This window comes from Populus nigra, chromosome 1, assembly GCF_951802175.1.
Source record: "Populus nigra chromosome 1, ddPopNigr1.1, whole genome shotgun sequence".
NCBI lineage: Eukaryota > Viridiplantae > Streptophyta > Magnoliopsida > Malpighiales > Salicaceae > Populus > Populus nigra.
The window spans coordinates 30,122,096-30,194,184 of NC_084852.1; the positions used below are offsets into that span (position 1 = coordinate 30,122,096).

At 34.4% G+C, this 72,089-nt stretch overlaps 4 protein-coding genes across 8 annotated transcripts; 1 reads left to right on the top strand and 3 right to left on the bottom strand.

Moving 5' to 3' along the window:
• Positions 1-5,450: 5,450 nt before the first annotated feature.
• LOC133670236 (myosin-17-like) lies at positions 5,451-21,187 on the bottom strand. Its single transcript, XM_062090758.1, has 39 exons — positions 20,799-21,187; positions 19,770-19,898; positions 17,718-17,861; positions 17,453-17,598; positions 17,208-17,364; positions 16,987-17,045; positions 16,693-16,852; positions 16,409-16,558; positions 16,190-16,326; positions 15,948-16,094; positions 15,728-15,829; positions 15,166-15,223; positions 14,979-15,080; positions 14,770-14,807; positions 14,500-14,626; positions 14,220-14,390; positions 13,216-13,347; positions 12,983-13,092; positions 12,802-12,862; positions 11,904-12,081; positions 11,411-11,616; positions 11,136-11,255; positions 10,950-11,048; positions 10,640-10,861; positions 9,871-10,010; positions 9,619-9,736; positions 9,481-9,531; positions 9,315-9,395; positions 8,440-8,610; positions 8,067-8,222; positions 7,750-7,956; positions 7,422-7,559; positions 7,265-7,335; positions 7,082-7,181; positions 6,945-7,001; positions 6,772-6,828; positions 6,610-6,690; positions 6,099-6,181; positions 5,451-6,008 (listed from the first exon to the last, which is right to left on the bottom strand). The coding sequence occupies exons 1-39, from the start codon at positions 20,799-20,801 to the stop codon at positions 5,885-5,887; spliced, it is 4,593 nt and encodes a 1,530-aa protein (XP_061946742.1). The 5' UTR covers positions 20,802-21,187; the 3' UTR covers positions 5,451-5,884.
• LOC133670245 (threonine synthase, chloroplastic-like) lies at positions 21,132-36,419 on the top strand. Its single transcript, XM_062090770.1, has 2 exons — positions 21,132-21,135; positions 34,611-36,419. The coding sequence occupies exon 2, from the start codon at positions 34,645-34,647 to the stop codon at positions 36,205-36,207; it is 1,563 nt and encodes a 520-aa protein (XP_061946754.1). The 5' UTR covers positions 21,132-21,135; positions 34,611-34,644; the 3' UTR covers positions 36,208-36,419.
• Positions 36,420-46,967: 10,548 nt separating this feature from the next.
• Positions 46,968-49,045, bottom strand: LOC133694523 (uncharacterized). The gene has a single exon (XM_062116065.1). The coding sequence runs from the start codon at positions 48,815-48,817 to the stop codon at positions 47,171-47,173; it is 1,647 nt and encodes a 548-aa protein (XP_061972049.1). The 5' UTR covers positions 48,818-49,045; the 3' UTR covers positions 46,968-47,170.
• Positions 49,046-54,476: 5,431 nt separating this feature from the next.
• LOC133671198 (large ribosomal subunit protein eL20z-like) lies at positions 54,477-58,852 on the bottom strand. Of its 5 annotated transcripts, none has more exons than XM_062091888.1 (6): positions 58,636-58,851; positions 57,494-57,648; positions 57,017-57,089; positions 56,148-56,274; positions 55,907-56,024; positions 54,477-54,901 (listed from the first exon to the last, which is right to left on the bottom strand). In XM_062091888.1, the coding sequence occupies exons 3-6, from the start codon at positions 57,024-57,026 to the stop codon at positions 54,848-54,850; spliced, it is 309 nt and encodes a 102-aa protein (XP_061947872.1). In that variant the 5' UTR covers positions 57,027-57,089; positions 57,494-57,648; positions 58,636-58,851; the 3' UTR covers positions 54,477-54,847. The 5 variants fall into 5 exon arrangements, 4 of the variants coding, with proteins under 4 accessions (XP_061947872.1, XP_061947863.1, XP_061947855.1 ...); XM_062091879.1 differs by having other exon boundaries at positions 57,477-57,648; XR_009834228.1 differs by lacking the exon at positions 57,494-57,648 and adding an exon at positions 54,986-55,095 and having other exon boundaries at positions 54,706-54,901.
• Between the last annotated feature and the right edge of the window lie 13,237 nt (positions 58,853-72,089).

The following is a 72,089-nucleotide window of genomic DNA, read 5'->3' on the forward strand; positions in this document are numbered from 1 at the left end:
CAATTAATGGAATCCTATACATGATCATATGATGGAGAACAAACTCTTTTACCAATCAAGCTAGATCATATTAAGAATTAATGTGCAACAATATTATATTTCCTTGGAAGGCTTATCAAAGTTCTATATAAGAGAACAGGGAGGATTCCTTTATCATATTGTCGGTCCCATACCTCATTTGGTCCCCACACTATGGTAAAGATATGAACAAATTCAATAATGCATGCCTTTTCATTCTGTGTATTTTTGACCTAAGATGTGGAGAAAAAAAACTTGGATGATTTTGCTTTGCAATGATATTTATGTAGATCTTATTGCATTTCCACCCACAAGTGTACGCTGCATAAGATGCCATATTTTAATGTGTTGAACCTCATGAAAGTCCATATTAATTAATTAATATTTAGTCGATTTGCAGGATCTATTTGCTATAATATCTATCACTGCTCTGATATCCATCTTGCAAACTAGCGTTAATGCTGAATTTAATGTCATAAATTATGGAGCTTCTGGGAATGGGATCACTGACGACTCCTTGGTAAAAAGTTTTTGTTGAGGGATTTAATCGTTTTTATTTTTCTTTGTTATTTTCTTGGTTTTTATTTTTATTTTTTTATGCAAGGTTTCTATTTTTATTTGATCCAGGCATTCTCAAGGACATGGAACGATACGTGTAATGCACCTGGCACTTCTACGATGATCATACCGAAAGGAAAGACATTTTTTCCTGAACCCTTTGACCTTCAACGGTCCATGCAAGGCTAACAAAATCAGTGTTAGGGTAAGAGAAGTTAAAGATAGAATTACTCGTTAAGGGATTCAACTAGAGAGAGTTGGCTTGATATTGTGCTCTTTTCCTTAATCATAAAAGTTCAAATTTTAATAATAGAGATACACTGTAACTAGCATGCAAACTAGCTTTATTTATGGACACCAGGCTCTCACTGCTTCATTTATTAATTTCTGATTTCTATGTTGCCCTTAAAAGTCTAACAATTACTGTGTTCGAATTTTTCTGAACAGGGATGTTTCATTCTTATGCCCACTGTAAGTAATGCATTTCGATCTTGTAGTTAAGTATGGATGCTGGAAATTAAAACATTGTGTTAAAGGCGAAGGAAAATGTAGTTGGGACAAATATGGTATTTGCTTTCTATCAAAACCATGATGAGGGCAAGTATTAAGCAAGTTTTGATACCTATCCCAACATTAGTAAAATATTTCTCCTGGTTTTTTAGTGAAAGTGGTGATTTGTCTTTTGAAAGAGTTTGTTCTATGAGACGGGAAAAACTTCTTTAAAATTGTTGTTGCATTTCAAATGGTGTTCATACTATAATTTGAGTCATTATAAGTGTTACAAACTTCTTCAAATTCTCTCAAATGCAAGTATGGATTTTCTATATCTAAACCATGGAAAGAGGGTAAAAATTGAATAATATCCTACTTAAAATTGAAGTAAGATGCATCAAGAGGGAAAACTATACATGAGGGTGCACTTGTTCTTGTAGGATTCATGTGGTCTCTAAGTGTTCTAACTCGATTATTCTCATTATTCTCATTATGAAGCGACTGGTTATCTTATTCGGCCATATTTTCTGAAAATGATGAGGATACCCTATAAAGTCTACCACTTAATGTACGTGATCAAACTCTCATGCATGTGTAAGAAGATAATAAAAGAAAAAAAATAAAAAAAAATAAAAGAAACAAAAGTTAGATAAAATGAAAAGAGAAAAGAGAAAATAAAATAAATATTATAATTTATACAAGAATTTACCTTCCCGGCAACGACGCCAAAAACTTGACATGATCAAAGAGTTTGATGTCTTCTCCCAAGTGTAGGAGTGTTGAAGTAATAAATAACCCAGCAAGACCGGGATTGAACCACAGGGAGGTTAACTGTATAAACTACAAATAAAAAAATAGATAATAACAGAAAATGAGTTGAAGAGAACTTTGAGAAGTGATATTGATATAAGAATTAAATAAGGATAAAATAATTGTCAAGGTTAGAGGATCCACTAATGGTATTTCAAACAAGTATAATATAAACTCTTTTTATTACTCAACGAGAAACCACACACAAAGGAGGTTCCAATCGAATTATAAATTGTTAACATGATTACATTAGTTATCTTATTTGAATAATGCTAATAATTGTAAATGTTGTCGGGTATTCATGATTATAACTTATATTAACAACAAATCAAGTTTCTTTTATAGCATAGGTGTCGGTGATACCATATGATTGGGCTATGAAAGTGTCAAGTATTTGTTGTACCAAGGGTTATTCAACATAAATCTAGATTAACCATTTAACAAGCAAAGTATTAAAAGTGAACAAGATAACAAATACAAAACATGTTAATATCAAACATTAAATTCCATGTTGAGTTTATACTATACTTATTCTTACACCATTAGTGTAACCTTTTCAACTTGACATAATAAACTTAACTAAACATGATGAAGAAGAGAAACATAGATAAATAAGATAAGAACATAATTATATAAGTATAATAAAGGAAATGAAAAGCATAAACAAGAGATTAAAAAAAATATAACATGGAATAAAACTTGAACATTACAAAATACAAAGAAAGAAAGCAAGAGCAAGATTTTGATCTGAAAACTAAGATGCCTAAATGCATGGCAAATGCCTTCTTATATAGGCCAAAATTCAAAACTATTGATTTGATGACTAATTGTTGAGTGGGTGGCCACCTCTTGACTTGGAAACACTCCTTATCTTCTTGTCTGCAGAAAACATCATTGCTAACATCAAAATTTGAACAGATAGTCTTCATGAAAGTTCTAGAAAATTATCTCAGCTTTCTAACAAAACAAGAATCGGACTTCTCCGTTGTTGCTACCATTTGAACTTGAAAATGACACTTTTAAATCTTGTACTCTCATAAAAGTTTTAGGCCTATATCTTAGCTTTCCATACATATAATCAGACCTAAATCTAAGTTCTACAGCTCCAGTTATGATCCAATAACCGAATGGTGTTCCTGTTTGGACTGAACCAGTATCTCTTTTTTAAGCTTAGCCCTCTCTTTGTCTTCTCAATTTCAGTAGTTAAACTCATCAATCAATCCTTTGATTTATGTGATAGGCATGCATTTAAAATGAACATTTATCATAAATTAAAGGTATCTTATATTATTAGACATGTTATTATAAAACATGTTCTAGTTAATGAATTATTGATACTTTAAGTGCAAAATGATGATATAAAACCTTGATAAAAATACACTTTTAAGTATTAATCATATACCCTTAGCTCTTTCTTGTCTTTTAGACAAAGGTTCCATTCACTTCAAGGAATGGTTTAGAACCAGTGGGATGAGATTGATGATTTTTCATCAAAAGCTCATTATTTTGTTCAGATACATGCAAACATGAAATTAGTTTTGAATACCTCTAGAAATTGCATTCTCTATATTGTTGTTGCATGACAATAATTAAGGCATGAAAAGTAGATAATGTTTTCTCTAGCATTTGGTCTTTTGTGATATTTTCATCACACAACTTTAGCTGTTAGGTAATTTTAAAAAGAATATAATTATATTCATTAACCGATTTAAAATCTTACAACCTCAAGTGCAACTAATCATAACGAGCTTGAGGAAGTATGGTAAACTTTTGGTGGTCATATCTTTCCTTTAGATTTTGCCATGGAACAAGAGAATCTTTTATTGTGAGATATTAAACTTTTAATCCTTCATAGAGATGGTAGCGAGTGAAAATCATTACTTTTATGTGATTATGCAAGGATGCGCAATTTTCTTATTTGATTATCTCTCCAAGATTCATAGCTTCTAAATGAATCAAAGCATCAAAAATCCATGACAAATAATTATTTTCAGAGATATCAAAAGCAGTAAATTCAAGCTTCATCAGATTCGACATTATCTTTTATTATATAAAAAAAATAACTTATTAAATAAAATCATGAACATAAAAGGACAAAATTTATCTTTTAAGACTTCTATTTATTTAGGTTTTTAGAAATACTAGTTCTTCAAGAACTGTATTTAATTTATTTAATTCTTTAGGAACTTACAATACTAATTCTTCAAGAACTTCAAATCTTGATGAATAAAAAGGAAAGAAAAATTGCTAAAATAAGTTACAAATCCAAATAAAATTCCATAAAGTATGAACAATAATGAAAAGAAAAAAATATTGAAATTGATACAAGTCACATAACATAAGAGTTCACGAGTGACAAAATTTCAATATAAATTAAAGTGATTTTGTTAATAACATATTAATAATAAAGAACAAGTAAGAACATACATATTGAGAATAAAACTTAAAAAAAAATTCATACATTTTATTATATATTTTTCAATACTAAAATACAAGACAAGTAGTCTATTTATAAAAGAAGCAAATAAAAACATTAAAAAACACTAGAAAACCTAAGTGTCATGGAAAACCAAAAAACTAAAGGGGTGTTTGGAAGTATGATAGCAATTGTTTTTCAAATGATTTTTTTTTTGAAAATGCATCAAAATAATATTTTAAAAAAAAACTTTTGACAATAATACATCTAAACGATCCAAAAAACATTAAAAAATCAAATTTAGGCAAAAAAATTCAATATTGTTTTAGAAACATCGTTTCCAATTCAAATTGTATTCCCTAAACTAAAGTTATCAAATCTAAGAGATTCTAATAGGCAATATATATATATATATATATATATATATATATATATATATATATATATATATATATATACATGGCTATATTATATAAAAAGTCTTCTTGGCTACGTCATGCTTATAAATAAAACATTCTTTTTTGCTTGTACATTGCAATATGCATATGCATGAGATTTAACAATACAAATGAATTTAGCCCTCGAAATAAATATAGATGAATTTGCAATCATGATTAAATGTATTCATAAATACGCACACAAGGGATTTATTTAAAAGGTGCAGTTCAAAATTTATTTAGCAGTCTCACAATCTGGCATATTGGAAAAAAAAATGGAAAATCTTAACATCCATCACCACAAAATTGGCTAGCATTTAATTAAATAATTACATTTATTCTTGTTGGGCCTGAAGAACATCTTCCACAACAGGAAGATTATGTGACTTTAGCCGAAAGAGCTAAAGAATCAATCAGCACAGCCACTAGCCCTAACATGCGCACAAGATTGTAATGGCCGATACCACCAGAGGATCTTTGAATTCTACTCCTCGATATGACCATTTCAACAAATCAAAATGTTCTACGAATCCTCCAATTATGAAACTTACAACAAATCAAAATGTTCTAGGACTCCAATTATGAAACTTGAACATGTTTTGCATGCTGACAAGTTTCTTCCAGTTGAAGACTTGGAAGGCAAATAGCAAGCATTCAAATCATATCATATCAACCGGCCCCATTACCTGTGGAAACAAAATGAATGGAACTAGACCATATGCCGATAATCCATTAATTGAATAGAATATGATCCATTATATTAGAGTCAAACTACAACTAGTTTGGGCCCAAAGAAAAAAGCATGCCCACCACTATGATCAACAAATTTACCACACTGGCCTAAAGAATAATAAGGTACCCCCTTTTTTCTAATAAAAAAGAAATAAATACAATGCTTGAAATAGGGCATAGAACAAAGGGACAAGAACACGTTATAAATCCCAATAGGGATAACTAGTAACTTGACCCCTGATGCATCTTACCACACAATCACCAATAAACATAAGAAATGGCAATACAGTGCCAGAAAAGGAACTACAATTTACAGTGCAGCTGGGGAAAAGATTACTATTCACAGATTCTGGGGCGCCGCCCTTGGGAGAAGTGCCAGGATGTCGAAGCTGAGCTAGCAAGAAAATATAATCATGGAATCTCATTCTGCACGTTGTAACAAGAATGAAAAACCTGAGTTTTCACGGATTAGAGGTGGAGGGTCAATATCAGAAGCTTCAACTTTTTGCATTGACTTCGAAATGTCATCCACTGTGAATGGAATGCTGCACAAGAGAATGACGTTTTTTGTTTAGCTGCAGAAAAACACATATCAAAATTAAGGCCAAAGGCGTACGGTTACCGAAATTTATTACCTTGAGTCATCGTCCAATAAGAAAGAACTGCTCACAGCATTGTTTGAGTCCTCCATCATCATAACTCTCATGCTTGAAATTACCTAAATATGGGAGAAATCTTAATCAGTGATATTTAGGATATTTAGTTTTGTAGGTGAAAGAAAATGAGGGGCATGGATAACAAAGACTGGTCATAGTAAACGAAGTGAATAAATTTGGTATTAAGTTGGATGGTTGAAGTCACTGACATTTTAATGAAAAAAACAAGAAACATCCAAAAAGGATTGGGCTCAGAGGGAAACCAAACCATTAGCATGAGTTATGCAAAACAAAGGGGCCACAGCAGATTCCATATTAACGCTTGGGAATTGGGAGGGAGAAAGAAAAGGGGGGAAGGGGATTCAAATTACACGTGTGCCTAAAACTTGCACATAAAACCTTTAATGTTTGCTTTTCCATCAGTTGGTATCTGCAGAAAGTCTCAAAATAGAAATGAAAGTGACTTAAAAGTGAGAAGAATTTGACTTGCATCTGAAGATACACTATGTGTGCCATATTTGTCATCCCAGTACATAGTGCTGATCCTGTATAACTGCTGTATGCTAAGCACCTGAAAGGAGAAGCATAAAAAAATTGAGAGAGCTGCCAGGGGGGGTGGGGTGGGGTGGGGTGGGGGTGGGGTGTTACTCACCGGGCAAAGATCATTAGTTATTTCTTTGAGAGTCTTTTTGGGCTTCTGGTGTATAACCTGAATAACCAAAATAAAACAAATGGAAGGAGAAGAAATAATAAGTAAAAGTTGTTGACTCTGATACAGAGGGAGAGCGAGAGAGCGAGAGAGAGAGAGAGGATGTATAAACAAACCAGAAAGCCAACAGCTTGTCTGATGTGCTTCAATTCATCCCATGCCGAGCCTGCAAACTGGATGGCAGGGAGACGCTAAATTTAGTCTTCCAAAAGATGTGAAGAATGAAGGATTACCAATTGTTAAGACATGTTACCTCCTCTGTTGCATCGTGGCACCACTGTTCCAACTCAGCTAACCCTGCTTTTACATATTCCCCGTTGCTGAATGAGCAGCATTCGCGCCGCAAAAGAAGGCTGCGTAATTGAAATATTAGTTAGTAATATCATGTCATCAAAGCAAATTAGCTACATAACAAATTTGAGTTGATTGCAATTACCTGTTAAATAATTGAACATTGATAAATGAAAATATCTGAGTAAACACTTTCTTGACTAAGAATGGGGGAACCTGTACAGACAACACAAATATGATAATGCAATTTAAACAGGAAATAAAATTGTTGATCATTTCCGTTATACAAACTTCCCACTCACATAGTTGGCTCTCATAGTCTTTAGGCAATTATTTAGACTTTTTACTATGCTTTGCCAGTGAGCAATCAGAGCTTGTTGAGCTACAGCCTTGGCTTGAGAGCGCCCCTTGACTAAACTCGCTCGTGACGTCCGGGGAGCCTGCGTTTAATATTTCAAACATGATTAGGGAGAAGAAACATGCTGGATGCCATAACAAATCAGGATCACACAACCAGGGAAAGCAATAATAAATGCTATGCAATCACAACAACTTAAAAGAGTTCGATCCAATTTTATAACGTACTTTTAAGTACAAACAATTTTAAGAAAAATAACATGTAGTGATTACCTGGATACACAATCCAAGCAAAGGGGAAATCTCTTTCTTTAAGTTATCTCTAATCATCCCATATATCTTTTCAAGGAAAGCTGTTAATTGCTGTTTGAAAAGCAAAGCAGGATATTTAGCTTCAACTTGTCGCAATTCATCCAGTCCACTAAGCACCCGACCATTAAGGAATGAGAACCCAGCATTTTGTGGTGAACCACGAAGTCCCTAATATTTTATTGAGATTCAAAAAAAAAATTCATCATGAACTGCAAGGCAAGACACATGAAAAGTATTTTCTCAAAAAAATTTGATAGAGAGGAGAGAGTGGTTCTCACTTGGGACATCCTTCCAAACAATGAAGCTGATGTTGATCTTCGCCGTTGTGGAGTTAAGCTTGCTGCTCCACTTGCTTTTAGGGTGCGTTGTAGTAGCAATAATAGTGTGGATGAATTTGATAACCAATATGACAATACATCATTGTTTTCTTGGACCTAAGCAAATGATAAAAGGTATATTCTATGAATATAAAAGCAAAACTAATATTTCTAGATTCCAGGGACTGATTAAAAACAAACTGGGGCATAGACTCAGCAAAGAAGTGAGATTGATTTATTTCGAACTGTTAAAGATACGGTCAATGAGAAGGTGTATATTCTAATATGTAACAATATTATGTTATGCCATAAATGAGAATATAGGTTAGATCACCTCAATTGCTGAACCTATTGTTTGAATGATACTGTCAAAAATACTTGTTCTTTCAACTTCAAATGACCTCCACTGAATAAGGCATCTGTATATCATACAAGCAGCAACAGGTTTGCCCCCACTGAATCCTAAATCTTGTGACACGCATTTAATTAGCAGGTCTTGGTTCTCCTGCACCACAGATGATGACATGTCATGACAAAGCATAGCAAGAAAAAAAAATGTCTGGGAACCCAAAAAAATAGCATTCATAACTTTATGCCATCACAATTACGTCTCCATGATTTCCAAAAAGGAAAACTGTAGGAAGGTAATTGGATTTGAAAATTGAGTGTACTACTATCAATGTGATTGGCTAATACTAGGGCTGATTTGGGGCCAGAGCAGAGCTGAATTGAAACTCAGTAAGGCCCCAATAAAACACAAACTTGCAATAAAACAAAAAACAATCCAAGGTCATCTATCTTAGTAGATTTTGCAACACTCAGACTCATATACTAGGGCTGATTTGGGGCCAGAGCAGAGCTGAATTGAAACTCAGTAAGGCCTTTTACAAGTCTTGTGAAGAAGAGCAATTTTAATGGAGTTTCACTACCAATAAAACGCAAACTTGCAATAAAACAAAATCCAAGGTCATCTATCTTAGCAGATTTTGCAACACTCAGACTCATAGAAATCTTAATTAGAAAGGATAATCTGAAACCTATAATGAAAAGCAAGAGAGCTTATAAATCCCAAAGGCAAAAAACTTCGAAAAGGTAAATGTCCTGCAAAACATTACAGTTGACTAATAACAAAATTCCTGACAAGGCTTAAGTGCAAAATTACAGAAACTCCCCCACTAAAAGGACTCTTCTCCATCACAGACTACTTACCTGTTGTTTCTCGTTAAGAGATTTCTGGGGCCTATCCTCATTTTCAGCTTCCCGAGAATTAGGTAGGGTAAGTATTGAATCCTGAGACATTCAGAAAATGGTGTATAGAGTCGTGTGAATTTTGTCTACATTAGCATGAACCAGATGCAACAACATATATTCATACCGCTGCTTTCTTCACATCTCCATCTTGAACATTTCCATTCTCTGGGGTCCTCTGCATTCAGGATTCAACAATAAGTAAAACATTTCCATCAATATGCAAGTGTTCATCCAAATGAAAGGTAGGGCATGCATTCTTTACCTGGATGATTGTTGTCTTAGGTCTTGCAGTTAAAGCTTTGGCAGTTGGTGATATAGCAAGTGCTTGTTGACGAAGTACTTGATTCTCTGATTCTAAATTAGACACCTTGTCTTCTAATCTGCAAGAAGAGGACAAAATTGCAAATAGTTGCAACAACTTTGTAACATCAAAACCCAATTTGTATGTTTGATAACAACCCCCCCTACCCCCCCCCCCAAAAAAAAAAAAAAAAAAAGCAGGCTTGTTACAAACCTCTGAACTGAATCTTGGAGTTGATCCACTTTCTTCTCAGCATCTTCAAGCTTCTTGGTTAGTTGCTCATTTGTGGCCTGAGCAACAACATAAGCTTGTTTTTCATTGTCAGCAATTTGTGTTTCTGAGAGTAACTGTGCCTGTGCAAGCAAAATTTTTCATCAGATGCAGCCTGCATCTTCAACAATTGTTCTTGTTTCATATAGTCAGGTATAACCACAACTAAGTACATATAAAAACTAAAGAATTATTAAGTTTACTCAAAAGATTAGTACCCAATGCCTCAATGCAAGAGTTAACACCCAAATCAAATATTTTTCTTTCACTTTTGGGTAAATTGATCATACTTATTTCAACACTTGAAGTCAAACAACAGTAACAAAACCTCATTCCCGAACTAGTTGGGGTCGACTACATGGATCCTTTCGAGCCTGATCATAAACCGAATCCATTTACACTCAAAATCAAACATGCACACCTATGCAGTTATCATTTTTTATCAAGAAAAACAGGGACGTTAAAAGTTCAATTTTGTAGTTGGAGATCATCACATAGCTTTGCAAGTATATTCTATTCCTTCCACGTCATATACAGAAACATTTACCTGGCATACTTCCACAATTTCACCATATGAAGACTAAATTCAACATCAAACAAAAAAAAAGAAATGCAATATTTCTGGAGACAATGGTGCTCATTGGAGCAAGGAAACAATAATGCATAACACAAACCAAAAGAATCTGAAAGTGATGCTAAAACGCATACATACCCTCAACTTTTCAACTTCAGCTGACAATGAATTGATTTTGTCTGTGTCTTGAACCATGACAGGCGTTTCCTTAATGACTGGAGGTGCTTCTTCAATGGCTTTTCGAGCTGCCTCTCGTTCTTTAACAACCATAGACTTTGCTTCTTCTACCTGTACTTGCATGGCATGCAATGCATCCTGCAACTTGGCAAATTCTTGGGCTTTTGCCTCCTCAAGATCAATCTGTGTTCAGAATAAAAAATCAGCATTGAAGTCATCACATTAAAGTGAACACAAAATAAGTTGTGAGATTAGAAATCAACTTCATTACCCTTAATCGCTTTTCCAATTGCAAACGCCATGTAAGTTCTTCTACACGCTTTTCCAGCTTATCCTTCGCTTCTTTAAGTGCCCCTGTCTCTCTAGCAGCCTAAATAAATTTCAAAAGCAAAAATTTAGCACAAGCTCTATATACAGATCTGCATATTGCTGAAGTTATATGGTGTTAAAAGCTGACCATTTTGAGCATTCTGAGCTCTCTTCTTGCAACTCTGCATCTCCAACCACACTGAGAAACTATTATTGCCTTCTGAAGATGTCTATAATAAGAATGAGCTTGGTGGCAACGCCAATGAGCCTGTAAGGAACCAGTGCATGAGAGTTTCCATAACAATTTTTCAAAATTGAAGAGTTATTCACTAGAGCAGTTAAAAGAGAAAAAATTATACAATTCAAGAATTATAACTACAAAAAATGGGAAGAGATTGTTATGTTACAAAAGAACAATGATACCTGAATGATGGTGGTCGCTTTAGTTTGCTTCCGGAATCTAAATTCTTTTCGTGCAGTCATTGCCCTTAAGCCTGTCTGTAATGTGATTGCAGATGACTTCACTCTCAAATAGGATTTCCTGGCAATGTAGAGACGGAAATTCTTCTCGATCTTCAAAGCTGCAGCTTCTCGCCTCAATTGCTCATACAGTTTTCGGGATACATTACCTGGAAAAGAGGAAGCGTGACAATTATAGGGAAATCCACCAATTAAGATTCTGATGAGAACAAGTAGGAGGCAATTCGAAAAGAGAGTACTGTGCTTTTAATATTGATAGGAAGCGAGACTAAGGGAACCTGATTTCTAGCATTCTTTTAGACATCTCCTTTTTAATTAAAATAAAGTACAGACTTAAAGAGTGTCATAAAACTGTATAATGCATTTATTGGTGATATACCAAATACAGAAAAAAACAAACTCACTAAGGCAATTTTGAGAGAGTCCAGGAAATTACCTCTTAAATAAGATTGCAAATTGATAGCAGCTTCACGCAATGAAATGAACTCCTTGCGGGCAATGTAAGTGTGAATTTGCCGTTGAATGGTTCTGGCTGCATTGCCAAGCACTTCTGCTCTCCTAGCATCCAACTCAGCCATCTGACCTGCTCTCAAGAAGACCTTTGACTTGCCTATCTGCCAAGGGTGAATCAAGATAATCACTGTGATAAACATTGACAAAGACCTAAAGTAATTCCCATTTGCACTATATTAAGGGCCTTTAGGAATTTGACAAGATGTTTGTCAACAGTGTTGCAGAAGAATATTGTCTCCCTAAGTAGTTTTGAATTTGTAGCCATCTTGCTATGAATTAATGAAGGAAAAGAAGATGAAAAATGGATTAAATAGTAATATTTTAAAATCTCTTTTTCTAAGCACACAACTAGAGAAAGTACAGTTGAGTTTGGGATAGTTATGTAGATCAATATCCAATAATCACATAAATATTGTAGATTCAGTTATTAATGCTAAATAATCAAAAGCATGATTATGAACAATTGAAACTCTTTATTAGTTCAACAACTACAGGAAAGAAAATTCTGACGGTATAGGTTATGAACAAACAAATTCAATAAACTTGAAAGAACAAACAAATTCAATAAACTTGAAATTAATTTATTTTAGTTTGGTTCCTCTAATTTGAAGAAAATCTCGCACATTAACTACACAATTTCAAATGTGTGTTAGTTCATAATAAAGAAAAAAAAGTTAGGAGTCAAGGAAACATTTTTCCAGTTAACACTCCCACCATCACAGCGATAATAGCCCAAGCAACAAAAAAAACTGGAGATCAAAAGAAGTGATCTGAAAAATAAAGTAAAACAGAAAATAAAAAATAAATAAAGGCATTGTCACCTGGTATCCTATCAGTCCCTTTTTATCAAGAATCATTTGACATGCAACCTTATCATCAGAGCTGCCACATGAAAAAATAAAACATATCTATCGTAACACATGACCTAAAGAAATTGGTGGTGCACAATCCTTAATCTTTATCGTAACACATGACCAAGAGAAATTATGAAATGATACTTACTTTCCTTCCAAAACTTCAGGAGCAAGTAATCCAAAACGATTAAGAAACTCATAAAAGGTTCGCCTGGTTGGATATCCAGCACAGCTAATCCTAATTGCCTCAAGAACACCCTAATCATAAGAAGCTAACATAATCAGTTTATTGGAAAGGTAAACTTTGAAATTTAGCTTAAAGATGTAAACTTCTAACGATTGATCAGATGAAAGGAATGCTTTGAAGCATATTATACTCACACCACATCGTAACTGTTGGATGATGTTGAAATTCTCAAAAATAGCAGGCTTCAGGATGTTATTTGGCTTCACACATCGAATGTAGTGGGGTTCAGTTGCACTCAAGGTCTCCATCAAAGATTGAAGTTGTAGCTGAGAAATCAAAAAACAATATTTGTGACATTATCCTTGGAATGAGTCACATAACTCATAAATAATGCAAGAATTTGCTATTAATAAACCCGCTATGTTGTCTTTTACTACTATAACAGAAAAGGTTGTAAGCTCAAAAGCTAGAGATTAGGGTTTTCTATTGGGAAAAAGCAGACATAACATCATATATAAATAGCAACCATAAGATAATCATAGGAGTGCAACATGAAACTGGCTATTAAAAGAACCATAGAGATGCTACCTAAAATGTGACTGGTAGCACTTCGCAGTTCATGATGCTATTCTAAAGTGAAGCAAATTTAAAATGTCAACACCAAAATTCTCTGAAATGTAACAAGGGTGGTCTTATTAGAAGTCAACCCAATATTTTTTTGCTTTCAACCATCAGAGTATGTTGTAATTTTCAAGCTCTCACAGAGTTATGTGTGTGGGAAAGTGAAGATGTGGTGCCACTAGCACCAAATCAAATCAAACACATATTGGGAAAATTGCCCTTCACCTGCATGTCTGAATTCTAACTTCCAACTTATTAAAATGGAATGGGAGGCCACACTATTAAGTGAAGTCAAAATTGAACATTTAAAAAACCATGCAACAAATGTCACAAGTGGAGAAGGTAATTAAACATTGTCATGATAATAAAAATAAGAATATGAAAAGGCATGGCATGAGCATCATATATAGATGCAACGTATTGTTTCTTATAGAAGCATCTTTTCACAAGAATCCAAAAGTACTCAACAACATATTGACACGTCAACTTTGGACAACAGGACCAGTAACAAGGACGCTGATAATTTAAAGCCTACCAAATACCAATTAAAGAATTGAAGTCAAAAAGAAAAAATTACCTTAAAGCGTGAACCAATGGAAGAGAACTTGGATGACTTCGATGATTCTTCTGGAAGTGGTGGGAATAGGCCAGCCACAAAAGGGCAATTTGAAGCAGTCAACAGGGCTTGATGTTCAGCCACCACATAATCTTTGTTTTTGTCCAGAAATTGATTGGCTTGATAATTTACCTTCACATCAGGAAAAATTTAACAAGTTATGAAAATTCCTAGAACTTCTCCCCCTGTCAATAAAAGAAGATTGAAAGTACATATAAAACAAAATATATAATTAGTTTACCTCCCCTGCATAGTGTGATATGGTGAAATCAGTGCGGGAAAGTTTTGGTTTGATAAAACGTTTATGATTTTTGAATGTCTGATACAATTTTTGCGCAAATGTTTCATGTGTAGACTTGGGAAACATGCTGCATTAACAATTAGAAAAACATGAGTAGTGACTTCAAGATGACCTCTAAAGAAGAGCAATAATAGGAAAAAAACCCATTTCTGATTAATAAACACATAACAGTATTAAAAATGGAATCAATAATTAAAGAGAGCAGAATACCAGGCTTCATCTAAAAGCGCAATTATTCCTCCAGGTTTCTGTAAGAAAACAAAATGACTTATTTATCATGTGAATTACAAGACACAATAGCAATAAATTAAATAGGCTCATTTCTTCACCATCACTAGATAAATACTCTGAAAACGGTGAAAGATGATGAAACATCAAATCCTAGAATTGAAAAGGTGTACAATTGAGAAGCTAAAAACCTTCTCAATTAGGTCCAATACATCCTGGTTATCAACAAACTCAATGTAGCTCCAGTTTATCTCCTCTTTGGTGTACTCTTCCTGCTCCATTTTAAACACATGCTACAAACATACAATTGGAAAATAACAAATCAATATTAATCTGTTGTCAAAAGAGCAAGCTAAACTCATTGATTAAGAAAGATACCTGATTGAAATGTTGCTGTAGTTTTTCATTTGTGAAATTGATGCAGAACTGCTCAAAACTGTTTTAGGAGAACATGCACAAGCAGAGAAGCAGTAAGTCATATTTCAAGCACAATTAGTTTATTTCCTTCTACTTTTGGTTTGGAAAAAGGAGTGGAATGGCATAGTTGTTATGGAATGAGCATTTGTGATATATAAGGCCTGATGGCAAGTATTGTTCAAAGCAATTCCTCATTAAGAAAAATCCTTAACATGGAATTTTGGGTTTATTTGTTTTTCATGAAACACTATCCCAAACACCGTGGAAACATTGGTGATGGTTTCGATTCAAGAGTCTGAACACACATTCAAAGGCAATGAACTACCAAAGATTTACAAAAAGAAAAGTTTCTACAGTTTCCATTGAAAAGTGGAAACGTGTTTCATGCATCACTAAAAAGGCTTTGTTTAAAGCCAATTCCAAGCAAACAATTGGATAATAATCTGGAAAAGTTTGTTGGGTAGAAAGAAACAAAAGCATCTTGTTCAAATGATGCGATAAGCGTGTCAAGTTAATGCCTTACCTATTGCACTTAAAGCTTTCGAAACCATAGATGTCAAGTACTCCAATTATTGATTTTGAGTTTAAATCCTGTCCAATTGAAACATTAATTTTATCCACAAGCCTGTGAACAATAAATGTAGAAGTCATTAGTAAATTCTTATCTAACTTGATGAATAAAACATTGAACATCCAACTACTTGGGAGCCATGGGAAAGAAACATGGTTTACTGAGCTTTTACCAGTCAAACAAGCGAGAATATATCGTCTTCGCCAAAGCATCCCTGCTAGAAACTGCATTTTCAGGGTCAAGAGTCCTTGTGATAATTTCTTCTGGTGTAACCATTACACGTTTAATTAAGGCATCTTCCAAGCTCTTTGCATCACACCTATGCATTATCAAGATTAGTTAGAGATGCAATAAATAACCAGCGGATCAAGATACGGGCAATTATTCAAACATGGAAAAGTGCAGAATATATACCTGAGAAGTTCTGAAGTAATACTGAGATGGAATCTAGACTTTTCATCCTTAATAACTGAGGAATCTATCTCCTGTCCCTTGGCAAAATTAACATTTCCAAGATGAAGAATTGCAGCCACAACCCTAAAAATTCCCTCCTGAAAATAATTGCATACATTGAAATTATTTAGACCATCACGTTATAATAAAACCAAACTCTTGAAACTACAGAAAGAGAACCTGTTCTTGGTCACTAATTCCAACTATATCCATAGCCCTTCGGGTTGCAAGATACTCATGAGAATCATTTACACCGTCCAACTCATAACAATTCGATTGATTTAAATAATGGAAAGATTTTGGGCTTCCCAATTTGTATCTCTCAATATCCTGCAAAAATAAATAATAATAATAATAATAATAATAAATTTATTGAATCAACATTTGCATACATAAGCAACTAGTGATAGTAATATACTGCCCATGAAGTAACATAAAGAGAAGGGAAAATGAGTGCAAATTACTTCAAGTGGTGCAGCACAAAGAAGGTAAAAGCAATGGTAGTTTCTTTCTGGATCTGAAATTTGACAAACACGAGATCTTTCAAGTAGATAAGTTCTGATAGCAGCCCCAGATATTCTCCCACTCTTGTCAAATTGGATTTCCACAAATTTACCAAAACGACTGCATTGACACACCAAATGAACATCAAGAAAACATCGTGCTAAGAACCTCAATTACTAAGATACCTTTGAAGATATCCAGAATCAAGCAATATTGCTGTAAATACATGCATAAAACCATTAAGCAGTGCACACCTTGAGTTGTTGTTCCTAACTGTTTTCGCATTGCCAAATGCTTCAAGAACTGGGTTGGACTGTAATTTTCAGCAGTAGTAGAAGATATCAACACACAAGAATTACACTCTTGATAGCATACAGTAAAAAATGCTATAATTAATCATTACTTATATAAATGCAATCGGAAACCTGATACATGGCCATCAGAATACCTTTCATGCATGATACATTCATCTTACCTCCAGAACTTGTTGTTCAACTGTTCTTCCTTCTACTCCAGATCGTCCTCCCAGGTAGGCAAGATATCTCATAAGCATCTTTGTCGTCTCTGTTTTACCAGCACCACTCTCCCCACTAACCAGAATTGAATTGCTTTTTCCTTCATTAATCATTGCCCTATTTTATTGTTCTATAACATATCAGTAAGAAATAACAAAAGAATGTTTAAAAAATGGTCGAATGTCTGAGATGAATCTCCATTCACCTGTATGCAGTATCACCAACAGCAAAAACATGAGGACTTAGCTCCCCAAATGTTGCTCCTTTATACTGTTCCATCATGTGAGTGTCATACAGATGAGGCAATCTTTGAAATGGATTAACTGCTATCAGGATATTGCCAGTGTATGTCTGGAAAGGGAAAGTAAAAGCAGTATCATCATGGGAATATTTCCTTTTCCTCCAATATTCGTTACTTGTTTCAGCATCAGAACAGTATTAAAGTGGGGAAAAAGTGTAATATGGCTCACATAGATTTCATTAAGTTCATATCTAGCAGCTAGATTTTGCAGAACTCCAGGTTCATGCAGATATGAAAGCTTTGTCATGTCATCCACCCCTCCAGGAGGGGCTTCTGTGTCCTTTGGAAACACCTTTGATATGTTTGAGACAACCTGCAGAAATTAGCCGTCTAATCAGAACCATGAGGTGGTTTCTTCATGCACAAGAATACCAAGAGTAAAGCAACATGCAGATCACAAGTTTCTCCTTTTCTTTTAGATACAAGGAAGGACAGTGTGTTACAACTTGAAACTTTAGCATCCTGACAAAGTATTCACTTAGACATTAGCAGCTTGAACTTAGGACATCATTTCATCAATTTTATCCAAAAAAACACTATATGGGACATCTAAAATTCCAATCTATGCTTTCTACCTAGCTATGATCTAAAACATCTATCTTACCACCTCTTGGCATCATAGGAGAAGCACCTGGTAATGAAGAAGATTCTTACTGGATGGTTCAACATGTTTATACACTCAATTTTGATGGATATGTGACATGCAATAATGAGAAAGGAGGAATTCAAGGAACAGCTGAAGAACATCTATGGATTTAAGATTCACAATCTCAGTAAGACAATTGTAAGGCATGAAACAATAACCAAAGACAAGTTATCTTTGCATGAAGCAATAACCTATCAGATTGAGAAAATGAATAACAAAGCTCATATTGACAAATGAATCTTAGATGCTGATTATTTAATGGCAAGCTAAAGACTAATGATGATAATGTATCACCCTATGATGATATGAGTAAATTACTGGAGTGCAAACGGCCCCTTGACAATAAAATCTTCCTCTTAAGTTTGATGCTCATAGATGCAGACATTGATTCAAACATGGCCCATCCATCAGTTCATTAAAAATCAAGTAAAGCTTTCCCAATCTTAAGAGGAAAAACAGCACCCCAAATTAAAGAATTCCCAAAGCTTGGAAAATCCGAACCCTGTTTCTTATTTTAGTTGGAAGTAACACATGCTTGGAAATGCATGATTTATTAGCCACCATAGTGAAGAGGTATAATGATGTACACAGCAAGGAAGAGCAGAACAAGGAAAAAAAAAGACAGATTTTCCAACTCTTGCGGGTTAGATCCATTTATATATCAACAAACTTGGAAGCTGAAAATGATTGCAAATGACATCCTCAAGCCTTGTTTGGGATCTAGTCCGAGGATGCAACACGGCCTATAAAAGGCCCAGTGGGTAAAGAAAAGTTTGGTAGACAGGTCTACATTATGTTCCCAAACAGGTTCAATCATTTTTCGACACCAACATCAATGATCAGAGATATTAATCTCTGATTTCTTCTACTTGAGGGTGGGAGGGAGGGTCTATTGAGATGTACTGAAACACAATTGCAAATATAAATGTGACTAGCAGGTTGGACTATAGATGTTTCAGAATTCCTCAATTTCACGTGATTCCAATCACCAAAGCAGCTTATTAATCCCCAGAAGAATGTTGGAGGCAATGAAACTTAAGAGACCTTGATCTAGAGAATCTACAGTAGAGTTGCTCTATCTGCTTCAGATTATTATATTCACTCGGTTAGCCTAAGGTTCCATATTTTTCTTCTACTTCCTCGGTTGAAATGTTAATTATTGCTTCTTCAGCACAAACATCCTCATGAGGGGAAAAACTTCAACATTACCTCCTGTCCTGACAATACAAAACTCTTCGAACACATGTACTACACACACTAATGACTAAGTTTTAGACTTCCAAATGACTGTCTCCAAGAGAATTTTTTATTTTAGTTCTAAAGCACACTGCAAACTTTCCTTAGATATTTATTGATTTGCAACTAGAAGAAATTAATTATGCATCATAGATTAAAAAAAATTCAACATTTTTCATAAGCACTGTCACTATTCAAAAAGGAAAGGATCGCTTCCATCACAGCACTAGTTTCCTAGTAATAACCTAATGCATATAGAAGGGAAGGACTGGTGGAATTAGTCTATGCACATCAAAACAAGTTAATAACCAAAAATTTTAAAAAGATGCAAGGGCTTACCTTTTTTCCATCTGCGGTATTAACACGGACCACATTGCCATTTATGCGAGTAACTTCACCATCAATCCAAGCCAGAACAGGATCTTCAACCCATACATGAGAACCAACAATTATATTGTCCGGTGCTGCCTGCAAATATTTTACTGTTCAAGCAACACCGAGAAAAAGAAAAGGCGAACAACAAGCCTCCAACACAACATAAAAGATAAGTACCTAAATATAATTGTATGATCAAAAGCAAAGTAAGAACTAGTTAAATCCAATTCTTATGTGTTGGGAAATGACAGCTGTAAGAGACAAGCTTTCATGAAAGCCTCTCGATATGGATATCATTCAACTAGAAACCCCACTCGATATCAAGGCAGCCAGATGGTAATAAAAGCATTTCCATTTTTGAAGGAAACAAGAACTATCAAAGATAGTTACACTCAATTTCTCAAGTTCTAGTAAGAAATTTAATGTCTCGGCATTCCTAAAACAACAGGGTTTCGGTTGAAAAGAATCACTTAGCCAGGATTATCATTTGCAACACTATTTTAGCTTCCTAATGCAAAATCTGTAGCCTGACATTCAAAATAACTGCCACTGAATAGAAACTGGCATGAAATTCAAGACTATCAAAAACTTCCTGCTACCTGAAGTATTAAAATTCAAAAACAGAACAATCCACATCACCATCCAGTTACCAAGCACTGTCATTTCTTAGTTTTCATTGTCTCCCTATCTCAATTTTTTGTATTATTTTAATAATAAAACCCAAACTGCTCTGGAACATATGCAAGATAGCTATAACAAATAACTTCAGTGCAGTTTCAAAAAATAAAAAAGGAATACCCACTTCTTCAAAAGATTCAAATAGCAAATAGTAGTAAACCTAAATTCAAAACTCAAAGCAAACATAACAAACCAAACAAAGACATCTTGAACTAAACAAAAACCAGACACGAAGTCATAGCCATGAAATCTAACTAAAACAAGAAGAAGAAGAAGAAATGCCTAGAATTTTATTTTATTTTAGCTTTGAATTACCATTTGATAATACCGAAGTGGTACGAAACTCTTAGGCTTAGCTCATCCAACTAAGAAGAAAGGAGAAAAAGAAAAAAGCCCTCTTTCAAATTCAAAAAAAAATATGATAAAATAAAAAAATTCAAACCCCACTTTCTCCCTCTCTCTTTCTATCTCTAACAAAACTAACCCAAACCCACTTTACTATATCTCTCTCTCTAAACAGTTTTGAGCTTCTTCTTCTTTATTCTCCTTCCTGAGCTTTCAAAGAATTTGTGCTTGTTTCTCTCTCTAGAGTTGCAGTTTTTCGTTTGATTGTTTGGTCAGCTGTGAGGGGGGAAAAGACGCACCTCTCTCTCTCTCTCCCTCCCATCTGTTTTCAGAAATTCAAGGAAGAGATTAAAAAACTGGCAGAGGACAGGAGAGTCTTTACTGAGTAATTAAGTAGTCGGGGGTGAGGTAAGGTTTTTATTATTGTTGTTATTGTGGAAGAGTTTATAGTGTTTTTTAAATTATTTTTTATTTAAAATATATTTTTTTATTTTTTTAATATTAGTATATTAAAATAAATAAAAATAATTTTTAAAAAAATTTAAAAACATTTTTTATCTAAAAAACAAATAATTTTAAAGGTTAGTTGGGAATGCATTAGAAATGGTGTTTTCTAAAAAACATGATTTTTTTATGATTAATTTTTTTATATTTTTTGTATCGTTTTAATGTTTTAATATTAAAAATATTTTTAAAAAATAAAAAATTATTATTTTAATATATTTTTAAATAAAAAATATTTTAAAAAATAATTATTATAATATTATCAAACACCTTTAAAATACGGGAGTTCGAATACTTTTCTTAGGTTATCTACGTTTACACCCTTCTTTTGTATTATTATTATAAAGATTGGAAAACACGTGAGTTATTCTTTCCATTTCAGTTTTTGCCATGACTGTTTTCCAGGGGATTTGTCATGAATTTGTTTTTTTTTATTTTCCAAGGATTAATAAAAATATTATAAATGGAGAAACCTGCTAAAAATACCAGTAACTTACGGATACAAGAAAAATTATTTTATAAATTATTTATAATGTTGTTATTACAAGGCAGTATGACTTGGTAATCTCATGGTATAACGGTAAATAAGCTCCTCTTAAAACGCTCGTTATGAGAATAAATATCACATCTTATATTCTTCAGTCGATGACGTGTCAACGGTCGTCATATAATATCGTAATTAAAATAATATCTTCTAAATTGATTGTGAATCTCTTTTATTTCCTTTTTGATATATTACCTTAACATGGATTGTGGATTTGTTAACTAAGCTTGCACGCATTGCATGTGATTTCTTAAGGACCGTCTAGGAAACCAAGGATCTGTTTGTAAAAGTACAAGCCAGATTCCCTAAAGATTCTGTTTTTTTGACCGTGTTGTTATTAAAAAGATAAAATCACAAGTTAAAGGCAGCAGGTATTTTTGTAATTATGAATTGGTGTGGAGGTTATATGTAAGAGTGAAAGTTTTGACATCCTTACACGACAAGACAAAAGGATTCCGCCCGTCTTTTCCGTAGCCTGCTCCAACAAAATGTATTCTGAATTTTTCTTTCTTTTTATTTATTTTATATTCGTGTTATTGAAATATTTTATTAATGCCCCAAAAGAATAAAAATCATGATGCTAGTCCCCAACTCGTGGGCTAGCTATCAAACGGCCCAAAATCCACTTCCTAGGTGCATGAAGATATCCTGTAAATGACCATCTTATCCCCATTAGGCAGGAACTCCCACCGTTTTTGCACCAGTTACGAGAGGGTGCGCTTTCGAAATTTTTTGTTTTCAGTGTACTGTGAATGTCCGGGCCAGTTTACGCGTACTTCAACTAATTCTATGGGTCTTAAAGTTAATGACCATGTAAGCTTCCAGTGGCCATCATATGAGCAACCACAGGGCTCGAACCTGAGACCACAGAGAAAGCAAACCTCTTGATCGTAAACTCTTACCATTGGACTACCACCTAGTACGTTAATATTTGCTAGTTTATTTCCATGTGCTATACAATGGGTTAATATCAATTTTTAAAACAAGTATTAATATTATAAAAAATACTTTAATAGTGTTATTAAACTTAATCAAGTATATTAATTTTTAAATATTCATTTAATTTTTTATCAAATTCAGGTAATGTGGGTCTGGCAATGAAGCGCCAGACCCAAGCATCTGGGTCTAGAATGACCCAAGCATCTAGGTCTAGTATGACCCAAGCGTCTGGCTTGGCAATAATGTCAGACTCATACGTTTTTTTTTGGAAAATAAAGGAATTCACTAATAATTGTTTTAAAAATATATTTATTTTATATTTTTCTTCTTTGTCTTTTTAACCAAATATATTTTTATCTTTTCTATATTTTTTTTCTATTTTAAGATATTAATCACATGAGATCCTAAAATTCAGTCAATTTTTTTATTAATCTCTAATTTTAATGAAGAAACATCTACAAAATTGAACAAATTAAAATAGTCAAAAGGATAATAAATCTTTTACATATACAGTATTTTCTTTTTCTACAACATAATGTATCAATTCAAAAGTTTTTTCTTATAATCATATATTTTAAATTTTCGTATATACTAATAGTTCTAATGGAGAATAAACTCTCTTTATAATAAACTCTGGCAATTAGATCATATAACATCTCAAATTTAAAAAAGTATGAACCCTTTAAAAAACTATCCAACACTTGGATGGAAACATAAAATTAATATTTTCATCCACAATACATCCAAAAAAAGAAAATTTATTTTTGAAGACTTAAAATAAATCACTTAGAACTCAACACTTTTTTTTGTCATTCTTTCCTCTTTGAATATAACATATTTATAAATATAAGTTGCAAAAATAAAAAAGAGTTTGCAGTTAAGTTTTACTGCATATGAGTGGAAAATCCTACTTGCATAAGGCAGTGTTTATTTTTACAGTCCAATTATGCATTTGAACGTCAGACCCAAAGCGCTTAGGTCTGGTAGTCATGCTAGACCCAAGCACCTTGATTTTGCAACCATGTCAGACCCATGAATTCACTTATAATTGTTATAAAAATATATTTATTTTGAATTTTCATCTTTGCCTTTTTAACTAAATATATTTTTATTTTTTATGTATTTCTTTCTTCTATTTTAAGACATTAACAACACACATCCTTAAAATTCACTCAATTGTTTTTATTAATCTCTAATTTTAGTGAAGAAATCATCTATAAATTGCACAAATTAAGATAGTTAAAAGGATAGTAAGTCTTTTACATATATAGTATTTTCTTTTCCTATAACATAATGTATCAATTCAAAAGTTTTCTCTTTTAATCATATATTTCAAATTTTCATAAATACTAATAGTTATAATGAAGAATAAACTCTACTTGTAACAAGTTTTGACAATTAGATCATGCAACAACATCTCAAATTTAAAAAAGCATGAACCATTTAAAAAATTGCCCAATATTTGGATAGAAACATAAAATTAATATTTCATCCACAATGCATACATAAAAGGAAAGTTTATTTTTTAAAGCTTGAAATAAATTACTTAGAACTTAACATTTTTTTTCATTCTTTCCTCTTCGAATATAACAAATTTATAAAATAAGTTGCACAAACAAAAAAGAGTTTGCAGTTAAGTTCTATTGCATATGAATGAAAAATCTTACTTGAATAAGGTAATGTTTGTTTTTGCAATCCAATCGTGCTTTTGAAAAAATTTTTATTTTTTGCAACCATGCTAGACCTAAGTGTTTTGAGTCTAGCAAACATGTCTAATTTGACAAACAACAAACAAAAAGGACAATTATACACTTTAGTTGTCAGGAGAGAGAAAAGAAAGAAAACAACACAAACAATCGATCACTAGCAGCAATTCAACCATTATATGTCTACACGTGCCACACCATGTGGAAAAAGGCACGGTTGTGCATCCAATTAGACGGTGGATGGCCAGATTTGACCACCGGAAAGCATCATACGCGCCTTCTGATTAGTACTTAAAAGTGCATTCTCATTAAGGCTTTATATCATCATATTACATATAAAAGTATCATTAAATTCTCCAACTTAAGCATGTTTTATAATAACAAGTCTGATAATATAAGATCGCTTTAATTTATGGTAAATGCTCATTTTAAATGCAGACATATCTTACAATTCAAATGATTGATTGATGTGACTAACTATTGAAAGTGAAAGGACAAAGAAAGGGCTAAACTTAGAAAAGAGATGTTGGATCAAACTGGAACATCATTTAGTCATTGATTATATCTTGAGTTGTGGACCTTGGATTAATGTTTGATAATTGTTCTGGAAAGTTAAGACATAGGCCTACAACTTTCATGAAGAGTGGAAAACCCAAATTTGTTGTTTTCAAATTCAAAGCTTGCCCACAAAAAAGAAGTCAAAATCTGTTCTGCAATCCAGCCCAAACACTGCTCAGAAGTTTACTCATAGATAGAGTTCTAGAAAGTCAAATCACATCAAATTTGGTGGGTGAAATAATAAGACAGTTTAAAATAACTTTCATGAGGACCACCTGCTCCAATTCTGATGTTAGCAATGTTATTTCATCCAGACAAGAGCTTGAGGGCTATTCATCACGTCCACCAAAAGCATTACTCGGTATTTTAACCATATTTTGAGCTGTAGTGATCCAAATACTATGAAATGTTATGGTTGGAAAGAGGAGATTATTGCCAACAACTTTCATGAAGAACACTTTGCCAAATTTTGATTGCATCAATGTCATTTCATCCAGCCAAAATGTTGAAGTGCTATTGTCCACCAAGTCCACTGAATCAATAGTTGGCCACATCAATAATCAATTATCAAATGAATAGTCCCGAATTTTAGCCTATAAAAAGAGGCATTTGCCATTCATTTAGGCATCTTGGTTTTTAGATCAAGATCATTTTCTTGCTTTCTCTCTTTGTAATGTTCAAGTTCTATTTCATATTATATTTTCATTAATCTCTTATTTATGTTTTTCATTTCCTTTACTACTCTTAGTTAACTTATATCATAATTATGTTCTTATCTTGTTTATTTATGTTCTTATTCTTCATTATGTCTAGTTAAGTTAATATTGTCAATGTGAAAAGGTTTCACTAATGGTGTTAGAATATGTATAAACTCAACATGGACTTCAATGTTTATATCCAAGAAAGTTTGTTATTAATATGTCTTATCTTTTTATCTTACAAATTCTTAATATGTTGCTTGTTAAATGATTAATCTAGATTTGTATTGTATAACACTTGATACAATAAATGTTTGATCCTTCATAGTTTTCGAGCGACATCGTTGTTATGAGAGGAACTTGATTTGTTGTTAACATAAGTTAGCATCATGAATTCCTAACAATATTTAAAAGTATGATGTTACTAAAACAAGATAATTAATATCATCATGTTAAAAATTTATAATGAACTATTAAGGATAAATCATCCGATTGAAATCTCCTTTGTGTGTGGTTTCTAGTTGAGTAGTAAAACGAGTTTATACTATATTTATTTCTAATACCATTAGTGGATCCTCTAACATTGACAATTGTTTTTATCATTATTTAATCCTCACATTAATTTCACATATCAAAGTTCTGTTTAATCCTTTGTTTATATATATATATATATATATATATATATATATATATATATATTATTTGTAATTTATATAGTTGACCTCCCTATCTTGCTGGGTTATTTATTACTTTGACACGTTTGCACTTGGGATAAGACATTAACTCTTTGATCGTGTCACCTTCTTAATGGCATGGACGCTGCCCACTTGCTAAGGTGTAAGGAACATGCGTCCGCAACTTTTCAATTAAAAAATAACAAATATATCATGAAAATATTAAAGCGTCCCTATAGCCCTCTTCATTACACAAAATACTCATGTAAAATATCAAAATGCCCCCAAAGACAAAGCTTTGTTTTTGTCTTTTTTAGGATAAAAGAATTTGACTATACTTGAAAATTAAAAACACCTGAATACCCTTGTGGAAGAAAGCCAGAAAAATATTTATCCGCTTGCGAAAAGATAAAAAATTGAAAGTGAAATCATTATTACAATCCACAGTAAAAAGCTCTATTGATCTACAATGATTTCCCTATATCATTTAGCTTTTGTTATAACTAGACCATGGGTCCTACTAAAATTGTTTTGGGTGAAAAAAAAGGTTGAGGTATTGGTAACATGTTTTTAAAAATTGATTTTAACTATGAATTAAATAATATTTCAATTTAACACTATGATGAAAAATATATTTTATCCACCTTAGTTAACTTGGGTTTACCAGTGAAACTCTTAAGGATAATCTTGAAAAAAATTAGAATGTTGAAAGATAAAATTAGTAAAAAATAACATTTAATTAAAAAATATAGTGAACTTTAAGTCAATCAATCAAATCTAGATACACGTCATTAGATTCAATAAATTTTTTAGCTCGGAGATTATTTTCATTTAATTACATGATCATAAAATGCATGATATTTTTTGTTGTAAATAATATTTTTTTAAAAAGTACAAAAAAAAAACATGACAAGCATATGAGGCTAAGATAGCAAAAATAGGTCATTGGTAATAAAAAAGTGAAATTGCATTCTTTTAAGTTCGAGTTAAATAAAAAAAATAGATAATTGATAATAAAATGTGAAATTATATTTTTTTTACATTAAGGGATAAAAAAGTATTGAACAAAAACAAAATAAAAACAAATAATATCCTGGATGCCACAGATCAACCCGTCAAACTGCTACATAGATAATAGATTCAACTAGGTTCAATAATTTGTTTTATCAATTTTTTAAAACTAAATATAAAATAGAAGAAAAAAGGAGCCTAGTCGTGCGAGTCTATGCATTAAAAAAATAGCCCAGCAAGCTTCCCTAGGCCTATCTTATTTTTTTTCTAATTTCTTAAAGGGGTGGACCATTTTTCTTTAAAAAAAGACAATAGACAATGTGTTACCCCCGCTTTCTATAAATTGTTGGAAAATTAGGGGTTCAGTTTTTTTCAATTTAGAACTCATTCTTGACAAAAAAAAAACCTAGAAAACTCTGTAAACACCTTAATAAACCTATTTATGGCCATAAAAAACCCAGAAAACATCTCAAAAAACCAAAATCAATCTGAACCTAAAATGATTATCGCGGTTAGATCTACTTCTTTGGGCAAAAAGAAGAAAAAAACACTTAGATCAAACTACCTTTAGAAAATGGAACCCATTTATATAAAAATAACACCTAGGCTAGCCCATTGGCTCGTAGTACATAAAAAAATGACAATAAAAAAGGTATTGGTAACATGTATTTTTTTTTAAATAAAAATATCATATCCAAGAATTTAAAATCAGTTACATATTAAACGATATTTTTATCTAACATTGAGAAGGAAACACATTGAATCAATCTAGGTCATTTCAGGTTGACATGTAAAAATTGCAGGTATAATCTTAAAAAAAAATTAGGAACCTAAATATCGATTTAACTTAATGTTAAAAGATAAAATTAATTACCAAAACAAAACGAAGTAAACTTGAGCCAACCAACCAAACTATTAATGCAAGTCATGCATGCCATTAGATTCAATAAATTTTTTATTCCATAGATTATTTTTTATTTAACAGATTTATATGATAATAAACCAAATATGATGTTTTTTAAAAAGAAAAAAAAACATGATGGGCGCGTGGGGCTGAGATAACAAATGCAAATCGTTGATAACAAATGGTGAAATAACATTTATTTTAATTTTAAGTTAATTAAAAAAAACAAATCATTGATAATAAAGGGTGAAATTGCATTTTGTTTTTAAATTGAGGTACTAAAATGCATTAAAAAACAATAAACTGGATATTGTCACTTTACTTGTCAAACTTATGATTTGGCCATGGAAGTAACAAGGTTAATTTTTTCCTGTATCTAAAAAAAAAAGTCCAAAAAAGTTCAGCAAAGATGGCTTGTAGCCTAACACACTTGCTTTTAAAAGGAACAACTCAGGCGCATGTTCCTTTAAGCCCAGACCCGCGCATTTAGACTTGTTTTTTTTTCTTATTTAAAGGGATGGATAACCTGTCATTCACCTCTATTTATTTTATTTCCTTTAAAATACGAAGACGACGTGTTGCCCACTAAGACAAATAATGTGTTGTCTCCCAACCTAGATTCCGACCACCACTATGGTGACCGAAAAATCAGAGTTGTAGGTTTTTAACCCGCCAAATCTATTTTTCAACCCATTTAAAGCCAAAAATACCCAAAAATCAATCCTATAACATGTAAAAACCAATTTAGCAACTCAATAAACCTAAAAAAATGACTCAAATCACAAAATCAAATGGAATAAATTTTCTCTTCCTCAACTTAGATATGTTTTTAGATAAATTTGAGGCTTAAAACAACCATTATAAAACTCTCCTGACCAAATATAATCTATTGAAACCAATCTCAACTATTTTGGTTGTCGAAATAAGTATAAATGATGACTTTCTCTTTCTAAACCAGGATTTGGTGAGCTTCTCTCTCTTCTCTAATAAAAAATGATTTAAAAAATAAGAGAAATAAACTTTTGATATCAAAATTGAATTTTTAAAAACTAATTAAAGGGATTGATCATCTATAAACCAAAAAGTATGGGGGACTAAAGTAAAGTTTTTGTATGAAATTTAAAATCACCACCTATATTACCCTTCATTTCCATTTTGGTCCTTTAACTTTTAATCCAACCCTTCCAAAAATAAAAATGCAATTGGGAAATTTAGGCTTCAAGGAGCTTAATTGTTCAAAAAAATGTTTGAGAACTAAATTGATCTTTTTATAAAAATCAAATGTTTCATTCACACATTTATTTAAAACAAATTAGGTTTTAAGTATAAAGCTAAAACATGTGGGGCTTTTACTGTAGCTTAAATTTTGTTTATGTGTCACTTTAATACGAAGTTGATGGTGTTATATAAATTTAAGGAATGATACGGTGCTAGTGACAAGAAACATACTTTTGAAGAAAAAATTCCATTCCTTTTTTTTCACTTTATAGCTTCTTGGTAAAGTTAACTAATTTTTACATTTTTAAAAAAATTGAAAAAAGTGGGAACCCTTCTAATTTATAGGATTTATAAGTTGATTAGTTTTTTTAATTGGTTTTTATATTTTGTCCAAAAAGTAAAAAGAAAAAAAATATTTCCTTCCAATTATGTGCTCGCCTTGTTACTAGTGCCACTTGTTTTTAATATGTAATAACTAGTGTATTATTCACTTTTAATATGTATTATTCAACTTTAGTAATGAAATTTAAATTTAAATGCTATTATTAACAAAAAAAAACCTAAAAGAGATTAGGAAAGTACTATGGATTCATAATGCTTTTACTTAGATTCCAATGGTATTTTGGTATTTTTCGTGGCAATTCTCTTCAATCTTGTGAGAGGTTTTCATCAATTTCTTCTCATGCCTTGTAAATGGACAAGAGATGTATTTCCTTTTTTTTTTTGGTGGATGTAGGCTCTACCACATTTCCTCTTGTTCTGCCTGGCTTTTATGCATCTGAAATTATATTTTTCAAATCTAAAATCTTTTATTTATGAGAAAAAATGAGACAGGGGAGAGAGAAAATATAAACCTCTAGTTAATTTTTTTTCCAGTATTAGTAAAATATTAAAAACTAAACCAAATGATGAAATGGGTTGATAGATAAATAAATAACAACAATAACAACAACAATAAAATAGTGTGGTACTAAATAATCAATGAGGGAATGTTTTGGAGGGAAATGTTTATATGCGGTACTTTAAAAAATGAGCTATGACGAGGTTTATGGTTAAATGAAAATATGTAAATAATACAAGGGCATTGTCATAAATAAATGGAACCTTGGATTATAAATATTTGCTTATATTTTTCTCCTTATGGCCAGCGAAAATCAAGAGAATGGAAGGCTAGGGTTTTTTATTTTTATTTTTTAATTTCTCTTTATAAAACATTAAAAAAATATTAGTTTAGGTGGGCTAAAAAGGTTTTTGGTGGATCAAAGAAATAAATTTAGGTGATTTAGGGGTTTTGGTACTTGAAAAAAGAGAGTTAGAAGTTAGAGAAATGATGAGGAGAAGGTGAAGAAAGCTTGGTTTCTCTATCAAAAGTTTCCTATTTTCTTGTGTTTAGGAGGTAAGAATTACTTTATTTATGATTGGTTTTGATTTTGGTATGATTTTGATGTTAGTAATGTGAATGTATATTATGGAATATTGAGAAAAATGAGGTAGTTTGTTGTAATAATAAGTTCGATTTGGAATCATATTCTTATACATGAAAAAAACCTAACAGGTCATGTGTGAATCATAGAAAAATGACAAGAAAACATAGCATGTCTTCCCTTAGTATGGGAATTTTAGCCTAGGTAATGTCAGGGAGAATGAACTTTGGTTGATTTGATTGTTATAAAAATTGTGTTTAATGGTGTTATATGAGGTAATTGAAGAATGGTTATGAACTAAATTTTCATAGAAATGGAAGAAAAACTCATGCTCTTATTTAGAGTAAGTTTTAGTTAAAGAATGTGATGGGAAAGAGAGATGAAGATATTTCTTTTAAGAGATTTGAAATAAATGTTTATTTATGTGTACAAAGATAAATTAAAATGGAAATTTAAAGAAAAATCATATAGGAACATATGTTTCCTTTGATGAGGGGGTGTTTGGCTTGATGAACAAAAAAGAAGAAGAAAAGTAACAGGTTACAAGGTTATAGTAATCTATAATGTAAATGAAAAATAACCAATTATAGGTAGCATGATAATCTTAAATGGGATAGAACTTTTATGGTGAATTTCTTTATAATAACCAAAAGTTTCCATTTATTATAAATGCATTGTGTGATATGTTAATTGGTTAGAAATTGTAGAATGAATTGAGAAAAAAGGTATTTATTTCATGCATGTGAAATATATGATGTTGAGATAATCAGGATTGTTACCTTGGAATCTAGATACGATTCCTAAGTTAATGGAAATGATATTAATGACATTAGCCTTATGATGCTAGAAGATACCGCAATAGCAAGGCCTAAAATTTGGAGGAGGTATAGGATCGCCACACATGACAGGTGGGTGCACAACACTTGTATTAAATAGATTTTAGAAATATTATATTTAAGTTACATTTAATGTCTTTTTTTTTCATGGCCTATTATGAAAAAATTGGAATTAAGGAATGAATAATTATGAACTTGATTAGTCATCCATGTTATGGAGACTAATGATATTAGTTGGTTTGATATCGACATTAAATGAGAAAAAAGTGTATATGTAAAGTATTTGATTAATCATCCAGGCAATAGAAACTAATGATACTAGGTTTGATCGGTATCGAGGGATTCTTGGTTAGTCTTTTATGTGGTGAAGGCTAATGATATTGATTGGATCAATATCGGTATTGATTAGTCGTCCAAAAGTATAGAGACTAATGATACTAGAGTGATAGATATTGACAAGAATCTTGACTAGTCATCATGTAGTGAGGACTAATAAAGGAGGTTAATGATATTATTGTAATTGATGTCAACATTAGTGTGAATAAAAGAGATTGGATACATAAGAAAGATTAATACAAAAAAATAAGTTTTAAAAAAAGGAAAAGAAAAGGAGAAGATTGAAATAGAACTTATTGAATTCTCTTTCTATAAACATAGTTGTGACATTTTAGTTTATTTTTATTAACATTTTGTTGTATTACAAGTCTCTCTCATACCATCAATAATAGTGGGATTTCTTTTATTTGCTATTCTGATATAGTCAAGATATATACATGTTGTAACTTTTATCTATAATGTAATTAAATTTAATGAGTGGTAATTAACTAGACCAATAACTTTTGGAATGTATTGTCTAAGATTCATTTAATAAGTATGTTATATTTTTTATGTTAAATGTTAATTTTCTTACTAAGTTATATATATTGTTTCAAATATTGAAATTTACATAAAATATTGTTGAGATGTTAATATATGATCCAAGATGAATGGAACAAGTATATATATATATATATATATATATATATATATATATATATATATAATAGAAAGAGAGTGAGAAACCTGGCAGAACTATTAACAAATTCATCACCAGCTTCTCTCAAGCTAGATTTCAACCTCCCTAATTCCCCAGTAAAAAGAAGAACACAAATTTGAAAAACCACAACAGCTCAACAAATGGCTGAAAAAATACCCTCTCTAAACCACATCAGCAGCACACATGACCGTGCAAGCCATGAATACCTCCAAAAGCCACACACCCATCAATACATCCAAAAGCAACACACACCCACCATCCAAATTTCCAAGAGATTTTTTTAAATCTAAACCAACTCTCAAGACAATTGGCTTCTCATGAATGTTATAAGCTGTTAAATAATAATTTGAATAAGAGAGGCAGACTACTAAGGGACCGTTTGGGAACGTGGCTGCGGCCGCGTTCCCAAAAAATTTGAAAATTTTTTGTTTTTTTTTTTTGCTAAAATTTAATATGGTTTGTACGTTTTGGATCGTTTTGATGTGCTGATGTTAAAAATGATTTTTAAAAAATAAAAAAACATCGTTGGCATGCATTTGGCACGAAAAGTTATTTGAAAAGCACTCGCAACCACACTGCCAAACACGCTCTAAAAAAAGGCTCCTTATTGGGAGCAAGTTGGTTTGTGTTTTTTTTTATTAACATGGATGTCCAGGTTAGTTTTGACACATCTTGACTAATCTCACGGGTCCTAAAGTTAATGTTCATGTAAGCCCACAGTGACTCTGAGAGGACTCAAACTCGTGATCATTGAGGAGCAAATTCAAGACTTGACTAGTTGAGCTACCCCTCAAGGTTAGTTGCTATGTGTTCTTCATTTTATACATGTGAGCGTTTTATATTACTGTTTAAGGTTGTTCGGTCCGATTTAATCAATTTCAGATCAATAAAAACAAAACCAAATTAAACTAGATTTTTTAATTAGTAAATTTAGTGTTCTCAGTTTTTCTCATTCTTGTTAAAGAATAAAGCTTTATGAGCTTTAAGTGAGTGTGTGATACTATGATACTTATTACTTTTTGAAATGTCCTTCACAAAAAATATTTTTTTTAAATTTATTTTTGATATATTAAAAACTATAAAAAAATTAATTTAAAATAAAAATTTTAAAAAAACCGGGATGTGACCACATGGAAATGATTTCCGTTTGTTTTTGCGTTTCAAAAACACTTTTAAAAAACTTTGAAATTTTTTTATTTTTTGTTTGCTTTAAATTAATATTTTTTTGATCTTTTTAGATCATTTTAATACACTGATATAAAAAATAATTTTTAAAAAATAAAAAAATATTAATTTAATATATCTTTAAATTAAAAACACTTTAAAATACAACTAAAATCATTTATAAATAAACCCTTATTAAATGTTAAAATTAGACGAAATAAAAAGAAGGAAGCGGCGGCCGCACCAAAAACTGTAGACATTGCGGCTGCATACAAGAAAATATTGTTTGTCTTTATCTTTGATGTTGTTTGGAGTATCAGTTTGATTGCTACCTTAGGTCCTTCCTTTTAGAGTTCTATTTATTTTTTTCCCAAATCATTTAATTTATAATTTTTAAAAGTATTTCCGTCTTTTCACTTCATTGCACAACTCTGAAAAAGATGAAGGATCTGTTTGAATAAATTGAAGATCTGATATGGGGAGAGGGTTCTCTAAATTTTAATTCCGTCGCGACCCTATACAAGGATCTATCTATCTAAGGGGAGGCAAAGTCCACTTCCGACTACCTCTCTCTCTCTCTCTCTCTCTCTCTCTCTCAAAATGCCTTCTTCATATCTTCTCCAATCTCCCAGCTTCTCCACCAATCTCAAGCTTCCCTCAAAACCCAGAACTCCCACACCAACCCCTTGTTCTCTCTCCGTCAAAGCCTCCTCCTCCTCCTCCTCAAACAATACCCCCGCCAGCACCTCAAGCAAAGGGAACAACATTCGCGACGAAGCCCGCCGCCAATACCTCACAAACCCACCACAAAACCAGAACTTCTCTGCCAAATACGTCCCTTTCAACGCTGACCCTGCCACCAACACAGAGTCCTACTCCCTCGACGAGATCGTCTACCGATCCCAGTCTGGCGGCCTCCTCGATGTCCAACACGACATCTCCGCCCTCAAAGCCTTTCCTGGCTCCTACTGGCGTGCCCTCTTCGACTCTCGCGTTGGCAAGACCACTTGGCCTTATGGTTCCGGTGTGTGGTCCAAGAAAGAATGGGTCTTGCCTGAGATTTCTAGTGATGATATTGTCAGTGCCTTTGAGGGCAACTCTAATCTCTTCTGGGCTGAAAGGCTTGGTAAACACTTCCTTGAGATGAATGAGTTGTGGGTTAAACATTGTGGGATTAGCCATACAGGGAGTTTTAAAGATCTGGGCATGACTGTTCTTGTTAGTCAGGTTAATAGATTGAGAAAAATGAACAAACCTGTTTTTGGTGTTGGCTGTGCTTCAACAGGCGACACCTCTGCTGCTTTGTCTGCTTATTGTGCTTCTGCTGGTATTCCTTCTATTGTATTTTTGCCTGCTAATAAGATCTCTATTGCCCAGCTCGTGCAGCCCATTGCCAATGGCGCTTTTGTTCTGAGTGTTGATACTGATTTTGATGGCTGTATGCAGTTGATAAGAGAGGTTACGTCTGAGTTGCCTATTTATTTAGCCAATTCGCTAAATAGTCTGAGGATAGAAGGGCAGAAAACTGCTGCCATAGAGATTTTGCAGCAGTTTGATTGGGAAGTGCCCGACTGGGTTATTATTCCTGGTGGGAATTTGGGGAATATCTATGCTTTTTATAAAGGGTTTTATATGTGCAAAGAGTTGGGGCTTGTGGATAAGATTCCAAGGCTTGTTTGTGCACAGGCCGCGAATGCCAATCCTCTCTACTTGTATTATAAGTCAGGGTGGAAGGAATTTAAAGCTGTGAAAGCCAGTGGTACATTTGCATCTGCTATTCAGATTGGCGATCCTGTTTCAATTGATAGAGCTGTTTATGCGCTGAAACAATCGAATGGGATTGTCGAGGAGGCTACTGAGGAGGAGTTAATGGATGCAATGGCGCAAGCGGATTCGACGGGGATGTTTATATGCCCACATACAGGAGTGGCATTGACGGCTTTGATGAAGCTTAGGAAGAGTGGGGTTATAGGTCCAACTGATCGGACAGTGGTGGTTAGTACTGCCCATGGGCTTAAGTTCACTCAAAGTAAGATTGATTATCACTCGAATAATATTAAGGAAATGGCTTGTAGGTTTGCTAACCCGCCTGTGAGTGTTAAGGCTGATTTTGGTTCTGTTATGGATGTTTTGAAGAAGTATTTGAGTAAAACACCAAAGTAGTAGGCAGATTATGAGCACTGCAAGTTTTGCTTATGTAACTCTAGCGTATTGTTGTCTCGGCATAGGCATTGGTATTGCCGCTTTTATGATTTCTGCCATTGGATGCTTCATGTTAGGATTTTGATTGTCTAATGTGTAGCCTTTCATAGAGCTAAATCATATGGAAGACCGCATTACCATTTTTTTAATAAAGACATTATCGTTTGAATTAATGCAAGTTTTGATGGTCATTTTGGCTCAGGCGTTACTTTCTGTCTATCTGGTTCTGGCTTCCTTATTTTTTACTGTATTGTTAGTAGAAAACTTTGTCTGTTTAAAAATTTAAACGTATATAGTTGATTTTTAGTCTGTTTTGTTAAATTGCCACATCAAAACAGCCTTGAAGCCATGACTTTAATATTCTGCTAATATCTTCTGTTTGCTTTGGAATCAAGTTAGTGTCCTTATTTTCTAGGTCTTTGATCTCGAAATTATTCCAAGTAGCAGCTGTATTCACCACCTATCTCATGAGAGCTGTGCCAGGAAATTGCTCTCCCGTGCATTGTTTTCTGAGTGAGATTACTAACTAGTTATCTAAGTGGCTTCATAAAAAACTCTGATGGAGATTGCAAACTGATTATCTAAGTAGCTTAATAAAACTGTTAATTTTTTTTCAGCCATCGGTTATTTTACTTGGAGGTTAAGGGATAGACTTTCAGTGTATTAACCTCTGACATTCTCAGTCATAAACTGTATGGCAGAGATGCATACCAGAAATGTGCAGTTGCTTGCAGGTTGCTTCAGTTACAGAAGCAACTTCTGATAGACTGATGCTCTGTTGTGAACGTTTTTGTTAACCGGAAGGTATGGAATCTGTGGTCTGAATATTGCTGGTAAGTGATATCAATCTTCGAAATGAAGGGACCACATTTGGCATTCAAGTTTTACAGCAAATTGTTATTTCTGGGCGGCAAGTTCCTTTCATTTTTTTGGTAGTAAACAGAAGGGTCAATGCATCAAGATGCATTGATTCTAGACTAATAAGCAAGTTTATTATTTACAACAAAGAAGCAAAAATGGGTTTTCCGTTCCAGCTGGAGAGGCTTGTTGCTTCAGGCACAGGGATGAATTGCATGAGCAGTGTTGATTATTTTGGTAAGCTTCAGGCACAGGGATGAATTGCATGAGCAGTGTTGATTATTTTGGTAATCTGGTTTGTTATGTCATGATTTTCGGCATTTTAGACTTGCAAGGGGAAGCTAGTCAGGTTGCACTCACTTGGCCAAATTGGGGTAGACTACACCAAAACTTCCAAGTATATTCTATTTCATTATCAGTGTAGTTTTGTTGATTATGTGCTCACCTTTTTATTTATTGATAATTAATCATGAAACCTGCAAGGCAAGAAGCAAAGTAGTTAACATAACAAGCGAAGCTAATCAAGATTAGTTTTGAAGGATTTGGCTATTAATTTATGACGATGCAGACCCTTTTCCTTTGCCCTCACTCAGGATTTTAGGAAGCTGAACGCACAGCAGGTTTAGAGAGTGCATGTTCTTCTGTCAATATGCTCTACGCCTGCTGTAGCTTTAACCAAACTCTCAAGTCCAACGCATCTAGCAGGGCCATCATGGCAAAAGGGGGAAACAGTACATTTCCATCTGATCACAGCAAAGAGCAAAAGATGTTGAAAGAAAATTACCTGCAAAACTCCTTTCCTGATGTTCAATTATTGAACAAGATTACATGATAAACCTTCCGATCGCACACAGAATATGATTTCAGGTCTCTTGGGTCATCTTCACCTTACTTTTTAACTAGGGAGAAATTATCCAGTCTGTCCTTGGACAATGAGATGAGTTTCCAATCTGTCCTTATCTTACTCCCTCTCCCAGTTACCCGAGAGAGTTTTGGCTAAAACAATGGAGAAGAAACAGAACATAGAGCAGTTCAAAAGCTAAACAAGATTACCAAAGTTTGCCATCCGTAATCATTATGATCTTCACCTCAAACCTGATCTTTCAGTCTGCCCTTTTTCAGGCACAACATGTATCAACCTTAGAATCATTAAACACAATATGTTTATCGTCTTAAATGCTCTTGAATTCAATATCCATGGAGTCTCGTTCATTGCCTCTCAGAACCAAGTAAGTAATTCTTGCTTGATTATAGTATCTAATGATGTCATTTAGATTTGGCACAAGGCTTTCTTGATACCATCTTCGGTTCTTGATCCGTATGCAGCAGCAGTATTGTCCATGTGATTTGTTTTGGATGAAGATGATGAGAGATTTGTATTGGTCTTCGAAGAAACACTTAATGTTGGCGATGGAATGCTAAGGATTGGCTTTTCTGGAATTCTTAATGAGCATTTGAGGGTGTTCTACAGATGGTACTCTTTTTGTGTCTATTCTGTTTTGGATAAACTTATAAATAAAGAGGAACGTTTCACGGTTTGATATTTGATCTTAATAGTAGTACTTACATGGATGGAGAAGAGAAGAAGAATATGGCGTTACTCAGTTGAACGCAAGGAGGTGCTTTCTGTGCTGGGATGAACCTGTTCCTTCTTGTAAGTGAAAACTGTAACCTTTTCGTGTACTTTTTCAAACAAGGCTGTTGACTTCGCGTGCATTTGTGCAAAAAGATTATTATTGTATACTGGTAATGTGATGCATTTTCCCCTGCTTCTGTCTGTGTTGCATATCTGATATTGATCTGGCATTGTTAAACTTGCCGAGCAGGCAAACTTCTAAGAAACCATAGACGTGCTTTTAGAGTTGACAGCTTTGTCTAATATGCCAATCATCGATGAAAAGCTTAATGGGAATGTCAAGACTGTTTATTTCGAGGAATCTCCTCCCCTCTCATTATTATTGTTTTGTTTTCAAAAACACTTTGAATGTCACAGCCTTATATGTCTTTGAATGGGTCATGCAGGGGTCGAGGTTCGTGTGTACTGTGTCCTCTGGTTCAGAGTAATAAAGAGGAATGTTCTTGAAGTATTGCTGTCAAGGCACTTGATTTATTTATTGAGTTAGTGATTTGCTTTCTGTTAGTGGTTGTGAGGAAATTCTGTGTTATTCGTTTAATTGTACAAACAACACACGTAGTGCATCAATAACCTGTTCAACAGAAAGGAACTCGAATTAAGAAGAAAAAGACATTGCAGTGAGTTAGGAATTTGTTTCTTGTGAGAAATGATAAAAGTTGCAGAAGGAAGAAAATTAGAGAACGAGATAGTTTGATTGTTCTATTGAAGAGCACTGCTCATTCAAGGATATATTTATTCTCTTGTTATGTAGTTTTACAAGATGAACGCAGCCATATATATATACATCTTAGGGCTGCTATCCCACGAGAAACGAATGACCTATTGTCTATGTTGTACCAGCTGTACGTAAGGTTAGAAAGGACTAACAGAAAAGTAAAAAAAGAAAATAACAGAAAGGAAAAGAATAACAGATTAACATCTAAAACTAAAAGAAAACGATCATCCTTTTTCTTCCAGTAACTTCTTATCATTGTCATTCTTCAACAGCCCCCCACAAGATGGAGCATAGTAGTTTACGATGCCCATCTTGGATATATGAGAAGAGAGCAATGTTGCAGGGAGAGCTTTTGTAAATACGTCAGCCAATTGAAACTTTGTGGAAATATGTGCAGTCTTCAGAATTCCTTCTTGAATCTTGTCACGAAAAAGGTGACAATCTATCTCGATATGTTTGGTCCTTTCATCGAATACTGGGTTCAAAGCAATGTGTAATGCAGCTTTGTTATCGCAATGTAATGCAGCAGCAAGTGGGTGAGAAACTTGTAGGTCTGTGAGGAGATAACGTAGCCAGGTAATTTCTGAACCAGTGGTGGCCATGGCACGGTATTCAGCCTCTGCTGAAGATCGAGATACAACTAATTGCTTCTTGGATTTCCAAGAGATTAAAGATGAGCCAAGAAATATACAAAAACCAGAAATAGAACGTCTGGTGTCAGGAAATGATGCCCAATCAGAATCACAATACGCGATGAGATCCAAAGTGTTGGTAGAAGGGAAGAAAAGACCCTGCCCTGGAGCTCCTTTAAGATATTTCAGGACTTTTAATGTAGCTGTTAAGTGAAGATTAGTGGGACAGTCCATGAATTGACTTAAAACCTGCACACTATAAGATATATTTGGCCTGGTAATCGTTAAGTATAAAAGTTTTCCAACTAACTTCCTGTAGTAGGTAGGGTCAGATAGGATGTCACCTTTGTCTTTGCTAAGTCGCAGATTTTGATCCATGAGGAGTTTGGAAGGCCGAGATCCCAAAGTACCTGAGCTGGCTAGGATGTCCATAACATATTTCCTCTGACATATTTGTATTCCTTGTGCTGTTCTGGCTATTTCAAGCCCAAAGAAATAACGCAATGTTCCCAAGTCTTTGATCTTAAATTTGTTATTAAGGAAGACCTTGATTTCTTCGACAATAGTAGGGGAGTCACTTGCCACTATGATGTCATCGACATATACCAGTAGTGCTGTGAAAGAGTAAGTATCCCGCTTGATGAATAAACTGTTATCAGACTTGGATTGACAGAAGCCAAAATCAAGCAGGGCAGCTGAGAATTTTGAGTACCATTGTCGTGATGCTTGTTTTAAACCATAGAGACTTTTAAGTAGCTTGCAAACTTGGTGAGGTGATCCTTGGGTGTATCCAGGAGGACGCCTCATGTATATTTCTTCCTGCAAATCTCCATGTAAAAACGCATTATTGACATCAAATTGATACAAACCCCAGCCTTGAACAACAGCAATGGCCAAGAGGCAACGCATGATGACTAGCTTGGCAACATGGGAGAATGTTTCGTGATAGTCAATACCCTCTTGCTGTGTGTATCCCTTGGCAACTAATCTTGCTTTGAATCTTTCAATGCTACCATCTGCATGGTATTTAATCTTATAGACATATTTGCAGTCAATAGGTCTTTTGCCAGGAGGTAGGTCAGTCAATATCCATGTCTGGTTAGACTCCAATACCTCCAACTCATTTTGCATGGCTGTACGCCAATGAGGTTCGAGGACAGCTTGAGCATATGTTTGTGGCTTGGTATGAGAAGATATCGATGCAGTGAATACTTGAAAAGGTAAAGAGAATTGTGTGTATGAAAGAAAGTTACTCAAGGGAAATTGTTTACCTGGAAGGACCTTAACTGTCGTGGCCTGAATTGGATTGAGAGAATTGAGAGAGACCAGCTGACAGTGAAAATCCTGCAAATACTTGGGAGCCTGTGTCACTCTACTAGATTTGCGAATAGGAATGTGAGGAGGAGATAAAGATGTGGAAATGGGAGAATGTGAGTGATCTGAGAATAAAGGGCCTAATGGTGAATGGTGAGATGGAATACTTGTGTTACACGTTTCAGGCAAGATAGCTGTAGTTGGAGACAAGTCAGCAGATGTGGAGGGTGAACAAGAAATGTGAGTTATTGGATCAGATGAGGTGTGAATGGTGCTCAGAGGGTCTAAGGTAGAGGAGTAGTAAGGTTGATTCTGCTGTTGTACCAGGGGAGAAATTGTATCAGAAGAAAAGGTTGCAGGTGTGTGGAAAGGAAAAACATACTCATGGAGGGTGATGTTTCTGGATAGAAAAATGTCATTGGTTTCTAAGTCTAATAACTTGTAACCTTTCACCCCAAACGGATAACCAAGGAAAATACATCTTCTTGCTCTAGAATCAAATTTTCTTCTTCCTTGACTTAAAGTGGTGGCAAAACATAGGCACCCAAAGACTCTTAAGTGATCATAGGTAGGATCATGTTTGAATATAGCTGCATAAGGTGTTGTATTTTGCAGTAGGGGCGTAGGGATGCGGTTTATAAGATAAGTTGCAGTAAGAACACAATCACTCCAAAAATCTAAGGGCAGATTAGCTTGGAATCTAAGGGCTCTAACAACATTCAAGATGTGTTGGTGTTTTCTCTCTACTATTCCATTTTGTTGTGGGGTCTCTACATAAGTCTTTTGGTGGATGATACCATTTTTGCGATAGAAATCTGTCAGCTGAAACTCTGTTCCATTATCACTTCTTAGGTACTTAATCCTAGTTCCAAATTGGGTGTTAACAAGGTTATAAAATGACTATATGGATCTTTGTGTGTCTGACTTATTTTTGAGCAAATAAACCCAAGTGCTACGAGACATATCATCAACATTTGTTAAGAAATATTTACTCCCATCATAGGCAGTCACAGAACATGGTCCCCATAAGTCACAATGTATAAGTTCAAAGTTGAAAGAAGTTTTGTGTAAGCTGTGATTAAAAGGAAATTTGTGTTGTCTTGCCATGGGGCAAACAAAACAAGGAGTTTCAGTAGGACATAAGTTTTTGATTACAATAGAATCTCTAATCAATTGCAATTTAGAGTTGGAAATATGGCCTAAACGGTAATGCCACAAATGAAAAACAGGACTAGTATTTGTGGTACAAGCAGAATGCAGACGGTGGGTATCAAAATACTTGGATAATTTACACATCAAGGCAGTATGAGATACTTGAATGTGCTGGAATTGGTATAAACCATTCTTCATTTAACCCAATCCAATCGTTGTCCATGACATAAGGTCCTGCAGAAAACAAACATTGGACAGGAAAATAAAACAGCAGCAGATGCTTTTAGTTAATGTTGGCGTAGAAAGAAGATTGAAAGTAAAAGAAGGGACGCACAAAACATTCTCAAGAGTGATCAAATTTGAAAGCTTAACAGTGCCTATGTGTGTGACTGGGATTTCTTGTCCATTGGGAAGTTTGACATTGTAGGACACGGTGGCTGTAATTTGTGTAAAAAATGCAGTGCTACAGATCATATGATCTGTAGCTCCTGTATCGATAATCCAAGGAACGTTAGTAATATCAAAAACTTTATGTGCAGAAGTGGAGAGACAAGTTGCGATACCAGACATAGATGGAAGACTGGTGGAGTTGGCCATAGGAACGGTTGAACGTGGAGCCATGGAGGAATGAGTCTCTGTTGAGTTGTGCTTCTCATGGAGTAATTGTAAGATTTTCTGATATTGGTTTGAAATCAAATCCATCTTGTCAACATGGTGCTTTGGAAAATCTTCTGCTATGATCATATTGGTTTGTCTGGTATGAATATTCAGTTTCTTCCCTTTGTTGTACAACTTGTGCCCTGGAGGGTATCCCACCAACTTGTAACACTTTTCGGCCAAGTGACCACTCATTTTACAATGGCTGCAAACAGGAGGTTTTGCATTTCTAGCTTTGAAACAATCTTCTAAAGAATGTCCTTGGATCTTGCAATGGGGGCAATAGGGTCTGTTGAAGGTCTTGAAGTTTGTGGATGTGTTTCTGGTGAAAAGAGCCATTGAATCAAGGGTAGATGTGCAAAGTAACATTTGATGTTGTTTTTCCTGTTGTTGAACGAGAGAGAAAACCTTGCTGACTTGTGGTATTGGATCCATCAGCATGATTTGATCCCGTATGTTGGAGTATGTTTCATTCAATCCCATGAGGAATTGAATTACATAGTCTTGTTGGTACCGATCAGTCAGGACCCTCATCTGTCCACAAGAACATTCGGGCATAGGACAATGCAATGCTAACTCATCCCAAATTGATTTTAGCTTTCCGTAATAGATGTTGACTAAATCATTTCCTTGTGTTAAGTTCGCTAGAGCTCCTTTTAATTGAAAAATCTGTGGTCCGTTTTGTTGGGTAAGTCTCTCACAGAGTTCCCTCCAGATTTCATATGCATTATCTACAAGGATGAAGGAGGATTTCATTGAGGGACTTACAGAGTTATGAATCCAGGAGACAATCATATCATTGCATCTTTCCCAAGCATTCAGGAGAGGATCGTTGGGATCTGTTGGTTTTGTTATGCTGCCATCAACAAAACCCAGCTTGTTCTTGGCTCTAAGGGCCCTCTTCATGGCTCTTATCCAAGTAACATAGTTTTCTGTGGTTAGTAGATCGGTCACCAGACTGAGAACCGATGTGTCACCGTTGTCAAGTCGATATGGGTTGTTTTGATCTGATAGGTTGTGGAAGCGTGATGTTAAATGCATAGTTGAGGTTGGTGTTTGTTGGTTTTCTGTTTCCATAGTTATCTAGAGAACTAGAAACTCTGATACCATGTGAGAAATGATAAAAGTTGCAGAAGGAAGAAAATTAGAGAACGAGATAGTTTGATTGTTCTATTGAAGAGCACTGCTCATTCAATGATATATTTATTCTCTTGTTATGTAGTTTTACAAGATGAACGCAGCCATATATATATACACCTCAGGGCTGCTATCCCACGAGAAACGAATGACCTATTGTATATGTTGTACAAGCTGTACGTAAGGTTAGAAAGGACTAACAGAAAAGTAAAAGAAGAAAATAAAAGAAAGGAAAAGAATAACAGACTAACATCTAAAACTAAAAGAAAACGATTATCCTTTTTCTTCCATAACTTCTTATCATTGTTATTCTTCAACATTTCTGTTCCGGGGAGGTGAGCTTTATGCTATTTTCTAACACCAACCCCCTGATAGGAACTTAGCTTCTGAAAGCTATAAAAATGATCCCATTGTAGACAATGCTTCAAACACTTGAACACCCGATAGAGGATCAAAGATAGATGCTTTTTCAGCTAATCTGGTGATGGAGTTTATCCAGGTACTTCTCAATGCCTGCCCACTTCCTGAGCGGTGAATGGTTGCTGTCTCTGAATTTTCTGGTGGAGCTATGGAGAGTTATGGTCTAGTAATCTATCGTGAAAACGAGTTGCTTCATGATGTTTTGCAGCCTGCAGCTGCTAGAAAGCAGAGAGCAAGTTTATCACTTGCTCTTAGCATCGTTTCTTCTTCTTCTTTCTGGAGAGTTTGTGATTCACCCACGATACCATTTTCACGGGAACCTTGCTTTCATTGCTTCCAAGGAAATGGAAGTTTTATTCTCCTTTTTATATTTCCTCGTCATAAAGCTCCCACGTTTGTAAGGTGAAAGAAAATATATAGGGTATGTATGTATGATTTCAGGAAATAAAAATTGAACGGTGTTAATTTAAGAAAAAATCTGTGTAATGATTCAATGATTTTGAGGAGAAAAAAAAAGAAAGATCGCGATGATGAAATCATTTTCTGATGGCAAGGAATATTTCAATAATAAAATAAAACGATACTAAACTTTAAAATAATTCAGATTAATATAAAAAATATTTCAGTCCAAAAGTAATCTGGTTATTAAATATTTTAGCTCTCATTTTCTCGTGTGGTTAGAATAGATAAGGAATCAAAATAATTTTAAAATAATAAAGGATCATTATCATAGTTGGAAACTATATCATTATTTATCAAAAAAATTTATAAAACTAGAAAATTCATAGAAATAAATACTTAAATATTATTGTATTACGAGAAAATCAAAAGGCAACAAACAATAAAATTCATATCACATCTGTTGACATGTATCGCAAAACTTTGCTGGAATTCGATTGACTTGAAATTTTAATTTAATGTAAAAAAATATATTTAAGTTTTTTTTTTATAAAATTTCAGCATGATATAACAATTAGATTGAAAATTATACTCAAAAGCTTGGAGATAACATTATACTTAAAATCCAAATTTGATTGTGTACCCCTTTCTTTCCTGGATTGTATCAAGAAAGTTCCCTTTAATAAGTAATCACAGAACTAGCTTTCAAGGTATGATACCTAATTCAATGTAAAAAGTTGCCCTAATAAAGTTACTTGTGTGTGACATACTTTTGGATATCTGTCATGACAGCTCCATTACTCCATATATATATATATATATATAGAAACCCTACACTTCCCTGTGTCATAACATCATGTTAAAAGCAAATTAAATGGGTCTGAAGAGCAAATAAAAGAATGAGATCATAATTTCCCATCATGCATCTATCTATGTTCTTCGCCACTTTATATATAGTGTCATGGCTGCTATTTAATTAGCTGAGAGAGAGATACCAGCCAGCCATGATTCCAAGTACATGAACCTCTCTCCTTTGCCTGACTAATTATAGAAATAACTAACCCATCTACACGCTTAGAGCATCTATATATATATACATACATGTATATATATACATATATATATATACATATATATATATATATATCGCATTGCACAGTACACCACCTATATATCCATTCCAATACCTCCACCCTGTCAAGAGCAATCCTGGCACCATTCATTCATTGCGTGCCAAGACCAGGAATCACAGCTAAATTCACTTCCATCCCAAATCCTGGCACGATATTCTTTTAAGATAATAAGGTGCAACCTTGGTGAAAAGCATCAAAACAATTATTTCAGTGTACAATCTCCTTTTCAAATGGACAGTAGGAAATGACCAGAAATAATTGTACAGAGAGTATACTTTTAAAACAAACCTGGCTTGACATGTCAATTCGGGATTCAAAACTAGAATTAGATCGAATTTATTAAAAAATAAAAATAATTAAAAACCCGGCTTATCCTATAAATTGATTTGACAATATCTGATTACAACCTATTAATTATTTTTTATATTTTTATCAAAATAACTTTATTTTGATTTATAAAAAATAACCCGGATAATATGGTTAAAACTTAAAAAGACTGTCCAAGAGCTTCACACAGAAATAAAAATCATCTCCAACCATGAACAATAATGCGCGACTACAATTATTTTGTCCACCACTACTATACATGCTCCTGCAATGCAAGAAGACGGGACAGTTCGTGGATTTATTCTTCTTCTTCTTCTTGAGCAGCACCAGAATTCACGTAATTAAAGAAAAAAAAAATAATTAATTCATTCCATGTTCTCATGTATTCATTCCTGTATGTATAATAAAATTTCACCTAAAATGACAGGACAGCCCAAACCAGCATACATACATACATCCTCGCCAAATATTAAAAATATATATATAAAAAAAAAATCAATCAAATCTCCAAAAATAAAAAGAAAAACAAATCAGAAGCCTTCTTCTAGCTTGTGCCTGTGCCTGTGCTGGCTTCTGGACCAAGATTTGACCTTCTGTTGGTAGAATTCACCTTCTCTAACGTCAAACCAGCTCTAAACCTCGCTATGAAATTATCAGCCTTGGTGTTCACGTCAGGACTTGGACAAAACAATGCCGTTGCTGCTGAATCTGATCCACCTGCTTCTGCCACTGGACTTGACTGATCCTTCTCTGATGATGCATCCTCAATGCTATCCAAATCCGGTGATCCACTCCTCGAACTGTTGAAACTCCCTACTCTAACATAGTCACCATCATGAACAAATTTCCATGCTGGCATTTTGAATGGTGGCGGCGGCGGCGGCGGCGGTAGTGGAATCAAAGGTGAAGCATTCCCTCTCTCCACATTCTCTTCCACGCTATGGAAACGACTTGTCTTGGCTGGTTCTGGAGGTTTATCAGATGTCACTGGTGCTACTTGGACCTTGGTTCTTGACGTAACCTTTTGGGAGACCACCTTTGATACACGTGTGATTGGTGGTGGAGGTGGCGGCGGGGGAACTGGATGGAGTTTTTTGGTTTTGCCTTTCTTTGAGAACAAATTTTGAAGAAAATGAGGTGGTGGGGGTGGAGGCGGGGGTGGCGGTATCGAAGGTAGAGTACTAGTTGGGGTAGGTTGAGGATTGAAGAAGCTATCAAGATTTTCAACGCTCTTTTGTCTCTGCTTCTTTTTCTTTCTTCTTAGTGAAATCAAGAAATCTTTGCCTCTCCTTTTCTCGTTCTTGCTGAATATAGGTGGTGGTGGTGGTGGAGGAGGAGGAGGCGGCGGCGGCGGAGATGGTGGCGGGATGTTGTACAAGTTTTCAAGGACTTTCTCCTCATGATCGGTTCTTTTTTCATATCCAAGATCTTGATATGTTCTCTTCACCTTTCTCCTCACAAGCTTAGGAGGCGGAGATGGTGGCAATGGAGGTGATGGTGATGGATGTGGTGGAGGAAATGGAGGTGGCGATGATGGATATGAAACTTCCTTTTGATTTATCACAAAGGTATCAACGTCTATATCTTTAACACCAACACCCTCTTCTTGTTTTTTAGTTTCCTCGACCTGCTGCGGATAATGATGATGAATCTGATCACTTGAGGTTGAAAACCTGTAGTTATTCAGGTGGGTATCATCGTAAAATCTCCACCGTTCCAAAGATTCTTGACGAAGATCTGGATACGAACTGAAACTCCTCAATCTGTTCAACGTGTTATAGCTCACAGTTCGATCTTGATGCTCAAACCATCTATGTGAAGGAGTTGACGGATGTGATGGTTTTTGTACATTTGATAGGCTTTGATCTTCGTAATAACTTGTGTTTTCATTATCGCCGCCGCCGCTGTTGTTTCTGCTAAGAAATCCACAGACAATAGCAAAGAGGACCAGAACCAAGTTGAGTGAGTCCCAACTTTTCTTGACCGACTGTGGTCTCAAAATTTGAGATGTGAAAGAGCCAATTGAAGAAACAACAACAAGGACAAAAGCGAGAGCTACAACTAGTAATAGGACGAGAAATACACCAGAATTTAGGAAGATAGAGGAGGCTTGACGGCGGAGGCCGCGGGAACGGTGGCGAGTGTTGGTGGCTTGAAGCCAGAATAGCGGCATGTCTTCCTCTTCGTCCATTGTTTGAGGATTGGTTTCGGGTTTTGGTTCTCCTTTTGAGAGTTTGTAGAAAGCGAGAGGGGAAGAACTTTTCTTGGACAGCTTTTAGCTTTGCTTTTGGGAATGCGATAGCTTTTATGATGTTTGCTTGATCGGAGTTTTTCTTGATATTATAAGCTTTGCTTGCTTCAATGGCTTCAGAGGAAGAAAAGGAAAAGGAGAGGCAGTAGAGTATAGTCTTAAAAATAAGGAGTGATCATGGCATTTATATAAAAAAAAAAAAAAAAAAAGAGGGAATCAAACCCTTCATAGGCTGTAAGCAATTTTGACCCGACAGAAATTAGGTTAGCACGACTAAATATTAAATATTTAGGGAATTGATTAAATTAAATTTAAAACCTAGTTAGATCAACATTAAAAGAAATAAACTAATAAAAACATTATTCATTTCCTAAGTAAGAAGCGAAAGTAAAAATTTACCCACACCACATGCTTGCTGTCATCGTAAAGCCATAGCATCGACGTCAGCACACCAGCTCTCAATATACAGTAGCATACACATGGTCCTAGGGGTTGTTTTTTGAACACCACAGATAATATAATATGATTATTAATAAGTTCAAGATAATAATACTTTTAGACTTTATATTTATCTAATAGTTTTAATTTTTAAATTGAATTAATTTTTTAATATAGTGTTAAAGTATTAATAACCAAATGGTCACAAGTTTGAATCTCACTATTCTTATTTATTTGATAAAAATTAAATACAAGATAAAATAAATCTGTATAAATTTTAAATTTAAAAAATTTTTACTTGAGAAATTATGCCAAAGAATAATATAAGTTTTTAAATTTAATTGTTTTTTTATTAATAAACGGCAGGTTTTAATTAATTAATTAATTAATTTGAAGAATGAATTACCACCGAAGTAGTCATAACATGGGCGAAGGTCACACGCGTCAAGTCTAGGCTGGTAACGAGAATAGCCTTGAATGACTTTATTATTATTATTATTATATAATTAGAATAATCACAAGGCGTGAAAACCGCGTCTTGATTTCTGTCTCTATCAAACTCTCTGTTCCTTTCTTTTGCTGCAAGCATTCCAGCTCATGGAAACCGCGTGTCCTGGCATTCGGGTTGGGGTGAAGATTTGACACAGCGAATTTCAGAGTGTATTGCTTTGCTTGGATCAATCATTTCTACCTCCGTTTGAATGAAAATTGTACTTGGAAAAATAAAATAAATTAAGAATAGCTTATAATTGTTTATTTGCATAGAGAACAATAGATTTTTTGTGTTCTTGAAAGCGTAGACTAAATTCTTATGGATTGTTTATAAAATCTAAAATTATTAATAAAACTAATTTTCTTGAATTTCTATATTTAAAATAAAGTTGTATATTTTAAAAAAAAATAAAGATTTTGTTGTTTTTGTGGAGTGAAATTGGTTTTATCTATTTGGGAGTGCTTTTTAAAAGCTCTTCCGAACAAATTTGGAAATTTTTTTTTGCTTTGAAGTAATATGTTTTTGATGTTTTCAAATTATTTTAATATGCTGATTTCAAAAATTATTTTTAAAAAATAAAAAAAATATTATTGGCACACTTTCCTGAGTAAAAAACATTTTGAAAAACAACTACACTCTCAAACACCCTCTTAATGCTAAAAATACACTTCACGTGCAGATTGCAATTTGAAATATTAAATACGCGGGGATAAAAAAATTATAAGAAAATCAAAACTAATTACAAGACTATCCTTAAAAAATTTAACAATTTATTAAAATTATAATAAGATTATGTTTGGCAAAACATAAAAATAAATTTATTAAATTTATTTTTAACTATGATATGAATTCAAGATGAATTATCAACTCATAATAATCACAACTTAAAAAAAAAAAAAACTTGTAATTCAATATAAATAATCAAATATTCCTCATGATTGAGTGTTCTTGATTGGTTTTTTCTTTGTTTTTTTTTTGGGGAGGTTAGTGAGGAGTGGAGGTTTAACCAAATAAGTTGAAAATGGATGTCGTAGCCGCATTAAATCCAAACATAATCCATTAACCAAATAAGTTGAAAATGGATGTCGTAGCCGCATTCCTTAATCAGCCGTTGCTTTGAACGCGTCTAAGGTCGTTAGTTCAAGTTAAAGGGAGTGATTGGTATTCTCTTTTAAACGTTTTTTCAAACCAACATTTATTTTTTTAATTTTTAAATTAATACACTTTTAATATTTTCATATTATTTTGATATATTGATATAAAAATTAAATTTAAAAAAATAAAAAAATATTATTTTAATAAGTTCCTTTAAAAACTAATTTTATTATTATTATTATTATTATGAATACAAATCCACCTATACACATCACCTTTCCAGATCGATCCCAGCTTTATTATCTACACGCACTCTTTTTCTTTGACGACAAGGAACTCAAGTTAATGAATGCAAGTAAGTAGTAAGTTTCTTCCCCTTCTCTACAAAAACAAGAAAAAAACGTGGCCTGCCCCTTGTTTTCCAAGACAAACAAGAAGCCTTCTCTCCCTCACAGCTGCCACTCTTCCATACCCGTACGTGAGCAACAGCGGTAGCGGTTGTTTACTCTTGAGCAGCAGGAGCCTACTTCTCCTTCAGCACCGTGAGTCAGCAGTAACCTCTCTGCTAGCAACGGCCAGTCCCTCCATAGCAGTAGTACTACTACTGTAGCCATAAATTCCTAGCTACATCAGCATCAACTACTTCTCCACAGCCTCGATAGCACCGTGATCTCAGTTCAGTTTCAAGCTCTGCACCAGCTACATCTCCACGCTGCAGCTCATCAACACATCCCCTTAGCAATTGGAAGAACCACCAGCAGCAGCGAACCTCTCTGCACCAGCAACGTGAGCAGCTCCGGAGCAACAGTGGAAGACACTCTTCATCAGCAACCACTGGTTCCACCGTGACTTGTTGTAGTCCAGCAGCTCCCTTCAAGTAACAGTATAAGCAGATCGTGCAACAGCAGCGGTGTCACTCAACTTCTCCTGAAACCAGTGGTGGAAGCTCTTCCTTCCAGCAGCGTCATCTTCTCTGTACCGTGAGCAAGCAGCAGGAGGAGGTTTGCCTTGTCAGCCTTCAGCGCCTTTCATCCCCTCTGCACCGGGAGCAGCAATGGAGAATCTTTTTCATCAGCAGCAACTCTTTCCTCAGCATTGCAAAAGCAGCATTGTGAACAGCTAGCAACAGAAGATTTAATAAAATAAAAACAGCAGAGGCTTCTCTTCTCAATCACAGCAGCAGAAGTTAAGGAAACACAGGAGAAACAGAAAGAGAAGAAAAGGAAAAGGAGACTGGGTAAGTGTTTAATCAAAGCAAGACACACCATCCCTACTAATACAGGTATAACTCTTATGTTCCTTAAAAATTCTAAATTCGCTGTGCTTTGTTTGCTACGTGTTCATGGTTTCTGGGCACGAGCTATGCATGGATTCATTAACTCAGCTGTTTTGATCTTTCAAGAGCAAAAGGAGAGCATTTGTTTTTGTTAGGGGTCAGGCTTTGTTTCAAAATTTTGGGTTATTTTTCTTTTCCATGGATAAGGCTTTTGTTTATTTTAGGAGAGACAACCCATATTTTCTTTCTTCGGAGGAGGCCGGCAATGGTTTTATGAAGCCCGACTTCATGTTATTGGGCTGAGCCTTTCAAAGGCTCAAGGCTTTGTTTGTTTGAACTAAAATTTTACAAAGGAAAAAATGTATTTTTCAGTTCTAAGGCTTATTTGACAAATACATTCTAACAAACTTTTTAACAGTTTTCCTTGCTAGATTTTTCTTGGTTTTTTCAAATAAACCTCAAGTAATTTTTAAAAATCCTGAAAAACGATCATTTTAAAATTATTTGTGGGTCTTTTGTATTTTTTTTGTAATACTTTTATTTAATGGCTATAAACTTATATTATAAGATACAAATCTGATATTAAATATATCTTTTTTTCTTTAAAATTTCAGAAAAAATACAAAAAAAATAAAAAATTCCCTATTTGAAATATGTTTTTATTTGTGTGCACATATGACCAAGTTTCTAAGAAATAAATCATATTTGCATAATTTACCATACTACAAATCACAAAAAAAATAAATTTTCATGCATTTTGAATTTAATAAATAGTTTATTAAAACCACAGAACTTGACATACATTTCAAAAACAAAGACAAAATTATTTTTTTTATTTTTTTTATGAGATTATGAACTTATGATATCTATGACGTATTTCTAATATTGAATAAAAAAATAATTTTTTTTAAATTTTTTAACTCTAGAATGATTATGATTTAACCTAATCAGATAAAAATCTTTTTACTGAAAAGGATTTTTTTTAAACTTTAAACAGACCAACGATTAAAAAACAAAACAATATATTAGTTTATATAAGAGAAATAGATAATAATGTTTACCATAAATAAAGTGCATTGGGGATGATGAATTTTTTCCATGCACAATTAGTTTTTTTATGTAGATTCTTATAAATCATTAAGTTTTTTTTATAACCATAATATTATATAACGATCCTTAAACTCTTTAAATCATGTTTTTTATGATTTCTTTCAAGCAAATTCAACCCTCCTCTCTCGATCTAGAATCCATACCCACCATCCGACAACAATGCACGTCAAGACAAGGGTGGATGAGAAAGTGATACTTTCTAGAAATATGGGAAGCTATTATATTGTAATCTAATTACCTATTATTAAATAATAATTAGTATTATATTTTTTTATCATTCAACAACTCAAGTAATTATTATGTAATTGTGGTAATTACCAATAAAACAATACTACTTAAAAAGCATATTGTTATCTTAAAAAATATTATAATCATAAAAGGCATCTTATATTTTTATAATTTAGTTAATCGTTTTATAATTATGATAATTGCTCGTAATTATCATAACCATGGATTTAGAAAATAAATAACTTACCACATACGGATATTTGGGTATATGTCCTTTTGAAAAAAACTAAATATGGATATATTTAAAAAAGATAAGAAGAAATAGAAAAAAGGGATTGATGAAGAAAAAGGAGCAGCTGATTAAGCAAGAAGAAGAAGAACAAGCACTCAAACACAAGAAAAGTCCCGACTACCATGCATAGGAAAATAGGACACTACGAGTTATTTAAATCTAAATCACAAACATAAATTAGATCAAAAGGCTACATATATCTGGATTAGATATTAAGTTTATTGAATTATTTTAATTGTATAGCGGTCTTGAATATATTAATATTATTATTATTAGGGTACTTATTTAGTTTTATGAATTAATTAAAAAGGTATGAAGAAGTCATACAGAATCTAAAATAACTCACTTGCAGAAAACAGTTTCGTATTTTAGATATTTTCTGACGGAAAATTTGATCTAAATCATCAAATATGCAAAGGGTAGAAGGACGGGGCCATGAGTCTTGTTGCAAGTGCCCAGAAGCAGATGTTCTACGTCTACATTTAACCAAATCATGGACAAGAACTGCAGTTCTGGCTGAATGATGCATCAGCTTGGACCCAATTCATGCACTGCAGAGTTAAGGGCTTCAAACCACATCGAGGAGATTGATGAACTTGACATGAACAACAAGAAACGAGCATTTTTTTAAGATCCGGAGTAACATAACGAGCAGCTTTCTACGAAATGCAAGGAATAAACATGGGGAATTTTCATATTTCAAGTCATTTTGCTTAAATTGAATGACCAAGCATGTGGTTTTGCGCTCGTCATGCTTCAGGCTTCCAGCAAAATCTAAGGAACACATCGAGGAAATGTCACCTTTTCTAAAACCTACAAGGTAGAATGCATAGACAGATTTGCACTAAAGGGGGATCTAACAATTGAGCTGGGTTCCCCCCCATCATTGTACAGCCTTTTCGTATTATGTACAAGAGTGCAGAGATTTCAGATAGCTTGGTCCTGGGCCCATTACAACTTGAGCACTTGGAATCAAGTTCATCTTATCTTTTTGAAACATACACTGCAGCTGCAAAGATGAATCTGTCGAGGCGAGAATCACAACAAATAAACAAGTAAAGCGATCACCGCAGCTATTGTGAACACTACAGCCTGCAGATAAGTGCATGCATGTTACTTGCTGAAAAAAATAGATAAACACACCAATTCATCATCATGTGCAATAGATAACCCTACATAATTCTGGTGGCACCAATTAGCACAAGGATTGGCACAAGTACATTGAAACTTCTGGTCTCTCCCAAGATAAAGTACTCTCCAGTCTCCAGACACAGCTATATCGATACCTATCATGAAATGTTTTGCAGTAACAGTCTAGTTCAGTGGTGAGAGGACGGTATACACGTGATTGAAAAATATGTGCTCGGCAAAAAGGATTTGAACTGTCACCCATCAAAAACAATGATAGGAAATTACAATGAGACTGCCCAGTTGCTTTTCATTGTGCTGTATATAACTATTTCATTCCTGGAAAGCTCAGTTTGTACCTCTTTTAGGAGAAATTATTAGATAGACTAAATCTATCACATCACCCAAGACTAAACCAATAAACACAAGACACATAAACAAAAATCATATGGAATACACACATCATTAAGCGGACACCACTGCATTTAGTCTACATGCCATTTTGTGATGCAAATAGTACCTAACATGTATAGAAGGGGAAAATCTATCGCTACAAGCTTGTGGATTTGGATCGAACCTAATTAGAGAAACCTAGACTCTTTTACTAGTTAACAGGGTATTTTTGGGGTCTCACTGTCAGGGCCAGTTCTGTGATTTTTGTTTTAGTTAGGGGTAATTTTGTATTTTGCAATTTCAGGAAAGTTGACCTCTCAACTTCTTCAGCATTAAGGAAGTGACCTGCCACTAGCACCAGCTATGGTGCGCCTCCACAGGCACCTCCTTAGTGGCACCAGGATGCTCTGTCAAAACTTTATTCCAATGCTAGAAGGCTGGATTTCAGAATTTTTCCAAGCTATGCATTTTTCAATAATAGCAAGTATTATATTCGATGTTCAATCAGCAGACATGACAAAGAAGAGGGCGGCAAACCATGCTAACAAAAGATTAATAATTAAGTTCATCACTCACAGCAATTGCACAGGCAGCAAGGCCAGATCTCTCCCTTGGATCCTTGTTATAGTACTTCCCAAAGTAGAGAATTGCTGAGAAGTACCACATCAGTGGGAACACAAATCCAAGCAAAAGGCTGTAGAGTAAAGGTGCATCCATGAGAGAAGAGTGAGAACACAAATCCAAGTAAGAGGCAGCAGTAAAAAGGTGTGTCTATGTGTGAGAGCACTAAAGGGAGAGGAAGGTAAGCAATACTCACGAAAACCATCCAATTCCACAGCCAAAGCAAGGAAGAGGTTTGTCAAACATTCCCAGTTGGACGTTCTCTGCATCTCTAATTGGAACATAATCACCTTCTCTCTGGTTCATGGCATCAGTTGAATACCCTGTGTTCAACTAAACACCTCAAGCAACTTGCCTAGATAAATTTGCTACAGGAGATAATTTTTTCCAAGGCTTTAAGAATAATAACAAGCATTAAGCATCTTGAATCTCTCATTCACTGATTCAAAAAGTTAACTGCAAAAACCAAACTCATTCACCAAGCTAAAGAATTATTGATTCCAAGCCATCCAAAAGAGCTATTTTGCAAGACAATATGAGCCTAAATGGTCTAAAAAGGAAGCTTAAATTTAGCAGTTCACAATGCATTCAGATGTGGTTCAGAACATATAATTTTGTGACAAGCATGATAGATGATTATATATATATATAAATAAATAATGGTTTCTAATTTTTTTTCCAGCTCAACTTAATGGCCTGCAACATGATATGGAAAATGAAGACTCCCATGTCCAGGATCCCCCTTAGCAAAGAAAAACTAGTTGCCTGATAATATAGAGAAGCAGCAAACTCCTGTTATGGCCACAGATTTGCACCTCTCAAATACCAACAACTTTTAACTAACACTTACTAACAACTAAGAACAGGCATATTGACCAAAAAATGTAGATTCAAAAACTATCTCATACAGCATCAGGCCATCACCAAACAAAGCAGGCTAGCTATATTACTCCCTGTAAGCCTAACAGAAGGGCTACTTTTTTTCTCAAAAGGAAAAATTGGGTTGTGCCCCAAAAGAGTATATGGTGTTTTAGAGCAGATTATCCATGCAGAGCTATAGAGTACCCTCATTCATTTATCCCAGAAATAAAATATAAAACTGGTGTTTCAGCTCCTGTCTACGCGTCCTCTGATGGACCTACATAACAAAATGAAATATGCTGGATGTTAAAAACAATGTAACATGCTGGATATTGAGTATTAGCAAAGAATCTCATGCATTTAATACAAAAAGTCTCTAACATGAAAATTAGGGAAGGTATTTAAATCAACCAGGTAATCTTGCACCTATATTTATTTCAATGTAAGCATTCTAAAAGAATTGTAACATATGAAGACAAAAGTAGATCCCACCTCCAATGAAAGCGAGTTACATCCTAACACAAAAGTCATCACTTAGAGGAAAACAAATAGCATTTTTCAGGTAAAAAAGATTCAGCAACTAGGAATTAAGAAGCCACCAACATCCATGAAAGAGACACAAATAATTGTAAAAAATGAACATTATTTTCCAAGTAACAAAAACCTTGTACATTAACTGACATTGACATCCATTTGCACAAAGCGTTACAAAAATCCCTCCTTAATTGGGCTCCCATCAAACTAGATAATCATTGGACACATAAGGCCGCATAATGGTTTGCGTGAAAAGTGCACTCCCTTATGACAATGAATAGATAGAACTACCAAAGCTATCTCTGGAAAGAAAGATGAAAAAAAGGATTATTTGAAATTCTAGAATCCATGCAATGGTGATAAATTTGCAAATCTCATGAATACAACTAGATCCATCACGTAGCCATAAAACATAAAAAGTTTCATGCAATCATGGATTCTGTGAATGAGTAAGAGACAAAGGCAATTTGGCAGGAATGACAAATACCAGGTCCCATCAAGAAACTACCGCATGGGAGAGTGCCGTCCATGAAAATTTAAGAGAATAGAAGCACCTGATTTCTTAAACTAGAATATAAACAAGTTTAATAACAAGTTCAATCTAAGAACCGATCCAAGTATTCAAAATAATATCCAATCAAAATCCAACATCAAGTAGTAATTTTTATGAACTCCGATTGTGTCCCATCACAAAAGAATTTCACTAAATCCCAGCAAATTAATCGTTTAGAAAACGAATTGAAGATACAAACTGTTTTTGAAGATTATAGCATAAACTACAGAGGCAACGCAAATAAACCCCTTTCTCTATACACTGTGAATCATCCAACAAAGTAAATATCTACGAAAATAATCCCAAACCCTCCAAACATTTAACGAAAAGCATTAATTACTCCCAAGAAAATTGAGTTCAAGCAATCATGCAGTGACCCCCAAAACCAGCAAGAACCTGAAAATCATATATGGGGGAAAAACCCATATTTCAGCGAAGAAAGTGTCGAGAAGCTGCTAGCATCAAGAAATGTAAGTTGGAAAAAGTCTACTTTAGCATCAAGACATGCAAGCAAACAAACAAGCTAACAAATGGGCAAGAAAAAAAAAACTTTTCCTTTTTCTTAGACTTGAAAATATTAATATCAACAAACAATGAAAACCCATCCATCGATAAACATATGTTAAAGAAGATTACTTTATCATCAATTTCAAATACAAATACTCCAACATGCAAGATTTTTTCCTTTTCTTTTTCAAAGAAAAAAAAAACAGAGATCGACAGAGAGAAATCTTACTACAAAGAAGTGAAATTTGCAGAGGAGATACAAGAGAAGGGTGCTTTAATTTGTTAGCAATTCCTCCATTTTAATGAAGGTCAAGAGAATATGGTGCTGCTGCGATTCTCTGTGGGTGATTAGTGAGCGAGTGCTAAGCCTAAAAGAGCCGGTTTAGGGCATCTCCAATAATGGGAGAGCTAAGAGAAAGCGAAGATAAAAAAACTAATATATATTTTTTTAATTTTTAATTTTACAGCTCCAATATATATATATATATATATATATATATATATATATATATATATATATATAGAGAGAGAGAGAGAGAGAGAGAGAGAGAGAGAGAGAGAACATGATGACTTTTTTATTAATGAAAAACTAAAAAAATCAAAATAATAAAATAAATTCAATAAAGGGCAATCTAGATTGTATCCCTGATCTATTCTTTTTCTCGATTAAGCTCTTAATGTATAAATAAATTCTCAATTAAACCCTCACATGGATTGAAATTAATAAAACTATTGAGTGAAACTCATGTGATTTTCCTTTTATCATAATAAAAAAACCCATCAAATTCCTTAAGTTCCCCTCTCTTTGCGTCATGTGAAACCCATTTAATGTACTAAATTATATAGTTTATTTGATACTGTAGTTGCGGTTATTTTTCATATAAAAATATATCAAAATAATATATTTTTTATTTTTAAAAAAATTATTTTTAATATCAATGCATTAAAATGATCTAAAAACATAAAAAAATTAATTTAAAATAAATAATAAAATAATAAATTTTTTTAATAACGCTTTTAAAACAAAAAAATAAATAGTATCTTATATTTAGTTCCAAAGATTTTTTATGTAAGAAGAAATCAAATGAGTTTCACACTACACTTAGACCATGTTTGTTTCCAGGAAAATACTTTCCTGGAAACCATTTTCCTCACTTTTCCATATTTGGTAAATATATCGAAAGTTAGTCAAAGAAAATTAAATTATGGTCAAAGGAAAGCTAAACTTTAATAGCTGGTGTCATAACCTATTTTTAGGTCCCCGCACAAAAAAAGAGAAAATACAAAAAAAAAAGATGAGCAAAAAAATAGAACAATGAAAAAAAGATGTCAGAATGTTTAGAAAATGGTCAAAAATTGGTTGAGGAGGTTTAAAAATACAAAAATTAAAAGTTGACAGTATTTTGTTGACTGACGAGAGCCCTGTTGACAAATAAAATTCAATTGAAGGAAGAAAAGTCCAAAATCAAATGTTTATGGTCTCAATTAAATTTTATTGAAGGTTTAATAGAATTTATGGAAGTTTTGATTGCAAGAAAAATTGATCTTGGAGTTAATTTGGGATTTAATTGGAAAAAAATTTCAAGTTCTGGGATCAAAATATAATTTTTGAAAGTTAATTTGGTCAAATCAGGGGCTTAATTGCATAAATATTAAAGTTTGATGGCCAATTAGGGATTTAATTGAAGAAATCCGAAACCAAGAACCATATTGTAAAAAACGCGCAAATTAAAGGCCTGATTTTGAAACTGACGCGTTTTGGCGCCAATTCTCGTTTACATGAAACGACGCATTCTGGGAAAAACGGTGTCGTTTCATGCGCTGTTAAAAAAAATAGAAAGAGAAAGGCTTGAAACAGTGCCGTTTTGAACGACACCCATGTCTTCTTCTTCCCCCTAGACGCACGAAGCAGGGGAAGAAGAAGAAGATTTTTTCTTTGTTCCACCGCTAGCTCTCTCTCAAAAAGACGCTGACAACCCGCTTGCTTGCCACGTGGTGGAAGAATGGAGGGGACGTACCCCTTGGGCGGTTTGGGGCGGTAACACAGTGGCCGCCCCCAGCTACGTCCCCTCTCCTGTTTTTGCCTATAAAAACAGGGAAAGGGGAAGAAAAAAAAACCCCGAGAGAGGAAAAAGAGAAGAGAGAGACCGAGAGAGAAAGAGAACAGAGGAGAGGGAAGAGGGAAGAGAAGATAAAAGACGTGAGGAAAAGGAAAGAAAAACAGACAGTGAAGGAAGAAGAAAACACAGAGGAAGAAGGAGGAGAAACCACCAGCCACCGTGCCTCCGCCGCCAGCAGCCTCCAGCGTCGCCGCCACTCTAGGTAAGCCCTCCGTCCTTTTTATTTTGCCTTCATTTCTTCCCTCGCCATGCAAGATGTGCATAGTGCATGTTTGCAAGCGGGGAGAAGCTACTAGCTAATATGGGCTGCGCCGAGCCCAGTCCACGTAGTTAGGCTGTTTGGCCCAGCCCATGTATTCGGGCTTGATCCGGCTCATTTCAAGAGAAAAAATTAAAAATATTTGTTTCAACTTTTATATTTTTTCCGTGTAGTTTTTATGTTATTTTGATTAATATCGGGCAGTATTTTACACGGTAAAAATACAACTTCGGTATTAAAATACCCGGTTGTCGTCAAAATTTCCAAAAATACAAAAAAAATTGTAAAAAGAAAAAAATATTTTTGTACATACAGCAAAGTGTCTCAAAGCTAAAAAAATCATATTGTGTTTTTCTTACACAAAAAAAAAAAATGTTTTAGCATGCATTTTGGCTTTAATAACCAGTTTATTAAAGTCAAGAGAACATTGGATAAAATTTAAAAAACAACAAAAATTTTATTTTGTTTATCTGTTAGTATCTGGGGTACGACATTACACGTAATGCGTATTCTGGATATGTAATTATGTTTCAGACAATAGAACGATTAGATTTTATCGCATTAAGATAAGAACCTCCTTCTAAAGGGGGGCCTGTCTTGAACCATAGACAGACCAACAATTAGAAACTATAACACGACTATAGATTTTATCAGACAAAACAATGCAGCCTATCTTAGTTAGGGCGTATTTGGGGTGCTAGTACCTTCCCTTTATGCAACCAATCTCTGTACCCCGATCTCTGAGACCAGTTAGGGTTCCTAGTGACCAGAATACTAGGTGGCGACTCCCATTCTATTTTTTCACTGATAAGAGACAAGAATTCCTTGTCTCTTCATATTTTCGAAACCAAGACCGATTTCCATTTTCTTGAGATGGTGGGCGATCGCCGCAACGCCACACACGTGCGACAGAATGACGACTCCACTAGGGACCTTTTGGGCTAAGCATTGTTTTTGTCTGATCATTGTATTTTATTTGTTGGTTTGTGTGTTTTTAATATACATTTCCTTTATTTATTGCTTACGCGCTTTAATTTCTGTACATATTTGTTCATGCATTGTATAGAATTGCCTCAAGCATCATACGCTTTAAGTTTCAAGCACACACAAGCTTCTAAGTTAAGTGGGGAATTAGGGATCTGCCCTATGACCATTGATCAGGGTTCAGATGCGTGAAACATTCAACTCATATTTGAGTGTCTGCTTGGTAATGGTGGGTATACGTGTTTTAACCATTTCTCGCAACACCCCTATACTGTCTTTACAAAGATCGTCACTGGGCAGATATGAGACCCTTTTGAGACCAGGTAGAAAACCTGCCCATATCCACATAATTAATAGAACCTGTACTTAGGTTGTATGTGCTATCTTTATTTACATCAAGGCAAACCCTTTTTGAAGCATCTTGAACTCAAGACTTATGGGTGACACAATGACCGTCACGCATAATATTTTCCTCGTAGAGTTTGGATAAGAAACAAGATTCTTATTTCATCATGCAAGGGGTACGATCATGTGTCACTCCTCGAAGGGCGAGTTCATCATATACATTATAATGCATAACTTATTTCATTATAAATAACATGCATACATACCAGATTGAAATATAGTTCCCTAAAAAGTCTACAACACCCGACTTCGAGCAAGAAACATGGAAGATGAAGAGTGTGCTCAACGTGATGCCCATTTTCAAAAAGAGTTGGAGTCTCTGAAAACAAGCGTGGCTCATCTCACTAGTTTACTCGAGCAAACACTGAGAAATACCTCTGGTGAAGGTCCTTCTAACCGATCGGTCACCTTTAATCAGGCTCTTACTACAGTTCAACTTGAAGAAAGAATGAGCGAACATGGTCAAAAGCCTTAGCAAAATCCAATATTGTGCAGTCAGTGACACCTGTACCAGCCCCGATAGTCATGGAAGCATCTGTTAACGAGTCCCACAAGGCTAAGTCATCTGATAACATTAATCAAGATAAGATAGAGGCGTTGGAAGCCAGACTCAAAGTCATTGAAGGGGTAGACTTATATGACCCGGTACGGGCAGCAGAAATGTGTTTGGTCCCAAACGTGGTTGTACCTAAAAAGTTCTGTGTTCTTGAGTTTATCAAATATAGTGGAACACAATGCCCTATGACCCATCTCAGGTCCTACTGTAATAAAATGACAGAAGTAGTACATGATGAAAAACTATTGATGTATTTTTTTCAAGACAGCTTAAGTGGAGCAACTTTAAGTTGGTATATGAGATTAGACAACACAAAAATCCGGAGATGGAAAGATCTGGTGGATGCTTTTGTCAAACAGTACAATTACAACTTAGACATTGCTCCCAACAGAACCAGCTTGTCCAATCTAGAGAAAAAGAACAAAGAAAGCATAAGGGAATATGCTCAAAGATGGCGAGAAGCAGCTGCTTAAGTACACCCTCCACTTTTGGACAAAGAGATGGTCTCTTTATTTGCCAACACACTCAAAGCACCATATTACGAACATGTGATGGGTAGTTCGACTTAGCAATTCACTGATGCTGTGGTAGTGTGTGAACGCATAGAGCAAGGTGTCAAGAGTGGTAGAAGTTCTATACCCACCGAGAAAAGAGGCTTCGAAAAAAAAAAAGAGATCCACCATATTGAAGATGGCTACAAGGGTAGGAAAAACTCACTTTAAAACTACCACACCCCATCCCACATTGCCAACATAAAAAAAAAACCTGAGCCCCAAAACTTTCCAGCCAAAACCCAAATTGGAAATTATCAAAGGGTCCAAGAACAACTACCTCCATTGTCGCTACCCCTGAATGAGATGTATCAAAAGCTATTAAGCATCGGACATATAGCTCCAGAACCTTTGCCACCGGTGCAACCACCTTATCCTAATTGGTACAAGCCAGAACTCAATTGTGAATATCATACTGGTATTGCTGGGCATAACATCCATACCTGCAATGCCTTCAAGAGAAAGCTTCTGCAATTAATCAAGGCTGGGTGGATAGAATTTGAAGACTCTCCTAATGAATACGAATCCTCTACCGAATCATGCTGGAAGTAGTGGATTAGAAAAACACTAGCAATGGCTTTGAGATGTATCAAAAACTATTAAGCATCAGACATATATCTTCATAACCTCTGCCACCGGTGCAACCACCTTATCCTAATTGGTACAAGCCAGAACTCAATTATGAATATCATACCGGTATTGCTGGGTATAACATCTATACTTGCAATGCCTTCAAGAGAAAGCTTTTGCAATTAATCAAGGCTGGGTGGATAGAATTTGAAGACTCTCCTAATGAATATGAATCCTCTACCGAATCATGCTGGAAGTAGTGGATTAAAAAAACACTAGCAATGACTTATTTGGGGAACTGGAAAGCATTAATGGTCTAGTATAGGTGTGAAAATGATAGCATGAATTTGGAAAGACATAAATTTTGACCGTAGTATTGTTCTACATCGTCATTGAGTCCTTTATACAAAACTTTTGAAAGGAAGGCTAGCATAAAAGCAGATTTGCCAATAAAGCCTGTCCTATTATTGTCTTTTGTTTCATGCTTTTGAACAAGACTGTCTATGTCAAATGAGCACTTGTTACATAAGATCATATGTGTTCCTGTGTTCATATCACACTCCTTTTTGTTGTTATCACATATAAAGAACATTTTGAGCACAACTTTTGCTCACAAAATGACAACATGAAGAATCCTTCTGTGTTTTATTTTCTTCCAAAACCATTCATAATCTCTTATGTTTTAAAGGATATTTTTTGGGACCTCCAAAGTGAGTACAAAAATAAACATCATGTTGGTATTTGTCCAAAACAAACACATTCTGGAAATTCAAGTGATTCCTTAGATAGGAAAATTGAAAGCAAAAAGACAAAAAAAAACTCATGAGGTGACTCAAAAGCTGAGTTTTATTTGACTGAATAAATCACTTGGCATACCCACATGAAAGCAAGACCTATCTATCCTCAATGCATAAGTTTGAGATGAGGAAAGGCTATATTTGATAAATCCTTTTACAAGGCTGAAATATATCCTTTGCAGTCCCATTTTGAGCCTAGTAACGCTTTTTTAAAATAACCTTAACTAGAATCACACCCCATACGGGGGTGGGGGGCAAATAAGAGAGGTTTTAAAGACCATCAATAGGAAAAGACTTCATTTATCATCCAGACAAAGCAGTGAAGATGGATGTTGGAATTGATCGTGTAAATTTTAGTCTTTCATTATCATCTAGAAAAAGTAGTGAAGATGAGTGCTGGAATTGATCATGTAATTTGATTGAAAAATCCAAAGGATTAAAAAGATTTGAGCTACACATAAAAACAACTGAGGTGATTGTGCTCAACCAAACAAAAGTGAAGAAAACGAAGAAGAAAGAGCCCAAACCCGACACTGGGGCATGGAATCCATTTCGGCAAGAAAGTCAAAAGAAAAAGGTCAGGAAACAAACACAAGTGATCTTTAGTCTTGAAATCCCTTAAACACCTTTTGAGCTTGTAAAATATCCTTTTCTTCGTAACCAATAGTCAAAGCTTACATTACGTACCTAATCAAGCCCTTTCTTATCAAAGGCAAACAATCTAGATTGGTAGGCAGTGCTTTCTCGTGCGGGTCAAATCATTATTCATGTAAATAAAATAAAGCTGAGTCGATTCGGTTCTTAATAACCCTCAAATTGACATTTACAATCATTTGTGACCAACCAGATGTCACTTCATCTTTAAACCAAAAGCAAAAAGCTTTCATCACTTCAAGAAACCTGTCCATAAGAATCACTTGAATTTTTTAGACCAAGTTTATTTTAAACTAATATCAAAATGATTTTTGTGGTTGAAATAACTTGGAAGTTCCAAAAATTTTCCATGAAAACATTTCCTTGTACAAAAAACCCAAACTTACTTTCACATATCCTCACCCCAAGGTAAACCCAATTGGAACACTTGGGGGGCATGATTCAAGATGGGGCGCAATCCAAAAACACATGGTAGGGTTGGCTCCATGATTCCTTGTTCTAAGGAAAATGTCGGGCAAAATTGGCAACCCTAAAGATAAAGGGTGGAGGACATAGAAGTATGATGACATCAAACGTTTCTAGAGGTCCAGCTCACATAAAGTGACTTGAGTAAAGCAAGAATGAAAAAGCCATCAAAGTTTACTATCAACACTCCAACTTTTGAGAAAAGAAAGACACCATAAAGAAATAGGGGCCTATATTTCTCAGGTAAGCATACATGCATATCAGTCATAATGCATTGTTTTCAACATTCCAACAAATTGTTAATCCATCATAAAACTCTTAGGGAGTGCGTTTGCTAACCCTACCTCTTTCCTTTTAAGTGTGCCCTTGTGCCCTCACCTCCTTTTGAGTGGGCCTTTGAGCCCTCACCACTTGGGTAGTGCGTTTTCTAACCCTATCTCCTTTCGAGTGCGCCTTTGAGCCCTCGCCACTTGGGTAGTGCGTCTTCTAACCCTACCTCCTTTCGAGTGCACCTTTAAGCCCTCAGCCATTCTAGGTAGGTCATCCATTACAACTCGACCATTCTTCATTTTTTTATCTGGGTAGGTCACTCATTATAATGAGACCATTCCTCCACTTGGGTAGGTCACCCATTACAGCAAGACCACTCTTTCTTTTTCCATTTGGGTAGGTCATTCCATCACAACTCGACCATTCTTCATGTTTTTTTTATCTGGGTAGGTTACCCATTACAATAAGACCATTCCATCACTTGGGTAGGTCACCTATTACAACTCGACCATTCTCCATGTTTTTATCTGGGTAGGTCACCCATTACAATACGACCATTCTTCCATTTGGCTAGGCTACCCATTATAACACGACAACTCTCTTTTTTTTCATTTGGGTAGGTCACCCATTACAATTCGATCACTTCTTCATGTTTTTATCTGGGTAGGTCACCCATTATAATGTAACCATTCCTCCACTTAGGTAGGTCACCCATTACAACACAACCACTCTTTTCTTTTTTCCATTTTAGGTAGGTCACCCATTACAATTCGACTAATTCTCTATGTTTTTTTTATCTGGGTAGGTCACCCATTACAACACGACCATTCCCCCACTTGGGTAGGTCACCCATTACAACACGACCACTCTTTTCTTTTTTCATTTTGGGTAGGTCACCCATTACAATTCAACCAAATTCTCCATGTTTTTATCTGGATAGGTCACCCATTATAATGAGATCATTCTTTCACCTGGGTAGGTCACCCATTACAATGAGACCACTCTTTATTTTTCTACTTGGGCAAGTCGCCCATGAAAATAGACCAGGATAAGCGTGTATGTGTGTAGGCTGGTCGCCCTTGAAAATAGACCACTTGAGTGCGTGGGCAGGTCGCCCGTGAAAATAGACCGTCTTTCTTTAAAACCAAAGGGTTTGAACACAAGATTTTGGTTCTGGTTAGAGGAGATTGACGAAAGGAATCTCAGTCTATCCTAACCACACATGATTTTGGTTTTGGTTAGAGGGGATTGGCGAAAGGAATCTCAGTCTATCTTAATCACCCATAGGATTTTGGTTCTGGTTAGAGGGGATTGGCGAAAGGAATCTCAGTCTATCCTAACCACACAGGATTTTGGTTCTGGTTAGAAGGGATTGGCGAAAGGAATCTTAGTCTATCCTAACCACCCGTAGGATTTTGGTTCTGGTTAAAGGGGATTGGCACAAGGAATCTCAGTCTATCCTAACCACATAGGATTTTGGTTCTGGTTAGAGGGGATTGGTGAAAGGAATCTCAGTCTATCCTAACCACGAAGGATTTTGGTTCTGGTTAAAGGGGATTGGTGAAAGGAATCTTAGTCTATCCTAACCATACACAGGAGTTTTAAGTTCTGGTTAGAGGGGATTCACGAAAGGAATCTCAGTCTATCCTAACCACACACAGGATTTTGGATCTGGTTAGAGAGGATTGGCAAAAGGAATCTCAGTCTATCTTAACCACATAAGATTTTGGTTCTGGTTAAAGGGGCTTGGCGAAAGAAATCTCAGTTTAACCCAACCATATATTATATTATGCTTTGATACAAATGAATCGCCGAATGGGATTTGTGGTCAACCAAGCTTTGAGAAGATCAGTGTCGGAAATATAGTTTTGTTTATCTTTACAACACTTACTATGCAAAGTTTTGCTTCATAAGCATTGTAAAAAAAGGGGCAACTATTATAACCCATTTTTGAGTCCCCACACAAAAAAGGAGAAAATACAAAAAAAAAAAAGATGAGCAAAAAAATAGAACAATGAAAAAATGATGTCAAAATGTTCAGAAAATGGTCAAAAATTGGTTGAGGAGGTTTAAAAATACAAAAATTAAAAGTTGACAGTATTTTGTTGACTGACGAGAGCCCTGTTGACAAATAAAATTCAATTTAAGGAAGAAAAGTCCAAAATCAGATGTTTATCGACTCAATTAAATTTTATTGAAGGTTTAATTGAATTTATGGAGGTTTTGATTGCAAGAAAAATTGATTTTGGAGTTAATTTGGGATTTAATTGGAAGAAATTCAAGTTCTGGGATCAAAATATAATTTTTGAAAGTTAATTTGGTCAAATCAGGGGCTTAATTGCATAAATATTAAAGTTTGATGGCCAATTAGGGACTTAATTGAAGAAATCTGAAACCAAGGACCAAATTGTAAAATGCACGCAAATTGAAGGCCTGATTTTGAATCTGACGTGTTTTGGAGCGAATTCTCGTTTACATGAAACGACGCGTTTTGGGAAAAACGACGCCATTTCATGCACTGTAAAAAAAAAAAAAAAGCGAAAGGCTTGAAATGGTGTCATTTTGAACGGCACTCATGTCTTCTTCTTCCTCTGGACGCGCGAAGCAAAGGAAAAAGAAGAAGAAGAAGAAGAAAGCGAAAGACCGAGAGAGAAAGAGAACAAAGGAGAGGGAAGAGAGAAGAGAAAAGAAAAGATGAGAAAAAAAGGAAAGGAAAGAAAAGAAAAACAGACAGTGAAGGAAGAAAAAAACACAGAGGAAGAAGGAGGAGAAACCGCCAGTCACCGTGCCTCCGCCGCTAGTGTCGCCACCACTCTAGGTTAGCCCTCCGCCCTTTTTATTTTGCCTTCACTTCTTCCCTCGCCATGCAAGACGTGCACAATGCACATCTGCAGGCGGGGAGAAGCTGGTTACTGTGCTCATGCACAGTAACCAGCTAATATGGGCTGGGCCGAGCCTTGTCCATGTAGTTGGGCTGTTTGGCCCAGCCCATGTATTTGGGCCTGATCCGGCCCATTTCAAGAGAAAAAAATTAAAAATATTTGTTTCAGCATTTTATATTTTTTTCTTGTAGTTTTTATGTTATTTTGATTAATATCGGGCAGTATTTTACATGGTAAAAATACAACTCCGGTTTTAAAATACCTGGTTGTCGTCAAAACTTCAAAAAATACAAAAAAATTTGAAAACAAAAAAAATATTTTTATGCATACGGTCAAGTGTCTCAAAGCCAAAAAATCATATTGTGTTTTTCATACAAAAAAAAACAATGTTTTAGCATGCATTTTGGTTTTAATAACCAGTTTATTAAAGTCAAGAGAACATTGGCCAAAATTTAAAAAACAACAAAAATTTTATTTTGTTTATCTATTAGTATCTGGTGTACGACATTACACGTAATGTGTATTCTGGATATGTAATTATGTTTCAGACAATAGAACGGTTAGATTTTATCGCATTAAGATAAGAACCACCTTCTAAAGGGGGGCTTGTCTTGAACCTTAGACAGACCAATAATTAGAAACTACAACACGACTTTAGATTTTATCAGACAAAACAATGCAGCCTACCTTAGGTAGGGCGTATTTAGAGTGCTAATACCTTCCCTTTACACAACCAGTCTCCGTACCTCGATCTCTGAGACCAATTAGGGTTCCTAGTGACCAGAATACTAGGTGGCGACTCACATTCTATTTTTTCACTGATAAGAGACAAGAATTCCTTGTCTCTTCATATTTTTGAGACCAAGACCCATTTCCATTTTCCTGAGATGGTGGGCAATCGCTGCGACGCCGCACACGTGCGACAGCTGGAAAGTGTTTTCCTCTTTTTATTCTTGGAAAACACTTTTCTTTTTTACTTACGGACAATGAAACAAATCTCTCCCTTTTTTTCTCTCTTATTAATTTTACAACTGATCTCTTCAAAAAATCACTTTGCGTGGCTGTAAATCTCCTTTTCTTAAATCTCTTTATTGGAACAAAAGATCATCTTATTTCAGGTAATTATTTTCCTCAAATATTTATTTATTAACTGTCTTTTTTTCCTGTATAAATCTTATGAGCTTGTTAATTTTTGGGAAAAATCAGAACAATTCCATGCTCTGTTTTGTATAGGATTTCAGATCTTGCTTGTTAATGTGCGTGTTGATTCAATATTTAGCTTTTTTCTCTATTTTGGTTTCTCAAACACTTCATCCCATCGCTACATTTCTCTACAATACTCCACACTTTTTCAATCTTTTTGTCAACAAAATTCAAAACTCAATAACTTAGGACATCATTCTTTCTGGGTATTGCTCTGTCCCATGCCCCAAGACTATCTTGGTTGCTGTTGGTGCGGGAACTAACACTCAAAATCCACTACCAAAGTACATGATCTCTTTTTCTCGATCACCCAATTCCAATAAGAACCCGTCTCTCTCTCTCTTTCGGATCCACAGTCTTTGCTCTTGAGGTCAATTTATCTGTGTTACTTTTAACTTAGGTTGCTCTAGTGAATCCATGTTTGACTTGAAACTGAGGTTTGTGGATCTGAGATGAACCAATTTTCTGTAATAATTATAGAAGCTGCGAGACTCTTGGGTCTTAATAGAAAGTGCAGCATTGTGTCACTCTGCAAGTTGCCCAGATTTGGCTTATTTTATTACCGAAACCGAGACTAGTGATGTAATGACTAGGGGTCGTTGAGCCTGAGAGTTAATAGGAGCTTCTTAAATCAAAAACCATGTCTGCCTGAAGATTTATTGATTAGATTGAACCTAGCGGGAAAAAGTCATTTTGCAAAGTCCTTGCTCCGATCCGGGAACATAACTTTCTTCTTTTTTATAGCTTCATCACCTTGACTTGATTTGGGTAAGTCAAAGTCAAAGTAAGGACTTTACTTTTCCGGGGAAGAACTCCGAATACCTTTCACCTGTGATTGGATACCCTGATCCAATCTATCTTATTTGTGAGTCACTCAAACGAATTATTCTATATAATTATTTATAGAAAGAAGTCAGTCTTTGTTCAATCTCTCCTTCGTTCTTAGTTTAGAGTGCACCACACCGTGGGGAGGTCACGGGTCCGTCTCCAGAATGAGTAATTCTTTCTTTTGGTGGTATCGCATTTAAGAGAATGGATGCCTTTTCGTGGAGTTCGATACCATTTGAATGAGTTTACAGAACATTCACTGGAAAATAAAAAAGGAGTTATTTAATCTTCGACACTCTTCATTACAAACCGCTATTGAGCGAGGGTTTGGTATTTTGAAGAGTCATTTTAGATCAATTGATGAAAAACCTTTTTGGTCTTATGAAACACAAGTTAATGTTGTGCTTGCATGCTGTATTATTCATAATCACATAATGTTATGACTTTCTTATGAAAAAAATATGATCGGAAAGTGAACCAATTATAAGAACAATCAGCTTAAGCCAACAGGAGGAGAGGAAAGAGAATAGGGAGTGGATAACAAAAAGAGAAATAATTGCATCAACCATGTGGAATGATTATAACACTCAAAGAAACTAGTAATTGAGTGTTAATTATACATGTTTGTTTTTATTATGTCTTTCTTGAGTTTTTATTGTCTTTGTTATATATTTGGATTGTTTGTTGACTTTGTTATATAGTTGTATTTTTGTTGTATAAAATTAGTTCAATCTAAATATTGTATAATTTTATTTTGTATAAATTTGTGATTTTTTTTGTAGAAATAAGTACCGCAAAGAATGAAAAATGCTAAGGTAAGAACTTCACATGGTCTAGGCCTATGTCTCACATGCTACTTGAGATATTAGTCGAGGAGGCACTTAAAGAAAACAAGCCTTCTTCCACCTTTAAAGCAGAATCTTTTGTAAAGGTAGCTACATAAATTAGTCAAAAGTTCAACGTGCAATGTGAGCCTAAGCATGTGGACAATCATCTCAAAATTATGAAAAAAAATGGGGAATAATAACCCAACTTAAAAATAAAAGTGGTTTTGGTTGGGATGATTATTTAAAGATGATTATGGTTTCGAAAGATGTATATGATGAAGAAGTAAAGGTATGATAAATAGTATATTCTAT

Bases quoted from the DNA above. Each gene is read 5' to 3' on its own strand.
- LOC133671198 (XM_062091888.1), bottom strand. The intron at 56,025-56,147 runs GTGAGTATTGCT...TTTACTCTACAG, and splicing joins TGTGGAATTGGATGGTTTTC to CCTTTTGCTTGGATTTGTGT. The intron at 54,902-55,906 runs GTGAGTGATGAA...ACTTATCTGCAG, and splicing joins TTGCTGCCTGTGCAATTGCT to GCTGTAGTGTTCACAATAGC.
- LOC133670245 (XM_062090770.1), top strand. From the start codon at position 34,645: ATGCCTTCTTCATATCTTCTCCAATCTCCCAGCTTCTCCACCAATCTC.
- LOC133694523 (XM_062116065.1), bottom strand. From the start codon at position 48,817: ATGGACGAAGAGGAAGACATGCCGCTATTCTGGCTTCAAGCCACCAAC.
- LOC133670236 (XM_062090758.1), bottom strand. The intron at 9,532-9,618 runs GTAAAGAATGCA...TCCTGAATGCAG, and splicing joins CTAAGACAACAATCATCCAG to AGGACCCCAGAGAATGGAAA. The intron at 7,182-7,264 runs GTAATTGCAATC...TCAATTACGCAG, and splicing joins AATGTTCAATTATTTAACAG to CCTTCTTTTGCGGCGCGAAT.